Genomic DNA, 70,101 nt, shown 5'->3' on the forward strand with positions numbered 1-70,101 from the left:
TAACAAGACGGGCAGCTAAACCATTTAACTTTTCTTCAATAAACAGACGACACCTTGGGCTGGATTTCTTCTCTTTAGTGAAGTTAGTTGTGAATTATGTGTGTGTGGTAAAACTAGAAGAACACAGAAAGAATACAAACATTGATATTACTCTCGCTGCATATTACAACCACGCTGTTTAGGTCTATGGTCTTAACGTGGCTAGGCCTTTGTTTCATGTAGCTTACTTATAAAACGAAAATATAAGTGGTCCAATAAACATGAAATGTTACAACTTAATTATCCTGTTATGAACTTTCATTAATACTACTGGTTTTCATCAACTTACAAGCAAAAGCCTTCCAAGGCGAGAACGTTAACAGGAGTTTACAGGAGTTTATCTCGATGTGGTTTCTTTACCGAACGGTCTTTGGGAATGAACTGTTTACCCAACTTCCTGTTGCTGAATATATCAAAATAAAATCCTAAAGAAGGAGTGGGGCTAACTCTCGCCAGTAGGTGGCGCAAATACACCATAATTGACTATACCTTTACTGTACAAGTAAATTATTCAATAGTTGAACACATGAATATGCCATTAGACACGAATATGTCGTTACACTCCCCGTCTGGTATATAAAATACCACTCCCAACTTCTATACAAAATGCACTTCAGAAATCAGTCCTTAGGGGACATAAGTAAGACAGTCTCTGTTATAGGTCGCAGGTAAGTCTTGACGGCTCCCTGCTTGGAAACCTTCACCTCCACCTTCCTGATATTCCCGTCTCCATCCGGAAATGTTCTGTTGATGACCCCCATGGGCCACTCGTTGCGATGCGCTTGTGAGTCTCTCATCAGCACCAGATCTCCAGCTTTGAGATTTGGACGGTTGACTTGCCACTTTCTTCTTGTTTGGAGTGTTGCCAAATACTCCCGTCTCCATCTGCCCCAAAAGGTGTCTGCAAGATGCTGCACTTGTCGCCATTGTTGTCTATGCAAATCTTTCTCAGTGACCTGACCTGGAGGAGCAACTGGGGTGTACAGCTTCTGTGTAAGGAGCATTGCTGGTGTGAGAAGGAATGGTGCGTCAGGGTCCATTGTGATGGGTGTCAATGGGCGCGCATTGATGATTGCAGTGACTTCTGCCATAAAGGTGGACAACGCTTCGTGTGTCAGACGTGTGTGGTTGGCCTGTTGGAGCATGCCGTCAAGAATGCGCCTGGATATGCCGATCATCCTTTCCCAGCTGCCTCCCATGTGGGAAGAATGAGGCGGATTGAAAACCCATGAACAACCTTCTTCTGATAGGTACCTTTTGATGTGCGACATGTTCGGCTCAGTCAACAGGAAACCCAGCTCACCACAGGCTCCAACAAAGTTGGTTCCGCAGTCTGATCTGATTTGCTTGGCAGGCCCACGCAGACTGAAGAATCTGCGTAATGCGTTTATAAAACTGGATGTGTCCATGGCTTCAATCAATTCAATGTGAACTGCACGCGTACTGAGACAGGTGAAAAGAACGGCCCACCTTTTGCTGTTTGCTTGGCCGCCTCTGGTGCGTCGGGCCAGTACAGGCCATGGACCAAAGACATCAAGTCCAATGAACGTAAAGGGGGGTTCAGTGCTCGTACGGTCAAGGGGTAAGTCTGCCATGCGCTGTTCATTTGCTCTGCCACGGAGCTTCTTACAGGCTATGCAGTCATGGATGATGTGCTTCACCACTCGTCTTGCGCTCATGACCCAATATCCAGCTGTGCGCACAGCTCCTTCGGTGAATACTCGGCCTTGATGCCTCACGCGCTGATGGTGATGTTCGACAAGCAGGTTTGCAACATGGCCAGTTGGGATGATGCTGGGATGTTTCTCCTTGTATTCCAGCTTAGCATGTTTGAGCCTCCCTCCAATCCGCATGACTCCCTCTTCATCACAGTAAGGGCTCAGTTTGTGCAGTGGGCTGTTACTTGGGATGCTTTTCCCTTGAGCAATGCATGTGAGTTCATCCTTGTAGACATCTCGCTGAATGCTCTTGATGATAGCGATCTCTGCCTTTTCCATCTCTTTGACAGTGCGTGATTGTGAGCAGTAGTGCCATGAACTACAACTCTGGTGTGGATCTGGGTTTTTGAAGTTTTGGGCGATGTGAATGAGAAGGCTTACCGCTCTCAACAATGCTCTCCATGATGAAAAGCGCTCAAATCTCTGAGATCCAAGTTGTGACTCATCAGCATGCAGCACTGTGACATGTGTGCGCACTTCAGCATCCTTCTCTGGGTCGACAAGGTCGAAGACTTCAGCATCTGGCGTACTGCTTGGCCGTGACAAGAAGGCAGGTCCTTTTAACCACAAACTTTCACTCAGCATTGATGCAGGCATGAAACGTGTGGCTATGTCGGCTGGATTGCAGGTGGTGAACACGTAGTGCCACTGTGCTGGCTCTGAAGATCGTCTAATGCGTTGAACTCTGTTGCACACGTACATGTAAAACCTTTTTGTTTGGTTGCTGATGTATCCGAGGACTACTTTGCTATCAGTGTAGAATTCAACTGCATCTAGTGAAATGTCCAGTTCACTTGTGACAATGTCAGCAATCTCGACAGCCAACACTGCTGCTCCTAACTCCAGCCTTGGAATTGTGTGTGCAGCTTGTGGAGCTAGTTTTGCTTTGCCAAGCACGAATCCGACGTGCACATTTTGCTCTGTGTCTGTTATTCTGAGGAAAGAGACAGCTGCGATGGCTTTCAGTGAAGCGTCTGAGAAGACATGGAGTTCTTTTCTTACCGCTGTGGACGCTGTAGCCGTGGCGTATGGTCTCTGAACGTGTAGCTGTTTCAGGTCATGAAGAGCGCTTCTCCATTCATCCCACTCTGCTTCTCGTTCCGCAGGTAGAGGAGAGTCCCAATCTGGTGCCTCACTTGAGATCTCTCTGAGTAACATTTTTCCATGGATTGTGACTGGTGCGGCAAATCCCATTGGGTCGAAGAGTCCATTGATGGTGGACAACACACCTCTGCGTGTGTAAGGCTTGGTGCACTCTGATACGTGAAAGGTGAATGAGTCCTTCGTCAGGTCCCATCTAAGACCCAAACTCCTCTGGACTGGCATTGGGTCTGCATCCAAGTTCAGCTCTTTGAGTGCACTGGCACGGTCATCAGGAGGAAATGCTTCCATTACCTCTTTGCTGTTAGAAGCCACTTTGTGCAGGCGCAGGTTGGACACCGCCAGCATTTTCTGTGTGCGCTTCAGCAAGTCGATGGCTTGGTTTGCTGTGGGCTGTGACAAGAGCCCATCATCCACGTAGAACCCTCTCTCGACAAAGTGACGTGCATCTGACCCAAACTCTGTTTCTCCATAGGCTGCGGCTCTGTGCAGGCCATACATGGCAACTGAGGGCGATGGGCTGTTGCCGAATACATGCACTTTCATGCGATAGTCGCAGAGGTCATTTGCTGGGTTGTTGTCTTTGTGCCAGATGAAACGCAGAAAGTCTCTATGGTCTTCATGCACCACAAAGCTGTGAAACATTTGTTCAATGTCCACTGTCACCGCTATGCTTTCACATCTGAATCGCATCAGTACTCCTATTAGGCTGTTATTCAGATCGGGCCCAGACAGCAGAACGTCATTGAGAGAAACACCATTGTACTTTGCACTCGAATCAAATACAACCCTTATCTGACCTGGCTTCTGCGGATGATATACGCCGAATGAAGGTAAGTACCATCTCTCTTTTCCCTCTGGCAGTACAGGAGCCAGCTCGGCGTGGTCACGATCAAGGATTTTTTGCATGAAAGCGGTGAAGTCTTGTTTAATTTCAGGCTTCCTCTCAAATGTTCGCTGCAGTGAGGCCATTCGCATGCTGGCATGTTCCCGATTGTCTGGCAGACGTTGCCTGGGAGTTCTGAATGGAAGGGGCCCTACCCAGCTGTTCTCACTGTCCATGTACACCTCTCTGTCCATTATCTGTAGGAACAGCCTGTCTTCGATGGAAAGCCCCACCTTGTTGTCATCTGGAGACGTTTCGAACAGGGTGTTTCCGACACTGCTGTCACTGCATGTGGATCTCTGATGTACTGGAAAGGTGCTGGGCATGCACCTGTGCCCATGCTTGTCCTTGACATACACCTTGCTTGGACATGTCCCGAAGACTGAGGGACGCTGGCTTTCGAGGATGCTTGTGTGGTAAGTATGCACATTGACATTGCTGTGGGATTTACCTAAGCACACCTGTCCGATGACCACCCACCCCAAGTCTAGCCTCTGAGCGTATGGGGCGTCTTGTGGACCATTGTACTGCTGCCTGACCTTGTGCACTCTCAGGATGTCACGCCCGAGCAAGAGAAGGATGTTGGCCTCTGGGTTGAGTGGTGGGATGGACTGAGTGATTGCCCTGAGGTGAGGATGATGCCTTGTGATTTCTGGGGTTGGTATTTCAGTTCTGTCACTTGGGATACTGTTGCACTCAATCAGTGTAGGCAGTGTGAGTGACGTGCCTCCGTCCAATGACTCTACTGTGAACCCTGTGGCTCTTCTGCCAATCATTTCTGTTGTGCCGGCACATGTTCGTAGTGTGAATGGTGAGTCTGCACCCTCAATGTTGAACATATTGAAGAATTCAGATTTTGCAAGAGACCTATTACTTTGATCATCTAGCACCACATAGGCTCTTTTTGCTAGCTCTGGATGAGCTTTGGGAAAAACATTAACTAGGCAGATCTTGGAGCAAGATCGTGAGCTCTGCCCCTCTCCACAGACCTCTGTGCACTTTGAAGTCACTGCAGGCGTCGTGGTGGCTTCAGCTTCCTCCCCGCCATGCCAGAATGGTGGTGAAGGCGGTGGGCCAGGATGAAGTGCTGAAACGTGCTGGTCACTGTTGCACTCTTGACACTGTATTGCTTCAGCGCAGTCTTTGGCTAAGTGTGTGGTGGAAGCACAGCATTTGAAGCAGACTCTGTTCTCTTTCAAGATGGCTTTACGCTCTGAGATGGGTTTGTTGCGAAAGCCTCGACACTGCTTCAGAGGGTGTGGTTTATTGTGAAGAGGGCATTGCTTTGAAATGTCATTTGTGTTAGAGCTTGACTCGTCATGTCGCTGCACAATCTCGGTTTTATGCGTTGTGACCAAGCTCCTCTGTGGTCTTTTGAAGGCTGTGTCTGGCCTGCAATGGTCTGTGGGGCTGGACAGTCTGAACCCTGGGTCATTGCGTGCTCGTGCTTCATTGCAGATGAATTCGCACAGGACGATGAATGGTGGAAAGGTGACCTTATTTTTTGTTTTGTATCTAAAGCCATGGCCGATCCATTTCTCTTGGATATTGTGAGGCAGTTTGTCAATGATTGGAGCAATTCCCCGTGCTGTATCTAGATAGCTCAACCCAGGTAAGAGACCATCCTCTTTGGCAGCATTGATTTCTTGTAAGAGATCGCTAAGCTCTCTAAGTCTCACTGGGTCCTTGCCGTTCAGCTTTGGAAAGTTTGTCAACTTGTCAAAAAGGGACTTTTCAATCATTTCAGGTGACCCAAAAGACTCCTCTAGTCTCTCCCATGCATCATGCAAACCGCGTGATGGGTGGCCGATGTGTACTGCACGCAGTCGTCTCACGTGTTTTGCTGACTCAGGCCCAAGCCATTTCGCTAGCATGTCTAACTCCTCATTTGGTCTTAAATCTAGTCCTTCAATGGCTGAAATAAAGGATGATTTCCAGGCCCGGTAATTTTCTGGAGTGTCATCAAATTGTGTAAGGCCTGATGTGAGGAGATCTCTTTTTGCAAGAAATTTGGCCATGTCATAAGTGTCTTTGCTGCCATCTGGTGGCCGTGGTGGAATTGTGCTGCTGGTTGAGAATTTCTCTGGCCTGAAGACAGGTTTGAATTGAGTCTGATTTTGTGGAGTTTTAGCGAGCCGTGGACGTGGGATTGGTTTTGTCTGATTGTTTTCAATTTCTGGCAAGAGAGTTTCTCTAGTGGTGGCAGTGAGGCGCTGCCTTGATGGAGAGGCTGGTTTCATTGTGTGCACGATAGGCTCTACATGGTAGGCATTCGCCATTTCAATTTCAGCAGCAGCCTGTTGTTGTTGCTCGACATATTGTCTTGTCCTTTCTTTGGTGTCAATCATGACTAAATGTCTTTCACTTTTTTCAGACCCTTGTGTGGCTGCCTCAAGTGCATCTGCTTCTGCTATGGCAGCTGCAACTTCCATTTCATGTCTTAAATTGTTAAGCTCACATTCAATCTTAGCCTTTTCAAGCATCATTTCAGTCTCTTTCTTTACATAACTGGCACGAGCCTGCGCTGCTTCTGCTTTAGCACGTGCAGCGGCGACAGCCATGCTAGCTGATGTTCGACTTGACTGTATGGAGGCACATGATCTTGTTTCCAAGCTACCGAGAGTACCTGGGCTGTCTTCAGTTGCGTTTGCTTCCATCTTCCAGCGCTGGTGCGGGCCTTGCGTGACCAGATGAAGTGATGGCAAGCGGGATGAACTGTCGACTGGCTCCTCGTGGTTCCACCGATGTCGGGTTGCTTTTTTACTGTTCCGTCCTTGTAGCCGTAACAAGACGGGCAGCTAAACCATTTAACTTTTCTTCAATAAACAGACGACACCTTGGGCTGGATTTCTTCTCTTTAGTGAAGTTAGTTGTGAATTATGTGTGTGTGGTAAAACTAGAAGAACACAGAAAGAATACAAACATTGATATTACTCTCGCTGCATATTACAACCACGCTGTTTAGGTCTATGGTCTTAACGTGGCTAGGCCTTTGTTTCATGTAGCTTACTTATAAAACGAAAATATAAGTGGTCCAATAAACATGAAATGTTACAACTTAATTATCCTGTTATGAACTTTCATTAATACTACTGGTTTTCATCAACTTACAAGCAAAAGCCTTCCAAGGCGAGAACGTTAACAGGAGTTTACAGGAGTTTATCTCGATGTGGTTTCTTTACCGAACGGTCTTTGGGAATGAACTGTTTACCCAACTTCCTGTTGCTGAATATATCAAAATAAAATCCTAAAGAAGGAGTGGGGCTAACTCTCGCCAGTAGGTGGCGCAAATACACCATAATTGACTATACCTTTACTGTACAAGTAAATTATTCAATAGTTGAACACATGAATATGCCATTAGACACGAATATGTCGTTACACACATTCAGGATCTCTCTCTCTCTCTCTCTCTCTTTCTTAATGCGATTTTATAGGCAACACCTATGCACTTAGCTCAGTGAATTTTTTTTTTTAGATGTAATAGCAAATATCTTTTGCATGAACATACCCTTATAGTCTTTGTTCCACTACAGCAAATTATATAAAATAGTTCACTTTCAGGGAGACTTGGGCCTGACACATTCAGTTTGAACAGAAGAACACACCAGAATAGGCCTGTTTAGTAAGAAGGATTTGATGCCGCATTCCTACACTTATAAAACGCAATTCAATGTGGAAGTAATCCAAGTATTCAGAATACAATACTCAGATTGAGTGATGAAACGGAATACGTTACATATTACATTTTTGGGCATGTATTCTGTATTCTGTAACTGAATACATTTTAAAAGTAACCTTCCCAACACTGTGTATAATTAATTACCGTAGGCAGATTGTGATATAAGTCTATTATTCTGGCTGCGTTCAGTAGGCCTAGTCCGTCTGTATCGAGTGGACTCGCGTTTCCTGCATATTGTTCTGCACAACAGAGATGGTCTACAGTAGGAAGGGGGGTACCCTGCCTGAGGTAGAACCGAGCACAGCAATGCTCTTAGAATCTCCACGAAGGTCTTCTACTATAGGCCTACTTGAAATAAATTATTGTATCCAAATATTTGTCAGCAAAAGAAGATAAATTGATAGATGTTGTGATTGATAGATTAAAAAAGTGCCTTTATAGCCAGGCCGAATGGGAGTTGATACACCACACAAACACTTGGAAAATAAACAGTTGATAAGTAACATGCACTTAAGAATCGCTGGCCGTATTTAATTAGTCCCAAAATAATCTGAAAATAGGCTCCAGGTTGAGAAATCCCTTAGATTCCTTTAACTGTTTTTCAATCAAATCTATGAACAGCTGGTTATTCAGATAATTATACACTAACGATACATTCTGATTCCTTGTTTACTCGATTTAGATCAATTACACGATACGTGACTAACATGATACATGATACAGTCATGTTACATATATTAATGTAGGATGTAAATTGACATGAAAACCCTGCAAGTTGTGGTCATGTTGAGAGTCCAGTTGGGTTATTTGTGGAATTTTGAAAAAATGATACTGAAAAAATAATGTTTATTAGTAGTAACCAAAGGAAGTTTCAGCCAATCACATGACTGCAGTGACTGGGTTTTGAGATTGTCGGTGCCGTTTACTACTTTAACGGCACCGACAATCCAAAAACCCAGTCTAAACTCAACCCAGTCTCTTCAATATGCGTACAGATCGCACGGTTTTACAATTTCAAAATACGTGCAGTACATACGCCAGATGCCAATTTCGCGTGCACATGATACTCGAAACCCAGCATTAACTTATGTGGAGGGCAGATGCGTCCACATACCACGCATCACTTTATAACCATACCGACGTCACCAGCGAGGCATGCTGCGTTCCATTGTACTCAGAACTCGGGAATTTCCTTCTTCCGATAAGAAAAAGTCCAATAAAATGGTTGTTAAAGTTGTAAAAGGAAATTCGGGCAACACTTGACTTCACTGAGGTGACGCAGAGTACGTCACAGCCCAACCCAGTCGCCCAAAGCATACGTTGACAGTGTACGTTTTCGTGAACACTGGATTACGTGTTATTTCAACGTAAAATAGCGTGTTATACCTACAGTATCCCCCCCCCCCCCTTCAATAAATACTATGGCAGAATAGAGAATAAATTCATGAATTGTATAACTATATATATACTATATATATAACATTATAACTACATGATGCTAGAGCGTGCACTGCGCATCCCGCCCCCCCTTCTGAAGTCGAAAAAAATCTCCCGATTGAAATGCATTGGTTTAATATTGAATTAATTTAATATTAATATATATATATATATATATATATATATATATATATATATATATATATATATATATATATATATATATATTATATATAAATATACAATTATTTAGTTAGCCTCTAATATTTAGACCATGTAGCTTTTATTCAATTATCGTTATAACAAGATCCTTAGCCTAATTTACCTATTTCCAGGACAACAGACTGTTGTCCTGGATTATTGCAATGCACTGTTCTCGGGACTACCAAAATCTACCACAAAAAGTCTACAGCTTGTACAGAATGCTGCAGCTAGACTGCTGACCAGAACGAGAAGGTTTGATCATATCACACCTATTCTCGCCTCTCTGCACTGGCTACCAATAACTTTCAGATCGGACTTTAAGGTGCTACTGCTAACCTATAAAGCCGTGCATGGATCTTCTCCATCCTACCTGAAGGACCTGATCATTCCTTATAGTCCTTCTCTGTCCCTCCGGTCTTCGGGAGCTGGCCTTCTTTCACTGCCGAAGGTTAAAAAGAAATCGGCCGGACAGAGAGCGTTTGCCTATCGAGCCCCCTTCCTATGGAATAGGCTGCCACAAGTGATCAGGGAAGCTGACTCTTTGGAGCTATTCAAAGGAAAGCTCAAAACGCACCTCTACGATCTTGCATTTGGAACATAGGATTGTGAAAATGAATGTGCAAATGCGAAGTGAAGACCACTCTGGTTGTTTGTGTTTTGTTAATGCAGTATACATTCCCGCTATGTACTGTTCCGTTCTAATTCACTATTCTGTCTGTTCTAGCATGTTGCGGTGACTGGACTGGATGCCTGGACTCTCCTCATGGTCAACCGGCCAGCACCACATCACCATTTTTGTGCATGTATTTACCTGTATGTCAATTATGGCACCCATTGCACTCCTGACCATCCCTGGAAGAAGGATCCCCCACTATGCGTTTCTTCTCAAGATTTCTTCCTTGCTAATTTCAAGGGAGTTTTTTCTGGCCCTTGTGGGGGCTTGGGTAAAGGGGGGTGTCATAAATATTTGACTTGTTAAGCCCTTTGAGACTGTAATGGTGATTAAGGGCTACAAATAAAATTGAATTGAATTGAATTGAATTATTTATTTATTTATTTAGGGGTGTCTTCACTCCTTTGGACAAGACACTCTAGCTGTGTTCGAAATCGTTCCCTTTCACTGATATAGTGCACTATGTAGGGTGCTCGCCATTTTGTAGTGGTGTTCTTATTCTCAGTGGTTAATTTCACTAAAATTTAAATTAATTTAATTTTAATTTATTTAATTGCAATTAAATTAAAAATTAATTGCACTATATACTAGTGGACTTCAAATACCCAAAATTTGAGTGAACATACGATGTTCCCTACATGTTACTCCCGTATACCACAATGCAATGCGGTCGTGTTTTTCCGGAGAAGAAGCTGAACAACCGCGAAAACGAATACATTTAATGATGGGGTTTCTGGCTTTCGTTTAGAAATGTCAACAATTTATTTGGTATTTAACATCGAAAATGTAACATTCAAAATTCATTAAAAAAAAACTTGATCAAGAAAATGTCACATTCAACATCAATACAACCTCCAGCTTTCCTTGTGAGTGCCCGGTTTGTTTACATGCTGTGTCCGCATCTGTCTGCGTCACACAAATACCCGGCGCATTTACTGACGCAAATGACGTTTAGAAATGTTCAGCGTAGTGTCCGAATTCTCGTTTGTTCGTTCCCTATATAGTGCACTATATCATGAACACTATATAGGGAATAGTGAGTGAGTGAATAGGGAACGATTTAGAACACAGCTTCTGTCCTCATCTCTAAAAAAACGCGTCATGTCAGAAAGGAACGTCACGGTCGCTCTGTGGCAAGAACGACCGAGTTCAGCCGCATAAACCCACGGCTTGACTTTCGCGCCGGCGGTAAACGTTTCCTTGGTATCAGCAAGCTCAACCAATCAAAGACGTGGCGTCACATCTTAGGATTGTGGGTAGTGTAGTGCTTTAAAAGGACATCGCGAATACAATTTTAACGTGGGGCTTCTACAGGAGCATATACCAGTTCGTTTCATAATCTCTTGGCTCGTGGTAGGTATACCTTGGATGATAACGAAATTAAGGATTTAAAGCAAAACCTCTTTGAGATATTTTAAAGTGATTTCCCATCCAAAACCAACCTATTGTCTCAGGTGTACACACACGAAACACGTCACGGTAAAGACAGAAATCGAAACCAATCAAAAAAACTGCAAAATAAAGGAAGTAGTCTGTGAAAACCAAGGTAGATTCTTGTTAGTCGATATTGTATGTTAAAGTAGCCACATAACCCATGCTGACCGCAAACTATGGAAGGTAAGATGTGATAAAGTACCCTTGGAGTTTTTTCATCATTTTGGTGTACACTATTGAAATTCACATTGTTTATAGAGGTCATGTATACTGTAGTGGTCGGTCTATACTGTGCTGTTGTAAGGGAACATTACTAAATCTGGGCTGATTTCAGATTCATTGTCCCATCTCTGTAGATTAGATTCACTCAAGTATTCAACGTTCAACCCTTCCCGTCTGTGATCGCATGAATTACCTTTCCCACGGTTCCATAACACTATACAGTTTGTCTGTTTTATTACTAACATGTTTCTGCCTGTGTGGGCATATTATTTATAGGACTCGGTTGGCTTCCATCCCTGGTAGTCGTAGACCTAGCTTTTCAATGTATCGTCTTTGGACAAAAGCCATAGGCGTACGATACGAAATACTGCTACGGGTTGTCGGGATGGAAATAAGACCAATAACAGCGGGATTGTCCTAAAGAGTGCATAAAAGAAAGACGAAGAAGTAATTTAATTATATTGTGGCGAGCAGCACGGGAAGGAGGAGACGGGAGCCCAGGTTGAACCAATTATGCAGTTGCGTGCCCCATACACCGCAGGACTTCGGACTGCCTTAATTAACGACCACCACATACATGGAAACTAGAGGTGGTTCGGTCGCGAACTGATTCGTTCGAACGAACGAATCGTTAGAACGAACGATCCGAACTGGTTCTTCTCTCTCGTTCGCGTCGGTCGCGTCGATCGCGTCGGTCGTCTCGTTCGCGTCGGTCGTCTCGTTCGCGTCGTTCGTGACTCAGAATTGACTCCTCCCAGACCCACGACTCGCAGACAGTTCGTTCAGGAAGACGAGGGACCGAGGCGACTCACGGCACACACTGTTGCTTGCACTGCACCAGGAGCAGGTTATAGTTATAACTAGGCTTTACTTAGTTAGCTTCAACGATACATGAAGTAAACATACTTGGAACGTCCATGTAGGCCTACGCAGCAGCACTATGCGCAGGTGATGCCGCATGATATACCGCAAGGCATATCATTATTAACTAACGCATTATCTCTGAGGTGAAGTAAAGCCTCAGGTGGTCCGTTACATTTTCTTGTCAAGTAGCCTGGTGTTTACATTTTAGGGTTAGGGTTTCACATTGTTCCTTTATCTCGGGTATTTTTTTAATATATAAAATTAACGATATTGACTCAACTTTCAGGATAAAGTGATTCGATTCGCCATTCGATTCACCGGAAACTCGACTGAACCAGTTCAGTCGAGTTTCCGGTAGCACTGAGTCTGACTGACTCAGCTGAGAACCATGCAATGGGTGCATTGCATGATGCAATTCACCGCTACCGGAAACGGAAACTGGACTGAACCGGAAACTGGGCTGAACGAACGAACGAACGAACGATTCGCGAACGACTCATCTTGGCGAACTGACTGACGCGAACTGGTTCACGTAAACGAATCATTGAATCCACCTCTAATGGAAACCAGAGCACCCAGTAAACGAACACGTCACTCTCGGTGACGGTGGCGGCAACGATGCACACAACATGTCAACACTCAACAACACACAGTTAATTAACTACCCCAACCCATTAACCCCACTCAACCCAACAACCACACTGTCCCCGAAAGGGTCCAAACCCCCAGGATAAATGAACCCCCCAGAATCCCTTGCGCAACTGAACGAACTATATATATATATATATATATATATATATATATATATATATATATATATACACACACAGTATGTGTGTGTGATTGTATGTGAGTGCATTCAAAACACTGCTTAAAACTCACCCTTTAAATTGGCCTATAAGGCCCTTTTGGAGTATGGCTGGTTTAAGCAGCCTCACCCGGCCTGTGTCAGAATGATTCGATTCACGAGGCTGGTAGAGGCTGCACACCTGTTTTGTGTTGAACACAAAATCCCAAACCAAATCCTATGCTCCTACTCAGGGGCGATTCTAGGTTCTGACTTTTGGGGGGGCTCAACCCCAGGAAGCCACACAGGGTCAATGAAGTATATAAAAATTCCTGTCCAAGATTTTTCTTTTCCACAACCTTTATTTTCTTAGTTACTATGCTGTTGTATGTCTAAGCCAATAGCTGGCAGTGTCAGCTAAATAAGCAGTTCTGAACCACCAAAGTGATGAAAGGAAAAAAGCCTGTTTGGATGAAGGAATAATCAATGGAGGTGAACTGTAATAACAAGTTTGAGGTATATTAAATTTCCTTTGTGTAAGTTTCACTCAAAAATGACCATATTTTCCTGAATATGTTACTGAAACACATTGGTACAACATGTACTAGAGTAATAATATTTCCAACATACCACTATTTCGGGAGCAATAAATTATGTCGCCTCTCTTTCATGGACCCATACAATTTTATAAATTGTATCAACATACATTTTTATAAAACTTGTGATGCAAAAAAATCAACGAGTACAACATGTACTAGCCGAATACTATGAGAAACAGACCACTATTTCGGGAGCACTAAACTACGTTGTCTCACTTTCAGGGACCCATACATTTTTATAAAACTTCTGATGCCAAAAAATCTTGTCCTGATGCAAAAAAAAAGGGTGCTAATTTTCAGTTTAAAAAAGACCACTGGCATTATTTTATCAGCTGAGGGCGTTTTCATTGCCATAACAATGTGAGCTAATCAAAAAGTACATGTTCTAGACCAGTTGTTCTCAATTATTTTCTGTCATTCCCCCCTAGGAGACAGACATTTCTTCACGCCCTCCCTGAATTGAAATAGCTTACTATTGAGAACCTGCTAATATTTATTTATTTAGATTAATAAAATTAGCGAAGATAACATCTGCAACAACTTAAAACAATTTCCAAGTTCAGTTCATTAACTCAATTTGTAACACTTAAGACTGCTAAGTCTGTGTGAATCTCAAAACAGAGAAACAAGAGCAAATGATTCACTGGGGTTTGCATTTAATTAAAAATATTTTTAAACAGTAAACATTGGTCACTTGTCAGCTTCATCAGCTTGTTCCCTTTCAAAAAAAATAGTATATGTTCATCTTTCAAGCATGAATAAAGACACCAAGTCCCTCTGTCATGACTTTGTAGGATCAAAATTCTTGTAAAACTTCTGACCCTTGGTATTATGTTTATTTAAAATAAAATAAGTAACTTATTAAAATAAATAAATAAATAAGACACTAAGTCCCCTCTGCCGCTCATGCCCCCCCTGACACCTTTAATCAGCTGAGGGCGTTTCCTGAGTCTCATAGTATTAGAACATGTTGTACCTGTTGATTAGCTCACGTTGTTATGGCAATGAAAACCCCCTCAACTGATAAAATAATGCCAGCGTTTTTTTTCAACTGAAAATTAGCCCCATTTCAACTTTTTCTGCTCCTTGCACCTTATCATGCTCATCATGCTACGCAGCATTACAAGCCTCTGCCGAATAAAACATGAAGCAATTCAAGAAGAGGCATAGATAGAATCGCCTTGTGGTCAACTGTCATTTAAAAGACATCTGACAGATTATGTCAAGGTTTTAAAATTATTATTATTATTATTACCAGGTCATGTTATAACACAGCTGGAAATCGTGGATCTTTTGATAAAGACTCGCTAGCCTCTTTGAAAAACAAAACAGCAGAAACTATGTTAGGCGCGCTCGTGCTGCATTTTTGGTTTTGTCAAACAGGAGACTCCCACCCACCATTCAGAGGTTAGAGATTCCTGCAGGAAGGTTGCGCTCGATTTCACTAGCCCATTTGAGCCTGTTCATTAATGTACAGCATCCATCCTCTCATTGCTTGTGTAAAAAAAAAACGGTAGAATATTAGATTTGAGGACGAAACGATAGGGTGAGCTAAGGCAAGTTTTGGGTGGGCAGGCAGGCCAGCCAGAAGGGAGTCATTTCTCAACTGAGCTTCAGTTGCAGATGCAAAGACATACACTCACAGCAAATGTATATTCCAGATCCTCCCCCTGGCCCAACAAGGAGCTCCGCTCACTTTAAGTGGTAGGCCGCCGTCTGGAGCGTCAATGTAAGAGAAGTGGTCTGGCGAAACAGACACAGATGTTTCAGCAGCACCAACAGGACTTTAAAAATGCACTGAACTGCCACTATTCCAACAGCATCAATAATGGAAGGGGAATCGCAAGAGTACTGTTCTCTACAGAAAACAGGCTCTTCTGACCTTCTAACTCAGGGGCCCATTGACAGAACCATTGTCAATATTGTTTCCTCACCCCCCTTGCTGTTGAGATGCCCCCCACCACCCTTGTACAGCCAGTGGTAAACCTCTCCCTCTTTTCCACCATAGATATAGCTAAACCAGTTAGCTCGATGAGGTAACTAGTTTAACTAGTAAAACAACCAATGTTTACGCCACTTTTGGGACTTATCTTATTGAGTTGTGGCAATTTGAACAGACTTTGTGGCAAAATGATCAGTAGCTATCTGTGGACGTCAGATGTTAAGAGATGTAGAGTATTTTTTTTGAGCAAAGAAACATATATGTTTACCATTTCTCTTGATGCATCTTTCAGGACTTCGATCTAAACCTGTTAAGAAGAACTCAAGCAGCAGCGGACCGGGGAGCCGTCCTGGTGAGCTTTCCTCGTCCTCGTCTCTGCCCCTCAAAATGCCTGCTAGTGACGGGATGCTGGGTGAGTTGAAGTCTCCTAGTTTTAGGAGTAATAAGTCTACCTGCATTACCCTCTAGTTCAGGGATGGACAACTGGCGGCTTTTAAGAATATATATTTTTTAACCACAACTGAATCAGTCATTGTAATTGCCCTGTTCACCGATAGAGGATGATTCCTATGCAAACAATCTCGGGGCCCTGGGTCTTCCTCATCAGCGAGGAATAAAGACAGAGAGCCATGGTGATGAGCAGTGCAGAAATTAAAATAAAACTTGATCAAGAAAACCATACCTTTACTTAATGTTGTTGGTTCAATAAACATACAGACATATATCCAAATACTTTTTTCTTATTTAGAATTGTTTTGTTGCTTCTCTCATATCCGACTAGTGGAAGTGCGCTTTCATGTGGCCCTCTGATGGTGATGATGAAAAATTGTGGCCCTCTTTATCTTGAAAGTTGCCCATCCCTGCTCTATATCATCCAAATCCAAACCCCAAAAATGCATACGAACCTAACACTTAATATAACACAATAACGAGAAACTACTTATTTTCATGGAAAGTTTCCCTCATATAGCATATTTTGAGATACACACTCTTATTGATGAGATATGTTGTGGGGACATGGTGGAATGACAAACGGTTTAATATTTACAGAGGTTAAGAAGAGTTTAATCAATGGCTCCTAAATTCTGAGGTCAATAATTCGGACAATGTGTTGAACACCCTGCTTCAACTATCGTGTTTGCACGCCGTCATTCTTATATTGCCTTTTGACTACTCTTCCATGGGAGCTTCAAAGGATCCGTTCTGAATTTGTTAAGACAGTTCAAATCTCAGTTATCAGAGGTCTCCTGGATGACCTTTTGCAGCAGAAAGTGTTCAGTACTGAGGACAAGAAGTCTGTGATGGAGAACCAGACGATCAGAGCATGTCTGATCGACATGGTGATCAGGAAAGGGGAGAGAGCAAGTCGGATAATGATTGATAGTATGAAGAAGAGGGACAAACACTTATGCTCAACCCTGGGTCTGATCTCTTCTCCTACTGTTGTTGTGGGTGAGTTGTTGAATGTACTTTTTAAAGAAACAGTCACTGCCAGCAGGGGATCTTCTTGTCCTTTTATCCACTGGAATCCAGTGATTCATTATCGAATGCAACCTCACACTTGGAAGGATTTTGTGCAGGGTTTTCATCGAAAGACTGACAATCCTTTTTCATGTCCTAGCACTTGGGGACGACAAGACGGTAGTAAAGCCAAAGAAAAAAACGAGAGGTAAGTGCTTTACTGAGTGCTGCTGTGTTCCTTGGCTCATTAGGGTTGATGCTTGTGGGACAGGATACCTTTAAGAGTTTGGTAACCCTCACCCTAACTCCTCACACCCATTTCTAAAGTGGTCAATCTAAATCTATATTTTTGTTGAGTGGTACATCGTCAGAAGGTGGAACTTGATCTGCCTGTGTGTGGATTGTCTTTTCAGACAGAAATAATAAAACCTGCTCTGCAGGACGGGATCTGTCTGATGAGCAGCTCCGGGATGTTGCAAAAACACTGGGACAGAAGTGGGAGCAGGTGGCCCTCCACCTGGGGCTGAAGAACGAAGATCTGGACGAGATCAAGAAGGAAAAGAAAGAGTTCATGCAGAGACGGAACATGTTGCGGCTGTGGAAGGGCCGAAGACCAGGAAAGGCCACAGCAGAGGACCTGCTGAGAGGTCTGGAAGACCTGGAACTACCGGTCGAGACTCGTCTGTTATTGAGAGGTAACGTACTTCACCCCCACACAGTGAACGTCTTTCATGCATGAGCATTGATCTATGAACCTCTGGCTAATGAGTAGACTTTTGTTGAGCTTTGTGTTGGATTGGTTGGATATTTACATAACAAAAAATATAAATATATACATAAATAATAATAATTAGAAAAATAATTTATAAATACTTTCTCAATCACTTGATTCTTTAGTGTAGCACCTAAAGCAGTTTTCTTATTTTATCAATTGTATGTAATAACTTTTACCTTTACTATTGAAGTATTTCACTGGGGGTTAAAGAAATATATCCTGGTTCACTGAACCAGGAATGCTGCCTGCCAGTGTATCATGAGGCCAACTGGTATTGGAGGGCTTAATGTACACATTACCCTTACACTGGACATGCTGTCGGTTTTTGGTGTTCCAATCGGATAGTAGGATAACCAGGCAAGTTTAATCAGCCATAACTTCCCCCTTCTCTTCAGGAGAGCAGAGCCAAGGACGAAAGAGCAGTCAGCCAGGTGGGCTATGGAAGATGTTTAAAGGAGACATATTATGGAGTTTTCCAAACAAGTAAACATGTTATTTGAGTTCCAGAAAACATGTTTATGAAGCTGTTTGCTGGAAATAGTTTTAGGAAAAAAAATCTCGCCTACCACTATTCCCCCGTTTCAGTCCGTTCAGAATGCGCTGTTTCTGGTGTCTGGTGCCGCCGAAGCTTTCCGGCTGCTCTGGCGGGAATTTATTATTATTATTATCATTTAGTTATTTTTTTCCTCCAGGAGCTGAAAAGTCCAGCGGGGGGAGCTCGGCGGCAGTCCGGCAGAAAAAGGGATTGTACTCCCGGAGCGGAGCTGCTGCCGAGTTCCCCCCGCCGGAGCTGCTCGTTCGCTGGTCCACAAAATCTTAGCTATGCTCTGATTGGAGGGGAGTGGGGAAGTGGGAGGTACTATTCAACTGTCCCCCTTTCCTGCGTAGGAGGGGGCCCCGAAACTGACTCACTCGTTTGGTAACTGTAGGCGGGGTACTTTCAGAAATGCATCTCACTCAAAAAATCATGCACAGACTTTTTTCAAAGTTTGTATGCGTGTGGGAGCACCAGAGACCCAAAACAACACCCCAAATCCCAGAAAAAAGTGTTGTTTTCATAATATGTCCCCATTAAACTATTAAACGTTGTGTTGAATCTAGCGAAAACATTCATATTAATAAAAGCTACTGTTGTTGACCATTAATCAATGTATTTTGTATATTTATAATTTTCCCATATAGCCAAAATGATATTGGTTTAATGTTTGTGTACAGCCTGCAATTAAAAAATTAGAACTAACAGAAGCCAAAAAGTGTAAAGTTTTTCTCTCTTTTTGTTGTCTTTTTGCCAGACGCCAGTGCTGTGATTGCTGAAGATGATGAAGAGGATGAAGGTGAGCAGTGTCACTCTTCCATTGAGCTTTGAGTCTCAATGACAAGGTGATCTGACAACAGAAGTATTTCACTGGGGGTTAAAGAAACTTTCCCGGTTCACTGAACCAGGAATGCTGCCTGCCAGTGTATCATGAGGCCAACTGTTATTGGAGGGTTAATGTACACATTACTCTTACACTGGACATGCTGTCGGTTTTGTTACTGACAGTTATTATTTATCCTGACAGAGGAGATGCATGTCAAGTCACAACCTGGAAAATGCACAGCAGCTCAGCAGGTTAATTTCAACCAAATACATTTCTTTCCATTACATTTACATAAATGACCTTAAAGTTAAGATAATAAGTTGTGTTGCTCTTTATCGTTGTTTGCTTCTGAACATTTACAGAGCCCTGAGTATGTGAAGGTTACCCCAACGAAGATTTCAAAGCAGAGCTTCAAGTGAGTGACATTCGGTCCTGACATCAGTCCCATGGGGTTATCAGAATTATATGTTCCCAACTGTGTGTGTGTGTGTGTGTCCTCGCTTTCTCACATTAGTCCCATCATTCCGAGCAGTCTGCCGGTGAAGCACGACGGGGCCGTGCTGGTGTACAAGGAGCTGCTGAGAAAATGCCGAACGGACCACATCTTCCGCGTGTTTTTGTCCTTGAACAACGTCTCTGAGATCAAGGTGACGAAACAAAATGGACCAACGAGTCAGTAATGGGACGAGAGTGTGTGTTGATAAACAGAGTCGTGGATGGACTACACTAAACTAGGCTTTGCTAAATTGAGCTACGCTGTGACAGACCAAGCTGGGACAAACTAGGCTAAAGGCCTATGCGCTAAATTGGACTGGGCTAGGCTAGACTGCAATATGCTAGGTTAGATAGCTCAGTTTAAAGTCCTCTTTCTCGAGTGTCCATGTCTATCTGTTTCTGGGATCTTCGATCTTGACAATAACTCAAGTCTCCCATATTAATACCTCCCTCGTCCTCTCTGCCATTGGTTCCTGTACATCCTGGACCTGTGTCTGCAGGCTGTTGAAAAACAGATTCAAACAGGTGTTAAGCAATGGATCAAGATTGACATACCACCCCTCTGTTTGCTGGAAGAGAAGGTCTACCACCTCACAAGCGAGCCAGAAGGGCAAATTGAACCCAAGGTATGTGTTGTGGCCCCATTTATCCCTATTTATGTACCTAATCCTGTAATGAAAATGTTTTGTGCAGTTCATGAAGAGAAAGTTTATTGAAAAATAACTATCACTGGTTGTGTGTGTGTGTGTGTGTGTCTGTGTGTTTTTTTGTAGAATCAAAAATTCACCACTGCAGTTTTAGCATATAAGGGCTATTTTGTAGCACGCTTCAGTGAGCGTCCTCCTTTCAGATTGTTTGTCATGGACTCTGACTCTGACGAACCTTTGTGGTGTTCAACAATCCGAGAAGGTAACCGATGGACACAATTAGTATGGTTTTAGTGGATTGCATTGTAAGACTCTGATGATCCTTTCTATGGCAAATTCTAGAGGATTGGAACTGCGAGAAAATTTCTCTTCTGAAGATGAACCAGGTGGCCAACACCAGACCGAGAGGTACACTTTTCTTTGTGATGCTGTGTTCTTTGGATCATTGTTGGTGTTCCAATCGGATAGTAGGATTATTAGGCACGTTTAATCAGCCATAACATCCCCCTTCTCTTCAGGAGAGAAATATATTTATATACATATTTATGAAAGCTCCTGTTGTTTATCAGTAATCATTGTATTGTTAAGTTCAAAGAAGGATTATAATTTTCCCATATAGCCAAAATGATATTGGTTTAATGTTTGCGTACAACCTGCAATTAAAAAATAAAAACCATATGGAAGCCGAAAAGTGTAAAGATACCAGCAGGTCATGAGAGGATTCCTCAAAACCCTTTTGTAGGTCTCTGTATCGCGTTTGGACCAAAGCTCATCTACAGATTAAAGTGATAGGAGATAGGATTATTCTCAACACTAAATTGTTGATGGTTTATCTGCACGAATGAAACACACGTCATAGAAATGTGTAATGTCAAAGAAAATGTTCTAACCTATAAAGAATCTGCAGTTAGCCTCAAGGAAGTGTCAGGGAAAAACTAAAGTATATGGAATCGGCGCAAAGCCGCGTTACTATAAAATATGGAAGGTGAGCTGTGGGGATCTTGATGCACAAGGGACAGACAGTTTACCTTTGAACATGCCTGGCCTGCTGTATGATAGGCATTGTTTTCTTTTTATTATTATTGATCTGAACTGGAAGCAAGATTTAAACAAACTATCAGGGTTGTTCATTAAAGGACTTTTGTGTTGAGAGTGACCAAGCTGGTGCGGCAAACGGTTTTATCTTTAAGAAGAGTTTAATTAATCAACTATCGTGTTTGCACGCTGTCATTTTATATTGCTTTTTGATTTCTCCTCCAGGGGAGATTTCGAGGATCCGTTCAGAATTTGTGCAGAGAATTACAATCCCACTTATCAAAGGTCTCCTGGATGACCTTTGGCAGCAGAAGGTGTTCAGTACTGAGGACAAGGACTTTGTGATGGAGAAGCAAAAGACGGACATGGCACGTTGTCTGATCGACATGGTGATGAAGAAAGGGGAGACAGCAAGTCGGATAATGATCGATAGTATGAAGGTTAGGGACAATCACTTATGCATCACCCTCGGTCTGACCTCTTCTCCTGCTGCTGAGGCTGAGTTGTAACTATGAATGTCATTTTTAAAGAAATTGTCACTGCCGACTTTGTTTTGACAAGACATTACATTAATTCAGCTGACATATTGTTGATATCATGTTTAGAATATGTCCTCCTTCCTGTGCTAGTACATGTGTACTAAGCTGTACCTCCTATATTCAGGTATAGATAGGAATTTTGATTTTCATTTTGTTGGTCTCGGAACTGATCACGGAAATGTTTACAGTTTCCCCAAGAGGCAGCTAAAGTTTTGTTTTTTAATCGATTACTTTTAAATGTTCAGGTGGATGCTATACGCAGCCAGGTACACGATGGACAAAACTCGACGAGATCCACAAATGCATACAGACGAGTTCACATGTGGTAAACTGATGTAAAAGAGTGTGGATTTTAAGTTACAAAACAGAAGTATACTTTATGGATTTTTGCATCGTGATCTGTTCTGAAAGTTTGTTTGGATATCTTTTTACAAAGGAAAGGTAAACAATATTTGCGGTTTTTGGTACCGAAATGTGAATTGTCTTCTGTGAGATACAACTCACTTCCTTTTGCATGCATGATGCCATCTGCAGGTGTATGCTATGAAGTGAAAAATGATTATGGATTGCGGTACACGCACCGTGAAGCGCCGTCTGTGAGAGCTTGAGGGATAGCAGGCGGAATGATGTTGAGCCTGACCTGTGGCAAGGCTTTAAGGGAGAGTAGCACCTACCTGCCGTCTGCTACAGCTTTTTATGGTGTTTCTAATATTTCAGAGGAGATCTGGTTTTGTAGTTCTCGTATCTCTGTGTTGTAGTTTAGTCTTTGTTTTGGTAGTTAGATGTTATTTCTGTGTCCGACAGCATCATTTGGCCAGTAGTTTCTCCACCTTTTATTTTGTTTGGCAAGATCTCTGAAGAGCTGTAAAAGGTATCCCTTTAATGCATGATTTTGTCCCTTTTGCAATTCGGTTTGAGACGATCCAGATAGGGTTCTAAAGAGGCATATGGGAGTCCCCCCAGTCGACTTTCAACCTTTAGGGTACAGCCTACCCTACCTAGGGTAACTTCCTCAACTCCCCTTTATCTCCCTGGAGCCTTCTGCAGACCATCCCCGCTGACAAAGGTCCGCCGCTGGTCTACGCAGAGTTCACCTCATACCTGGTTAGCAAGGGCATCTGTCATATATGCAGTGCCTATTATCTGCAGGCCAATGGTGGAGGGGGACCGCTGCAATCCACTAGTTACTGCAGAATGGGCCAGAGTACTCCATCCATTACAACATGCTGCACTACAGGGCCAACACCCAATCCCTGGTGTCACCCTGGCTAAGAAAGGGGGACACCAGTCATCAAAAAGGTGGAACCTTTCCCTTGACAGAAGTGGCAGTAGCTCATGAGGTAGCCTCAGCGGGTTGACTTGTAACCGGAAGGTTGCTAGTTCGATCCCCGGCTCCCCCTAGTCCTTTGTCGAGGTGTCCCTGAGCAAGACACCTAAGCCTAACTGCTCCTCACGAGCTGGCTGTCGCCTTGCATGGTTGACACTGCCGTCAGTGAGTGTATAAAAATGGTTGCAAGTTGCTATGGATGAAAGCGTCTGCTAAATATAAATGTTATTTTCTCACTTCAGGGTAAGCTGATAAACTAATGATAACCTGTCAGCATAACTAAGAGCACAACTCCTCCCGATTGAATGCTGCGTGTACACAGAAACTTTAGAAAACCTCCAAATGATCCATGATTACTACACCTTTCCAAAGGTAACGCTAGAATAATTCCATTTTATACATTCCAGGATTGACAGTTTTATCCCTTTTCTTGATAACATGCTGGCAGGATGTGGATAAACTGATGAAAGTGTGTGGAGTCCAGCCATTCCAGGGAAATCTAAAACTACAGAGCGTGGAGAAATACCCATTGTCCCACTTTTGTCTCCAGGAATAATCACTCACTCACTACATTGTTCTGCTTCTTTTATTGAACATAAAGGCAAAACAAAACACGTATTGCACTAAAGTTGAATTTAATTTTGGGTTGACACGGTTTTTGTTCCATCGTAACCTACTGGATAATTGTAATCAAGTGCAATTGCATTCAAGCTAGTAAGTAGTAAAAAGTGTAAGCAGCCGTAAGAGCTAAGCTCTTGCCGAGGCACAATTGCTCATGCAGCTTTGCTCTACCAGTGGTCAAGATGCACATACACTCTGCCAAGGCATTTTTGAAGCATCAGCTTCAGTTGCGACCCTGTGCTGTGTGATCGGCCCCTTCCACGAGAATTGAAAACATGGACTGATTTATTAAATTCTGTATTTTTACATTAAATGTATTTAGCTGACACTTAAGTGCAAAGCGACTTACAGTAATTGCATTCCACAATGGAAGATACAACCCGAAAAGAGCAGGAATCGTGCAAGCACATGAAATGCGTTCAATAAGGAAGCTTCTTTAAGTGCTACATTATAGAAACAAGAGATAGAGAAGAGAGATGAGTTTTCAGTCTGCAATCTTTTTCCAAATGTCTTGACCTTAAAGTAATTATTGATGTCATGTTTAGAATAGGTCCTCCTTCCTCTGCTAGTACTAAGCTGTTCCCCTCAGGTACCTCCTATAGACAGGTATATATGGTTGTGATCACAGAGTTTCTGAAACAAGTTGACATTATGCCAAAGAAAGATAATGATTATTTTTAAAATCCACTATGACTAGCACAATCTTTTTCTACAGGTTCCCCAAGAGGTAGCTGGTACTGTGTCAGTTCATTGTTTTTATATATATTATATTAACTTTCTGAGCCCGAGCCAGGAAGGATCAGACGTCTGTTTGGGGAAAAATAAAAGTGGTTTGTGGGAAAGGCTGCCTTCTTCCTTCATTGTCCAACATATTTCTGTACTCAGTCATGCCTACATATTCAATATCAAATAAAACTTTAATCACATCAATATAATTCAACAGCATTCAATAGATAATGGGATACATTAGTGTAAAGCTATTAGTCCCATTCAGCTCAATGATTAGTAATTATGTTGACATGGGAAGAAAATTGCGTTCAAGGAAAAATGACCTCTACTTGTAAACTGTGACCTATAGTTTTACATTTACAGACTTAACCAGAATTCCTACAATTCCTGGAGAAATTGTACTTGCACTGCCACAACATGCTTCTGTGTGTGTACATCTGTGTATTTGATTGTGTATGTGTTACGGGTCCCAGGACTGGGTGCCACGGCAACAATAAAGAAATCTGTAATATACAGAAAATGGTGCGAAGCAATGAAGACACGACTGCTCAGTTCGTCATCCAAGTTGCGTCTCTAATCAAATTCACAAATAAAATACAAACATTTCTCTGAGTGTCTCTTGTTCAGTCTTCAACTGTTTAAGTGCATCAAATATTAACTACATCTTACATCCTATTCTAATTCACATTCATTTTATATCTCATGCACATTCAATATTCTCCATCAGTCCACTTAACTCTACTTGAGCAATGTACTCATTTACTCATTTATTTTCATTTACATTCACCTGTTTAAGTGAGTTAAAGCATCAATAATAATATAGTGCAATAAACAGCATTAATCCACTGTACTTGAATGCAACATGTAGTTACTTAAATAAAACAAAAGTATTACTCAGAGAAAGCTAAACGTTTTCAATACACAGTAAACCAAGTTGTGACTCTGGATGTAACAGTAACATTTTTACCTTTAAACAGTATGCATTAATATAAATATTCTTTCAAACTTGTAAATCTGTAACCATGAACCTTTAACATTTACTCATATTCCCATTTAAACTGTAGTGTACGGGAGACCACAAATAAAACTAACACCCGCCTTTCGGTATTTACCCCTGCCATTGTACTGAACGGCGGTATTTTAAAGTCTCTTAAGTTCGCGAGAAACACAACAAAAACATGACCCGAACTTCTTCAAAAGTTATACATATAAAGCAAGGCTTTAGAAGGTTGACGTTTTATAGTTATAGATACCAACTACTGACCTGTAATATACAGAAAATGGTGCGAAGCAATGAAGACACGACTGCTCAGTTTGTCATCCAAGTTGCGCCTAAGGAGTCGGACGCGGGCGGAAGTGCTCCCATCTGACGACAACCCGGAACGCAACTACTTAAGTGTCAACAGTTCCACCTGGGTGCTACTTACATTTTAAGTTCCTCTAAACACAAATTATGAGGAATAAATTAATGTACTGGTCTCATACATTTATAAAAATTGTTTGAAGCCCTTCAATTCAGAGAAAATTACCTTTTGCTAATATAAATAAAATAATCAGTTTTGAGAGTACCACATATGTGTACGTATGTGTCTGCAGCTAATTGTATCCTGGATCGGGTTCTGACAAAGCCATCGTGGGATCCTGAAGGTCTTCAAGTCAGGTGATCTCATACTTGCTGATAAGGGATTTCTAATCTGAGCAATTGTGCCAGCAGGAGTCAGACTAGGACATGGGATGTCCCGATACCGCTTTTTCACTTCCGATACCACAGCTTTTGCTAGCAGGCGATACCGATATCAGTTCGATTCTTTATGTCTTGAAAAGGCTGTTTCCTTGCTACATTTGTTTGACATATTTGACCTGTCATTCCAATACATTCAATATCAATAAATATTTTTAATATAGTAAATATTATCACATTCATAGAATTCAGCACCATTCTATAAATAATGGAATACATCAGTGTAAAGCTATTGGGTCAACATTGACACTTCAGAAGATTCATGTGTAACGTTATTCATGGAACCTGAAAAAGTAGGTGTTGTATAATGTCAAAACATTAGAATGAACGTAATATATATACGCTTCGAAAGTCCTCCTGCTATTGACGGCATTTTTATGACGCCACAAATAATGAAGGTTGTACGATGTTCAGCTATTTTGTGCTTGTGTGACGTTAGTAAGTAAGCAGCAAAAAGGCCAATGACTAAAATGAATTATGATTCCTGTAGATAGGCCTAGTTGTGGTAATCTGTAGGTCAGTAGTCTTTGGTTTGACGGTGGAACGGCTCTCTGTAATTAAGGCCCTTAAATGTCATCAAATGTTGATGGGATGTTGACGGCGAAGGGGAAGGCTTTATTTAAATAAAATGGACATTTGACACTTATTATTTGATGTGTAAGGTTTACTTATAAAGCCAGGCCACAATTGGGCATATTTATATATCATCAGATTATTTTGATTTTATTTCAAAACTGATTCTAACTATTATGAAATTAGGTTAGATATTTCCTAATTGCAAAGAACAGTGATCTAGCATTATGAGTTTGTGCATCATAAATATTTTTTTAATCATTATTTTAAACTCAACATTTAGGGGGTGAAAGGGATACATGCATAAAGCCTGCCCTAATCAATCATCTGCATTGCATTTTGTTTGTAACAATAATCACAATCTCAAACTTTCGTTTGTAACAATAATCATAATCTATTATTACATTATATATATATTATATTCCCTGCCCAGATGACTTGGATAACTACATGGATAATAAATATGGGAAACTACCAAGTTCTGCAGAGTCTTGGCAGGTCAGGATATGAGACTTTTTTGCCATGACAGGGTTCTTACCCATGGATGAAATGCGCCTCAACTTTCTGCGGGACCTCGAGCCTTTGTCGATCCTCTGTCGTAAAGACCTTTAGCTCCACCTGGTGGTAGTATCCTCCCCTAGGGAGCATGGACAAATCAAGTCAATGTTAGTTCATTCTTCCCTGGTCAACACGTGGTGACAGCGTTCGTCCTCTAGGTCATCCTCAGGAGGATAAAACGAAGCATTATTTTCAATCTGGAAACAAAGACTGCGGTCTGGAGAATATCAGGACATATAGTTTCCAGATACGGGTAGACTATGTAAACTGGTAGGCTACTGGTGGAAGGCGAACCACTGCAGGTGGAAGGTGAAGAACAAGACTGTAGTTGGGGTTATCTCAGCCATCGTTGAGCCCCGCTGCCCGCCGCCCGCTGCTGCGAGGCACCACCACCACGAAGCACCACCGACCGGCACCGGGCAGCCGGCGGCGGGCAGCGCATGGTTCAGTCTACTTGAGATTGATGTTGAAGTGGAAGAAGAAAAGACGTCGGAGAACCAGACGCAGTCGTATGTGCGTTCATAATATCGTCTGGAGGCGCAGACAGCTTTTGGCCGGGATAATATGTATTATATGATATTATTTAGATATAGAGCTCCAGGACTGTAACGCAAGTGTTGTGCATTTCTTTGTTATTTGGATAACCGTTCTGCTGTTGGTGTTGTGGCGCATAACACGTCGGACTCTCGTCTCTGCTATTTCCACAACGAGACTCGTAGTGGGGGTTATCTCGGCCATGGTGGAGAGGGAATTGGGGGAAAGGAAGTAAAAGCTGGGTCACGTTTTGAACTACACACACACACACACACACACACACACTCTTTTTTCCATCTAGTTTCGACTTGGTTTCTGGATTGTTGGTGCCGTTAAAGTAGTAAACGATAATTAATGCTACTACGCGTCTGTAACAGTGTAAATAATTTCTTTTATTTGTTAAATTCTGTTAAACTTGGGACTCCAACCAACATTTTTGTATTTTATTCTGAAAGTCCACGGCGGAAGTTTGTGTTTGAAAGTTTAGAAGCAACCAAGCTTGCGTTGTGTTCGAACGGACTACGGCTGATATATATATTATATATTATATGCGAACACTGGTTGTGTGTTGTCCCATGTTGCAGCAAATAAACCAGTCCAGTGCTCCACCCAACCTGCCTCCGTGAGTTTTATGCAAGAAGCAGAAGAGCTGCGGTGTACCCAAGGTCACACGTCCATCAATGTCGCTTCCACCGATTCCCGCCGACTGTGGTTGCTAAGATAACGAGTGGACGGAGATATAAGGGAATAACGTCACTCGTTTTCAATACATGTGAGTTACATATTCATTCAACATGTATTCCTAGCCTTTATCCTACCCATATTACTATATAGCACTGCCATATTATATTTTTTTAATTATTTTTTTTTCAGCATGATAACGACTTGATTAGTCCAAGTTGCTATGTCAAGTCAGCTACCTAACTAGCCGGCCTGCAAAACTCACCATCACCCTTTATGTCTTCTCTTTCAAGCTGGCCCTCACAAACACCACAGTCCAGTACACGGACGGACATGTACTGGTCTTCACCCCTTTGGACAGGACACTCTGTCCTCATCTCTAAAAACCTGCGTCATGTCAGAAAGGAACGTCACGGTCGCTCTGTGGCAAAAACGACCGAGTTCATCCGCATAAACCCACGGCTTGACTTTCGCGCCGGCGGTAAACGTTTCCTTGGTATAAGCAAGCTCAACCAATCAAAGACGTGGCGTCACATTTTAGGATTGTGGGTAGTGTAGTGCTTTAAAAGGACATCGCGAATACAATTTTAACGTGGGGCTTCTACAGGAGCATATACCAGTTCGTTTCATAATCTCTTGGCTCGTGGTAGGTATACCTTGGATGATAACGAAATTAAGGATTTAAAGCAAAACCTCTTTGAGATATTTTAAAGTGATTTCCCATCCGAAACCAACCTGTTGTCTCAGGTGTACACACACGAAACACGTTACGGTAAAGACAGAAATCGAAACCAATCAAACACCAACACTGCAAAATAAAGGAAGTAGTCTGTGAAAACCAAGGTAGATTCTTGTTGGTCGATATTGTATGTTAAAGTAGCCACATAACCCATGCTGACCGCAAACTATGGAAGGTAAGCTGTGATAAAGTACCCTTGGATTTTTTTTCATCATTTTGGTGTACACTATTGAAATTCACATTGTTTTTAGAGGTCATGTATACTGTAGTGGTCGGTCTATACTGTGCTGTTGTAAAGGAATCTAATCTATCTCTGTAGATTAGATTCACTCAAGTATTCAACGTTCAACCATTCCCGTCTGTGATCGCATGAATTACCTTTCCCACGGTTCCATAACACTATACAGTTTGTCTGTTTTATTACTAACATGTTTCTGCCTGTGTGGGCATATTATTTATAGGACTCGGTTGGCTTCCATCCCTGGTAGTCGTAGACCTAGCTTTTCAATGTATCGTCTTTGGACAAAAGCCATAGGCGTACGATACGAAATACTGCTACGGGTTATATATATATATATATATATATATATATATATATATATATATATATATATATATATATATATATATATATATATATATATATATATATATATATATATATATATATACAGGGTGCGATTTGCCGGTGGGGATGGTGGGGATTATCCCCCCCTCTGGTTTACACGTCCTACCCTCTGCTGAATTATTTTTATCCTCGGTGGGGATAAAAATTATCCCCCCCACCCAAAGTATTTTCACCATTACATCGTAATAATTAACAACCAAAATACACAGGGTCCGTCTTCATTTTGAAACATTTTAAAATGTTTCTCAAAATTATCCCCCCCTCTGGTTTTTTCACAAATCGCACCCTGTATATATATATATATATAAATATACACACACACACACACACAGTGTGTGTGTGTGTGTGTTTGTGTGTGAGTGCATTCAAAACACTGCTTAAAACTCACCCTTTAAATTGGCCTATAAGGCCCTTTTGGAGTATGGCTGGTTTAAGCAGCCTCACCCGGCCTGAGTCAGTATGATTCGATTCACGAGGCTGGTAGAGGCTGCACACCTGTTTTGTGTTGAACACAAAATCCCGAACCAAATCCTACGCTCCTTCTGTTCTTATGACTTTCCCTTTTCCACTCAGTCCAATCTTGCCTTCTGATATATTTGATCAGGGTGGAACCCCCACCGAACACAACTGAAGGATGATGATGATCCCCAACGGTTCTGCCACTAGCCGGGACAGCAAATGGCCCCTCATAGTGAGGGAGTAGCAAGTCGTTGTGCACGGTCTGGGGTGTATGGTTTAACCATGTCCTGGTTCTAGGATGGGCCAGAGCTCTTTGCAGCATGGTAGGCAAGTGTCAGTGACTTGAGTTGGATTCCAGCAGCCACCGGTAGGTAGCCACTGCAGGGTCCGGACAGTGGTGTAGTATGGGAGACCTTGGGTAGGGTGAAGACCAGCCTGGCTCCTGCATTCTGGATGAACTGCAGGCTGAACGGCAGATGCAGGCAGACCAGCCAGAAGGGAGTCGTTTTTCAACTGAGCTTCAGTTGCAGATGCAAAGAAATACACTCACAGCAAATGTATATTCCAGATCCTCCCCCTGGCCCAACAAGGAGCTCCGCTCACTTTAAGTGGCAGGCCGCCGTCTGGAGCGTCAATGTAAGAGAAGTGGTCTGGCGAAACAGACAGATGTTTCAGCAGCACCAACAGGACTTTAAAAATGCACTGAACTGCCACTATTCCAACAGCATCAATAATGGAAGGGGAATCACAAGAGTACTGTTCTCTACAGAAAACAGGCTCTTCTGACCTTCTAACTCAGGGGCCCATTGACAGAACCATTGTCAATATTGTTTCCTCACCCCCCTTGCTGTTGAGATGCCCCCCACCACCCTTGTACACCCAGTGGTAAACCTCTCCCTCTTTTCCACCATAGATATAGCTAAACCAGTTAGCTCGATGAGGTAACTAGTTTAACAACCAAAGTTTACGCCACTTTTTGGGACTCATCTTATTGAGTTGTGGCAATTTGAACAGACTTTGTGGCAAAATGATCAGTAGCTATCTGTGGATGTCAGATGTTAAGAGATGTAGAGCATTTTTTGTGAGCAAAGAAACGTATATGTTTACCATTTCTCTTAATGCGTCAGGACTTCGATCTAAACCTGTTAAGAAGAATTCAAGCAGTAGCGGAACGGGGAGCCGTCCTGGTGAGCTTTCCTCGTCCTCGTCTCTGCCCTTCAAAATGCCTGCTAGTGACGGGATGCTGGGTGAGTTGAAGTCTCCTAGTTTTAGGAGTAATAAGTCTACCTGCATTACCCTCTAGTTCAGGGATGGACAACTGGCGGCTTTTAAGAATATATATTTTGTAACCGCAACTGAATCAGTCATTGTAATTGCACTGTTCACCGATAGAGGATGATTCCTATGCAAACAATCTCGGGGCCCTGGGTCTTCCTCATCAGCGAGGAATAAAGACAGAGAGCCATGGTGATGAGCAGTGCAGAAATTAAAAGAAAACTTGATCAAGAAAACCATACCTTTACTTAATGTTGTTGGTTCAATAAACATACAGACATATATCCAAATACTTTTTTCTTATTTAGAATTGTTTTGTTGCTTCTCTCATATCCGACTAGTGGAAGTGCGCGTTCATGTGGCCCTCTGATGGTGATGATGAAAAATTGTGGCCCTCTTTATCTTGAAAGTTGCCCATCCCTGCTCTATATCATCCAGATCCAAACCCCAAAAATGCATACGAACCTAACACTTAATATACCACAATAACGAGAAACTACTTATTTTCATGGAAAGTTTCCCTCATATAGCATATTTTGAGATACACACTCTTATTGATGAGATATGTTGTGGGGACATGGTGGAATAACAAACGGTTTAATATTTACAGAGGTTAAGAAGAGTTTAATCAATGGCTCCTAAATTCTGAGGTCAATAATTCGGACAATGTGTTGAACACCCTGCTTCAACTATCGTGTTTGCACGCCGTCATTCTTATATTGCCTTTTGATTACTCTTCCATGGGAGCTTCAAAGGATCCGTTCTGAATTTGTTAAGACAGTTCAAATCTCAGTTATCAGAGGTCTCCTGGATGACCTTTTGCAGCAGAAAGTGTTCAGTACTGAGGACAAGAAGTCTGTGATGGAAAACCAGACGATCAGAGCATGTCTGATCGACATGGTGATCAGGAAAGGGGAGAGAGCAAGTCGGATAATGATTGATAGTATGAAGAAGAGGGACAAACACTTATGCTCAACCCTGGGTCTGATCTCTTCTCCTACTGTTGTTGTGGGTGAGTTGTTGAATGTACTTTTTAAAGAAACAGTCACTGCCAGCAGGGGATCTTCTTGTCCTTTTATCCACTGGAATCCAGTGATTCATTATCGAATGCTACCTCACACTTGGAAGGATTTTGTGCAGGGTTTTCATCGAAAGACTGACAATCCTTTTTCATGTCCTAGCACTTGGGGACGACAAGACGGTAGTAAAGCCAAAGGAAAAAACGAGAGGTAAGTGCTTTACTGAGTGCTGCTGTGTTCCTTGGCTCGTTGGTGTTGATGCTAGTGTGACAGGATAGCTTTTATAGTTTGGTAACCCTCAACTTAACCCCTCACATCCATTTCTAAAGGGGTAATATAAAAATAATTGTTGAGTGGTACATCATCAGAAGGTCGAACTTGACCTTCCTGATTGGGTTTTGTGTGTCTTTTTTAGGAGACAATAAAACCCTCTCCGCAGGGTGGGATCTGTCTGGTAAGCTGCTCCAGGACGTTGCAAAATCGCTGGGACGGAAGTGGGAGCAGGTGGCCCTCCACCTGGGGCTGAAGAACGAAGATCTGGACGAGATCAAGAAAGAAAAGAAAGATGAGTTCATGCAGAGACGGAACATGTTGCGGCTGTGGAAGGACCGAAGACCAGGAAAGGCCACAGCAGAGGACCTGCTGAGAGGTCTGGAAGACCTGGAACTACCGGTCGAGACTCGTCGGTTATTGAGAGGTAACGTACTTCACCCCCACACAGTGAACGTCTTTCATGCATGAGCATCGATCTATGGAACTCTGGCTAATGAGTGGACTTTTGTTGAGCTTTGTGTCGGACGAGTTTGGTTACATGGTTGTAAAATGCCATGAAATCAGCCGTAATGCCTTACCTGGTAATATTTACATAAAAATATATAGATATACACAAATAAAAATAACTTTCTCCATCACTTGATTCTTTAGTGTAGCACCTAAAGCAGTTTGCTTATTTGATCAATTGTATGTAATCACTTTTTCCTTTACTATTGGGTTTGCATCTTACTAGTTCAATCAAAGTTCAATTTTGTGTAATAGGTGCGCTGCCACCAACATTAGATCTGTAGGTGGCGTCGTTGTAATGATACTTGGGGTTAGGGTTATGTCTGTTTCCATGCCGTGTGCCGCTGCTTCCAGTGAGGCTTTAAAGTAGTCCTCTAAGGTGCTGTTGGCAGCGTTACCTCGATAGTGACCATCGGTCAGGACTTCTCAGAGTCCGACCTCAGCCAGCATCCAGACCGAGCAGCCGGTCAATCCGGTCCCATTACACACGTCGTGTTGTGAATACAATAGTACGTTATGAAATTTAACGTTTTCTGTTGTTTTCTATTATCAATAGATTATTAGTTGCGTTGAATATTCATTGTAGCTGGAGATTATGCAAATCCTGTCCCCAGTTTAATTAAGTTTCAATTGTCTTTCGAAAAGGAATAAATTATTGTGAAAACGGCAAATGTTGTAATGTTTTAACCAAAATAATGTCTGTCCAAACCAAAAACTGTCTTGAAGTTGATGTTTGTTTCCAAGTGAGTAACATCGGCAAACGTTCCGGATCACTGTCCTTCAAAAATCAGATGCCAACCTTATGAGTAATATGTTTCAAAACCCCTGGCATAGGTGGTATTGGCTCTGTGTGCGTGTGTCAGGGTTGCTACTGTTATCCTTTCATTTAGGCTAACACTGAATACAAAACCAATCACTGCTGAGTACCAAACAGTGACGCCCTGAGACTATTAACTAAACACTAATTATGTGCTGTTGCAGATTTACAAAAATCAAAAATGGAAAGCAGTAGCTCAGGTACATTTGTACTTTGAAATAAGCCATAAGTTGAGCTTTCAACTAAACTCCCCATGATTCGTTGAGGAGGTGCTTTCAGACATTTCAGAGTTTGATTGATCCCCCTTTCACAGCGACCAGTCTCACTGAAGACACAGCAAGCATGTCTTTGATGGACAGGTATGAAGAGGAGGACTGTTCTGATTCAGGTAAGAGTAGTGGTTCTTCTGGTTCTTCTGTCATGCTACATACCTCCAGGCTTCTCAATACCTCCATCTTTTTCTCTCTTCTTGTTCTTTCTTTTTGCCAGACGCCAGTGTATCATGAGGCCAACTGGTATTGGAGGGCTTAATGTACACATTACCCTTACACTGGACATGCTGTCGTTTTTTGGTGTTCCAATCGGATAGTAGGATAACCAGGCAAGTTTAATCAGCCATAACTTCCCCCTTCTCTTCAGGAGAGCAGAGCCAAGGACGAAAGAGCAGTCAGCCAGGTGGGCTATGGAAGATGTTAAAACTATTAAATGTTGTTTTGGATCGAGCCAAAATATTCATATTAATAAAAGCTACTGTTGTTGACCAGTAATCAATGTATTGTTAAGTTGAAACAAGGATTATAATTTTCCCATATAGACAAAATGATATTGGTTTAATGTTTGCGTACAGCCTGCAATTAAAAAATTAAAACTAATGGAAGCCAAAAAGTGTAAAGATACCAGCAAGTCATGAGAGGGTTCCTCAAAACCCTTTGGTATAGGCTAAAAAATAATACAAAACCAATCACTGCCGAGTAACAAACAGTGACTCCCTGAAACTATTAACTAAACACTAATTATGTGCTGTTGCAGATTTACTATCAAAAATGGAAAGCAGTAGCTCAGGTATGTTTGTATTTTGAAATAAGCCATAAGTTGAGCTTTCAACTAAACTCTCCATGATTGGTTGAGGAGGTGCTTTCAGGCATTTCAGAGTTTGATTGATCCTCCTTTCACAGCGACGAGTCTCACCGAAGACACAGCAAGCATGTCTTTGATGGACAGGTATGAAGAGGAGGACTGTTCTGATTCAGGTAAGAGTCGTGGTTCTTCTGGTTCTTCTGTCATGCTACATACCCCCAGGCTTCTCAATGCCTCCATCTTCTTCTCTCTTCTTGTTTTTTCTTTTTGCCAGACGCCAGTACTGAGAGTGAAGAAGATGATGAAGAGGATGAAGGTGAGCAGTGTTACTCTTCCATTGAGCTTTGAGTCTTATGGACGAGATGATCTGAAAACAGAAGTATTTCACTGGGGGTTAAAGAAATATATCCTGGTTCACTACACCAGGAATGCTGCCTGCCAGTGTATCATGAGGCCAACTGGTATTGGAGGGCTTAATGTACACATTACTCTTACACTGGACATGCTGTCGGTCGTTGGTGTTCCAATCGGATAGTAGGATAACCAGGCAAGTTTAATCAGCCATAACTTCCCCCTTCTCTTCAGGAGAGCAGAGCCAAGGACGAAAGAGCAGTCACTCAGGTGGGCTATGGAAGATGTTTAAACTATTAAATGTTGTTTTGGATCGAGCCAAAATATTCATATTAATAAAAGCTACTGTTGTTGACCAGTAATCAATGTATTTTTAAGTTGAAACAAGGATTATAATTTTCCCATATAGCCAAAATGATATTGGTTTAATGTTTGCGTACAGCCTGCAATTAAAACTAATGGAAGCCAAAAAGTGTAAAGATACCAGCAGTTCATGAGAGGGTTCCTCAAAACCCTTTGGTATAGGCTAAAAAATAATACAAAACCAATCACTGCCGAGTAGCAAACAGTGACTCCCTGAAACTATTAACTAAACACTAATTATGTGCTGTTGCAGATTTACTATCAAAAATGGAAAGCAGTAGCTCAGGTACATTTGTACTTTGAAATAAGCCATAAGTTGAGCATTCAACTAAACTCTCCATATTTTGTTGAGGAGGTGCTTTCAGGCTTTTCAGTTTGATTGATCCTCCTTTCACAGCGACCAGTCTCACTGAAGACACAGCAAGTATGTCTTTGATGGACAGGTATGAAGAGGAGGACTGTTCTGATTCAGGTAAGAGTCGTGGTTCTTCTGGTTCTTCTGTCATGCTACATACCTCCAGGCTTCTCAATGCCTCCATCTTCTCTCCTTGTTTTTTCTTTTTGCCAGACGCAAGTGCTGATATTGATGAAGATGATGAAGAGGATGAAGGTGAGCAGTGTCACTCTTCCATTGAGCTTTGAGTCTTAATGACGAGGTGATCTGAAAACAGAAGTATTTCACTGGGGGTTAAAGAAATATATCCTGGTTCACTGAACCAGGAATGCTGCCTGTCAGTGTATCATGAGGCCAACTGTTATTGGAGGGTTAATGTATACATTACACTTACACTGGACATGCTGTCGGTTTTGTTACTGACAGTTATTATTTATCCTGACAGAGGAGATGCACGTCGAGTCACAACCTGGAAAATGCAAAGCAGCTCAGCAGGTTAATTTCAACCAAATACATTTCTTTCCATTACATTTGCATAAATTACCTTAAAGTTAAGATAAGTTGTGTTGCTCTTTATTATTGTTTGCTTCTGATTTTTTACAGAGCCCTGAGTATGTGAAGGTTACTCCAACAGAGATTTTAAAGCGGCGCTTCAAGTGAGTGACATTCGGTCCTGACATCAGTCCCATGGTGTTATCAGAATAATATCGTCCAAACTCGTGTGTGTGTGTGTGTGTGTGTGTGTGTGTGTGTGTGTGTGTGTGTGTGTGTGTGTGTGTGTGTGTGTGTGTGTGTGTGTGTGTGTGTGTGTGTGTGTGTGTGTGTGTGTGTGTGTGTTAGGGTACAGCTTGAAGGCAAGGGGACCTATGAGTGTTCGGCTACAGGTCTGGTGTTTGAAGTGTCGGAGCAGGCTATGGTCCGCTACTCGGTCCTGACGTGGTTCGAATTCGATGAGTTTCTCAAAGACTCCTGGAGACCTGCTGGATCGATTTGGAATGTGGATGTGGTCCACAACGATTCATCTGTGCTCAAGTTTATCCATTTCCCACACTCTCTGTGCCTTTATGGTAAGAACACACTGTGACTGTGAAGAATCTCTGTGTGCATGGCAGCTTTGGCAGTGTTTGGTTGTACCAACCATTTTGGTTATTTCTTGGTTTCAAATTGGGCTGACACCCTCAGCTCATATTAACCCTTGATACTCGAGATTTGGTTCACTATTCTTTATTCCCCCAACATATTTCTTTTGAATTTAATATTATTAATTAACATGGAACTTTGAAGTTCTTTCTGTCACAAGTTTACTATTCCTCTTGTTTTCACATTTTATAAGATCCCTGCCTTTTTTTAGATGCAAAATAAGAAAAAAAGAATCGCTACATCAACTTTTAATTTAATATTTATTGATCTACTTCACATGTTTTTCTCTAGACTAAAGTACATACTGGCTGTTATCATTTCCCAACAGGCTAGAATAATGTTATGTTATGCTAACGTTTCCACAGGACCTGAGCATGAGCTGAGCTTCAGTGTTCTGCTCGTAAAGGGCGGCCATGCCACCATTGAGTCGACGGTGGACTTCACGGCGAGCCATGTTAAATGGCCCGTGTCCTCGCTTTCTCGAGTGGGTCCCATCATTCCGAGCAGTCTGCAGGTGAAGCACCACGGGGCTGTGCTGGTTTACAAGGAGCTGCTGAGAAAATGCCGAAAGGACCACATCTTCCGCGTGTTTTTGTCCTTGAACAACGTCTCTGAGATCAAGGTGACGAAACAAAATGGACCAACGAGTCAGTAATGGGACGAGAGTCCCTGTGTGTTGATAAACAGAGTCATGGATAGACGGACAGACTACACTAAACTAGGCTTTGCTAAAATGAGCTAAGCTGTAATAGACCAAGCTGGGCAAAACTGGGCTAAATTAAGGGATTGACTAAAAATAGGCTGGACTAGGCTAGCCTAAAACGTGCTAAACTGGACTGGGCTAGGCTAGACTGCACTAGGCTAGGCTAGATTACTCCATTTAACATCCTCTCTCGAGTCCATCTGTCTTTGTGATCTTCTTTCTTGACAATAGCTCAAGTCTCCCATATTAATACCTCCCTCGTCCTCACGGCCATTGGTTTCTATACATCCTGGTCCTGTGTCTGCAGGCTGTTGAAGAACAGATTCAACCAGGTTTTAAGCAATGGATCAAGATTGACATACCACCCCTCTGTTTGCTGGAAGAGAAGGTCTACCACCTCACAAGCGAGCCAGAAGGGCAAATTGAACCCAAGGTATGTGTTGTGCCCCCATTTATCCCTATTTATGTACCTAATCCTGCAATGAAAATGTTTTGTGCAGTTCATGAAGAGAAAGTTTATTGAAAAATGTGTGTGTGTGTGTGTTTGTGTGTGTGTGTGTGTGCGTGTGTGTGTGTGTGTGCGTGTGTGTGTGTGTGTGTGTGTAGAATCAAGGATTCACCACTGCAGTGTTGGCGTCTAAGGGTTTTTTTGTAGCACGCTTCAGCAAGCTTCAGCATCCTCCTTTCAGATTGTCTCTCATGGACTCAGACTGTGATGAACCTTTGTGGTCTGCTAAAATCAGAGGAGGTAACCAATAGACACAATTAGTATGTTTTTTGTGGTTTGCATCGTAAGACTCTGATGATCCTTTCTATGGCAAATTCTAGAGGATTGGAACGGCGAGAAAGGTTCTCGGTTGAAGATGAACCAGCTGGCCAAAAACAGAGGGAGAGGTACACTTTTCTTTGTGATGCTGTGTTCTTTGGATCATTGTTGGTGTTCCAATCGGATAGTAGGATATTAGGCACGTTTAATCAGCCATAACATCCCCCTTCTCTTCAGGAGGGCAGTGCCAAGGACAAAAGAGCAGTCACTCAGGTGAGCCATGGAAGATGTTTAAACTATTAAATGAGACATATTATACCACCAGGTGTGAGTGTGATTAGCATTACAAGACGTTTCGAAAATCTGCCACATAGGACATCACTAGTGGGCATGTCCACCTAGATCTGTGCTGGATAGATCAGTCTACCAGCCTACCCAGTGGACTGAAGTAAACGTTGCTCATCTATCCAGCACAGATCTAGGTGGACACGCCCACTAGTGATGTCATATGGGGCAGATTTTTTAAACGGCTTGTAAGGCTAATCACACTCACACCTGGTGGTATAATATGTCTCCTTTAAACGTTGTGTTGAATCGAGCCAAAACATTCATGTTTATAAAAGCTACTGTTGTTTATCAGTAATCGATGTATTGTTAAGTTGAAACAAGGATTATCATTTTCCCGTGTAGCCAAAATGATATTGGTTTTATGTTCGCTTACAGCCTGCAATTAAAAGATTAGAACTAATGGAAGCAGAAAAGTGTAAAGATACCAGCAGGTCATGAGAGTGTTCCTCAAAACCCTTTCGTAGGTCTCTGTATCTTGTTTGGACCAAAGCTCATCTACAGATTAAAGTGATAGGAGATAGGATTATTCTCAACACTAAATTGTTGATGGTTTATCTTCACGAATGAAACACACGTCTTAGACATTTGTTATGTCAAAGAAAATATTCTAACCTATAAAGAATCTGCTGTTAGCCTTAAGGAAGTGTGAGGGAAAAACTAAAGTATATGGAATCGGCGCAAAGCTGCGTTACTATAAACTATGGAAGGTAAGCTGTGTTTATCTTAATGCACAAGGGACAAAAAGCCTTTGAACATGCCTGGCCTTCTGTATGATAGGCAATTATTTTCTTTAATTATTGATCTGAACTGGAAAACAAGATTTAAACAAACTATCAGGGTCGTTATCGGGACCAAGTTGGGGCGATAAAAGTTCTTATCTTATCCCAATAAAGAAGAGTTTAATTAATAAACTATCGTGTTTGAACGTCGTCATTTTATATTGCCTTTTGATTTATTTTCCAGAGTTGCTTCGAAGGATCCGTTCTCAATTTGTGCAGAGAGTTTCAAACCCAGTTATCAAAGGTCTCCTGGATGACCTTTATACCCATGAAGTGGTCAGTACTGAGGAAAAGGAATTTGTGATGGAGAACCAGAAGATCAAAACGGACATGGCACGTTGTCTGATCGACATGGTGATCGATAAAGGGGAGAGAGCAAGTCGGATAATGATCGATAGTATGAAGGTTAGGGACAAGCACTTGTGCTCTGAACTGGGTCTGATCTCTTCTCCTGCTGCTGCGGCTGAGTTGTAACTATGAATTTCCTTTTTACAGTCACTACCGACTTTGTTTTGACAAGACATTACATTAATTCAGCTGACATATTGTTGATATCATGTTTAGAATATGTCCTCCTTCCTGTGGTAGTACATGTGTACTAAGCTGTACCTCCTATATTCAGGTATAGATAGGAATTTTGAAATATCATTTTTAAGTAACTTATGTATGGTCTCGGAACTGTTCACATAGATGTTTACAGTTTCCCCAAGAGGCAGCTATAGTTTTGTTTTTTAATATATTTTAAGTGTTCAGGTGGATGCTATACGCAGCCAGATTTGCAGATTGGCTGCGGTACATGATGGACAAAACTTGACAAGATCCACAAATGCATACAGACGAGTTCACATGTGGTAATCTGATGTGAAAGAGGGTGTGGATTTTAAGTTACAAAACTTTAAGTAAACTTTATGGATTTGTGCATCGTGACTGAAAGTTCTGAAAGTTTGTTTGGATATCCTTTTCACAAAGGAAAAGTAAACAATATTTGTAGTTTTTGGTAACGAAATGTGAATTGTCTTCTGTGGGTAACAAGTTACTCACTTCCTTTTACATGCATGGTGCCATCTGCAGGTGTATGCTATGACCGCATCCAGATTGGTACACATTGGACAAAACTTGACCTTGATTGCAAAGCTAAAGTAAAAAATTTATGCCAGCGGGCCATGGGGAGGCCTTAGACTGTATGAAACAGATCAGGACCTTATACAGTTTATGGTTAGCACTAGCAGAGGAAAACTATTGTTGCTTCTTTGCGGGGGAGGTCATACCTTCAGTGGGATCACAAGAACACCGTGAGAGCCTACGAATACTACATGACAGGTCGTCCAGACCATTGTGTGGGTACTCTTGACATTTGCACCCAGTTGCTGGGTAGGTTGCTGCAATGATTAAAAAAACTAATGATAACCTGTCAGCATAACTCACCACAGAACTCCTCTGGACTGAATGCTGCGTATACACAGAAACCTTAGAAAACCTCTAAATGATCCATGATTCCTACACCTTTCCAAAGGAAACGCTAGATTAATTCCATTTTATACGTTCCAGGATTGACAAACATTGATCTGTTTTATCCCTTTTCTTGATAACATGCTGGCAGGATGTGAATAACCTGATGAAAGTGTGTGGAGTCCAGCCATTTCAGAGAAATCTAAAACTCTACAGAGCGTGGAGAAATACATTGTCCCACTTTTGTCTCCAGGAATAATCACCCGCTTACTACATTGTTCTGCTTCTTTTATTGAACATAAAGGCAAAAAAACAACACACGTCTTGCACTGAAGTTGAATTTAATTTTGGGTTGACACCGTTTTTGTTCCATCGTAACCTACTGGATAATTGTAATCAAGTGCAATTGTATTCAAGCCAGTAACAGTTCAGAACAATAACAGGCACGTCTTGTGCAAATTGACCAGCATTGGAATAGCTCCTATAGACACAGAATACAAACATGCCAGAGGAAAACGATACAAAATCATTTGTTATTGATATTAATTTGGGAAGATTCTCCATGAGAATGATGTCCATTCACGGAAACAATGTAGAAATCAACACTGTATTCGTTGCTGTGAAGAGACTACCAAAACTGAATTTGGTTAACATTCAGTCCTTTACGCAAAAGACAACACATTTTTTGTTACTACCAACAAAACATTAGCCTATTTAATAATGGAGCAGACGTTGTGCATTGTCACTTTAACTTAACGTTTGGACACCCAAATGATATCAAGTTCAGTGTCTTAGACCAGGATTAATCCTGTGCTGAATTAGGATAGCACTATCGATTAAAGGGTACGTTGGACACATTGCATGTGTTCTTCAGAATGACCAGAAGACGATTTCTTTACTTAATTTAACATTGTCGGTCCAATAGTATATGCATTTGTACCAAGCATAGGTCCTTCCACTTGTTCACAGTACATATCAAAGCAAAGTAAACTAATATCACTAGTGTCAACTACCCAGAAACCATTGCGCTCGCTTGATTGGCGGTTGGTTATTGTTTTGCCATGGTTTTGTCGGACAGGACAGACATTAGTGTTTTTGATGTGAAGGATTTACTTGCGTCCAACAATTACGTTCAGACGGAGGTTAAACACAAACCTGACCTCAAAGCTATCTTTCAGTTTTTGAAAGTGTTACGATGCTTTCGGATCTACCAATTCACTACATGAACTAAATGTACACTGGGAGTAACATGGTCGGTGATCCGGTGTATGGTAAAGCAGTAGTCTTCCGCCAGGCTCTGAGAGGATGTGTGATCGGGTGGAAACTACTGGAATCAATAAGAGCCAATCGTCATCCGACAGTCATTCACAGTTTAATTTAACATATTGGGCAATAAGCCATGTAGGATGAGGTTCAACTGATGCACACCCATTAGATTTCTTTCTTGTTTTAACAGCAGATGAAGGCCACAGACCCGATTGAAGGGGCTCAGTGTTGCGGCTTCTGCCACACAAGAACTTGCATTCTGTAGCTTTCCGCCATTATACAATCAAGGGACGTTTGGGAAATCTTGTGAGACCTAGATTGAATAACATTAACAAAACTACCCCAGTTGCATTCAAATGGCAACTAGTGAAAAGTAAACTTACTTTAACATACATATTAAATAGTGTGAAGTCCATGCAATGCGCATGGCTGGTTTGCATCAAATATGGTATGTCATTATTTGTGTATGGGAGACATCGGCCACCAGTGCATTCTTGCTAAAGTTACACGTAGAGGAACTCACTGCTTCAGCGCAACCAATCACCCAGACTTGAAGAGCAAGATGGCCACTTGGCCCAGGTAGAAGTAAATAAAATGCTTTGTTTCATGGGTAACATAGCTGCCAAAATTTCTCCCGACGATGCAGTGCCAGGTCGGGTTATATTTCTTATCAAACTCCTGAAACGATCAGAAGGGAAAAGGTGAGAACAGTTCGGACCCATGCCTTAGATCCTTTGCGGAGTTGAAAATGGAACTGATAATAAAATACAATTTTAGATGTAGGCTAAAGAAATACGGTCCTTGCTCACCTTCTTGATGTATGCTGCGATGTCTTTCTCTATGTTATATTTCTCCATGGCCTGGGTGGCACAATCCACTGCATCCTGCTGCATGTCCTCGGACATGTCGGCATTTTTGATCACGGCCTTCCGGTCTGTCATGATGGCTGCTGGGGAGACACAAACATGAAACCGACCCCTCACGTGGTGGCTGAACGTGACGGACCAATGGCATACGTGCTGTCGTGGGTCGTGGATACGCAGACATTAATCGACCATTTGGAAAAAATGTGTGATGATCCATAACTAGGAAACTCATTGCATCTTTTGCCTCAAATAATTTCGTCCCAGGCGGCATGGGCGTTGCTTAGATGCTCTGTGAAACTTGATCCAGGTGGAGTTAAATTACTTGGCCAAATCACTTCGCCATGTAGGCAGGTTCTCTGGACTGGAGAGGCGTCAAGAGGACGGTCCTCCCTCGGTTAATGGCTCATTAGTTTCAAACGTTTGCAACTCCCTGACGGCTACACAGTGATAACAATAATGACTCGTAGCATGGGTCAAGTCATGGAAGCTACAATAATTAACCGCCATTAGAAATCGACAGCTGAAGGATTCAAACCAAACGGGCCACCACATCAATACGTCGCATGCGTCTCCCGAAGCAAACCACACTCACCTTTCACCGGACTCTTTGGATACTTGTGGTGTCTGGAGATCAATTGTACTGATTTACCAAAGGCTAATAAGCTTTCAGATTTGCACAACCATGTAGGTAGTCCGTCGGCTATGCTACGAATCCTCACCCGCCCTTCACTCTACGCTGCGCCCCTCTCATTGGCTGAGCAGCTCGCCCTCCGTGTGTTGTGAGCATTCTCCTCCTGCTCCCATCTGCCAGCATCTTATTTCAACCCACAATGCACCACTGAGGGTACAACACGGTGGGGGGTTATTGTCGCTACTGTATAATGAAATGCCTTTATTTGACCATGTTAAAAAGATCAAAGCAGTGTATGTAATATGGCATTTTCAGTTGAAAAGGTTTGTATATATTTATATCATTTACACCATCTTCTGCCTGATTTCTTATCAGTTACAGCAGTTGCTCTCCAGAATAATTTCAATGGACCCTGTGAATAAGGCAAACCACTCAATTCACATTTTAAAAGTTTTTATTGAAAATGCTAAGAGAAAAGAAAATTAGGCAAAGATACAAACTACTACCCAAATGACATCCCAAAACCACCCAATTTGATATCCCTCATACCAGGCATCTACGATTCCATCCTGTGATCCAACCTCCTGGTCCTCAGTTTCGTTTCCTTGTAAATAAAGCCGTGTCGATAAAAAAAATTAAGATAGGCTAGTAAAAAAAAAAAAAAGTTGCTCTGGGACTCCATAATTAGTTCTTAACTCATTTGATTCCTGGAGAACGAATCCTGTTCCAAGCATCCATCCTTGCCTATCCCTTCCCTAATCGATCCACTCATCCAGCGGCAAGGATTGGGATCCACTCCTCCAATCAAAACCTTGAAATACCAGGAAGAAAATCAGAGGAAACCGTTAGAATAAATGTCAGATCTGGGCCTAATCCATTTTTTTTTTATGATCACTCATGACTACACATTGTTTGACGAAAATGCCAATGAGCACCATGTAACTCAAATTGATGAAACTATGTATAAAAGGGATTCAACTCTCCCAGGGGAAAGAAACAAAGAAACGGAACAATTTAGATTACATGTGACCATAAAAAGCTTACAAGGTCGGAATAATGTCACATGTTTACAAAGTACAACCTGGCCTATGACCAGGGTAGCCGTTAAGGAAAAACAAAAAAGCAATGCACAGCACATTGAGCTTCAGGACCATACAGACACCAGGGAAAACCTCAAAGTAGGGTATGAGCGTACCATCTGACTGCTCCTGCTCCTCAATAGAGGTCCTATCCTGACCATACAAATGACATGTGCTCCACACTGGTTTTATTCCAAATCATTGTTTAATCCTTATCTTCAGATGTCTAAAGGAAGACACAAGGGTAAAATACAGTTAAAGCAGAGTGACCCCAATCACTCCGTCCAGAACATCCCCCCCCGCCACATAATAAAAAAATTAAAAAAGGCAACTTTCCAACAATTTCAAAAACGTTGAGGGCAAGTTACTCAACCTTTTTGAACCCGATCACAGCACAGTTTAATGTTGCAAATTCTGAGAAGACGGGAAATTAACTAAAAACACAAAAGGGGGGGAGGGGGCAAAAACAGATGGACAAAGCAGTAGGTGGGGTGTGGGGCGGAGACACCTACATCCAAATACATCGAGACGTGAAATGCAGAACAACTTAAAAGAACAGTTGACATCTGGAAAAAACCGACAAGGGGTAAAACGGCGGGGGGGGGGGAGAGAAGGGAGAGCGAGAGAGAAGGGGGTAAGGGGGGGGGGGGGGGGGCATGGGGCGTTCAGATAGGGTAGCAGAAGAACAAAAAAAAAAAAAAGCCGAAACACTTGGAAAAGATTCAGGAGCGGGACCGGCTTTGCCGGGGGGAGTAGCGCGGCGATCCTCGGCCACGGGTCCGGGAGTTGCTGCGGCTGCGGCTGGCGCTGCGGCTGGCGGCGCTCCTGCTGCGGCTGCCGCCGCGGCTCCGGCTCCGGGACCGGCCGTAGCTCGGGCTCCGGGGGCCGTCGACTTTCACGCGAATGTACGCGGTCTCTCCCTGGGTGACAGAAGAGAACTTAGCTTCGGAGGACAGCGGCCCCGCGTGGCGCAGCGACATCACCACAGACGCCGCTTTGAGAGGGGTGGGGGGCGGGGGTGGCACTTACCTTGGACAAGAAAAACTTGGGGGGGGGGCAAAAACTAGAATCCCTAGAGCTACTCGAAGCGGCACACATACCTCGTGCGAGCGGAATTTGGTGTTGTCCAGTTTTCTCACGGCGTACGTCATGTCTTCCTTGCGCACAAACTCGACCACGCCGGTGCCGTCCCTGAAGACGTCGGCGTAGCACACGTCTCCCGCCTCGCGCATGTGGTCCTTCAGGTCCTGCCAGCTGCCGCTCTGGGGAAGACCTGCGCACGCACACACACACACAAATATTGTTAATTCCATGAGGGAATTTCAGGAAACCCAAATCGCTGACATTCCCAAAACACAAACTAAAAGGCAATTTACAGCAATGAAAGTTCCCATTTGTGACAGTCAGTTGTTTATTATTTAGGAAGTGAGAAGGGTGAACAGATCGTTTTTGTTTATATTTCATAGAACTTAATTCCAACTACTGATTAGTCTTTTCCTGTACCTTACATGTTCAAGATTACTCCGGGAAGGCATCCCCATTCCTTTCGCGTTAATGACTGATTGGTGAACAGGCGGTGTCATCATCTGACAGTAGCTGCTGATGCTCAACTCAACAAAGTAACACGCAGAGTTGGAACAAAAGCAGAGACAATGGTTTATGTCTTACCGGAGACAATGACTCTGTATTCGGAGCGCCTGGATGGAGGCCCGTATCTGCCCCTTGGAGCACCGATGCCGCCGCCACCTCCACCGCCTCTTCCTCCATCACCACCGCCGCCGAATCCTCCTCCTCCGCCACCCCCACCTCTCCCCGACCCCCTGCCGCTCCGGGGGAACTCAACGCGGAGTCTGTAACCATCGTAATCATAGCCGTCGCGTCCGTAAACTGCGTCGTCTGCGTCCCTGTTGGGAAGAGAGTAATGGCCAGGGTTGGAGCGCGAAGACACCGTCCAGTGGTTGAACTTTAACTTTAGGAGGAGGTAGATTGGCCGCACATCTGATATCCATAATCTTCGGCTACGTTAGCGACCGCGGTCATGTCTGCAGGTCCACCCTCCATTCATCGGCATGCACACAAAACATGCATGGAAACAGTCGCACCGAAACCATTCCCTGGGACGTGTACTTGCAAGGCAATCAGTCCCAAAGAAAACCAGTGCTCCCAAGACCAGTGGCGGTGCAGCGAGGCGTGTTTGCCCTCGATGCCCACAACAATGCACACAGTAACGTTATGCCGCCGGCATGGGGAGATAACATGCTACAAGGGGATGGTGCTCACGTCCTAAGGTCGCCCCCAACCAGCACACCCGCCCTGGGTCACATCTACAGCATGCAGCGGCTCAAATACCAGGTTTTAGAGGACTAAACGCACGCAATACTGGCAGAGAGCGTCTTCTTTGAGGCCCTTGAGCATCCTCGGCGCACGCGTGAATTAGCCCCACAACATGGCTAACGTAGCCTAGCATGCTAACTAGCGTTAGCCCATTACCTGGGGTCTTCGAATTCAATAAAGGCGAACGGGGGTCCCCCTCTCCGGTTCTTCAGGTCGATGTCCCTTATCGCTCCGTATTTGTAGAACACGTCCTCCACGTCCTTGGTGCGAATGTCAGGCGGGAGGTTCCCCACGTAGATCCGGCAGTCGTTGTTCCCCGCGGGTCCTCGCACAACGCTCCCCGACATGGCGGCTAGCCGACTAGCTCTCCGGTCTACAAGCTAACCCGCGTTAACGTGTGTTGTTATCTGGTCAGGCGGCGGGCACGCGGAGAACGTCGTGCACGGCTCAGATAACGTGCTTTTTGATATCTCCCAACGGTCAAAAATGAAAACGGGAGGGACCCCAGAATAAGCCGCAGCACGTTTGGTACTCCGCCCCCCGAGTCTGCAGGTTTACTACGAAGAGAAGCCGATCCCGCACGCCGCTCGTCGCCTCCCGGTTCCTTCAGGCCACCGCGCGTCTTCTTGGAGCTCCAGGATTCCGGAAACGTGCATATAGGGAGAGCGAAAGATTTCACCACTTCCGCAAAACTAAATAGTGCACTAATTGGACAGGTTAATTAGGAGTACTCCTGTTACTTTGCGTTTTATTAATATTGACTTCAATTTATGATGATTTATCTCAATATGATATTTAAAGGAACACTGTACACTAGACCTATGTATTACGCATTCATTCAGAAATACCTTTCATGTAGACCTATTTCTCAACTGTTGACCGTGATTATTTCATGAAGGCCTAGATACAAACTTTTCTTTATAATGAAATGTCCTCCACACAAGTGGGGAACGTATTATTTTGGCAAAACATTGTACAACATTGCATACTTACAAAATGATTAATGTTACACCATTTAATACCAATAATACATAGCTGTATACGGTGAGTGAACTGTATTTATTGTTTTGTTTTCAGGTGCACATGGATATCAATAATATGAATATTTTCAGTGCAAACTAAACCAACAACTAATAGGCTAATAAAGGTTACATAAAGGCTTGCAAAATGTGCAAAATGTTTAAAGGCAGCCGAGTTAAATGGTGGGCCTACTATGCGCAATACACACAGTGGTTGCTATTTCACTACAATTAGATATACACAATAAAGATTTTCAAAAGGGGAAACTATTCATAATGCAACATTTGTATCCATACAATAGTCAACAGTTAATATAAACAGATCATGCATGCTTTCAAACATATAGCGAACGGGCCAAACCAGGAGTCTCATTGCCCTTGGATCAAATCTGTAAACATCCATGTCAGTTTCCATCAAACCAGTTTGCTCGCATTCGATTATTTATGACAATCCATTGTTAGCTATGCCAAGCTATTGGCACATTTTGTAAATCCCTAAAGCGCCACACTACAGATCTCCTGGAGGAGTTAACAGGGGGGCCATGTGGTAGTGTTGGTGCAGCTGAGAGCACACAGGGAGGTTCCGGGGGGTCAGTACGCATGACCGGGCCCGTACAGGTGTGGTCCGCGCTCGCCGCCGTTCTCCCCCCCGGTGTACTTCCCCTGACACGCCAAGCTGTTCACCTACGGGCAGGAAACACAAATAAAACTGAAACTCGTCACACAGCACCGACCGGCCACGCTGATCGCATGGCTGATCAGATGGACGAAGGAGTCCTGGGCTTTATTATTGAGGTCTGCCTAGGGCTGATCGATTATAGAAAAAATCATAACCACGATTATTTTGGTCACTATTGAAATCAAGATTATTCAAACGATTATTTTTGAGTTTGAAAACATGATGTAACTGAGAAACACATTTTCTTTTTTGGTCAAAAAGAAAATGTTCAAATCTAAAAGAATGTACAGATTTATATCCAGCTGTTCAGATTTCTATAGAACATTTAACAAAAAAACGAAAAACTCAATTATATTAGTTTTGTGATCGTTTGACGGTAAAATCGAAATCGCGATCAAATTTCAATGAATGGCCCAGCCCTAGGTCTGCCTGCATTACCGTGCCCTATAGTGTTCTAGGAAGCCTAGGATCTGACCCCCTTACCTTCTGGCTGGAAACACCCTCACAACTAGCCTGGACTAATCCGGCTCTAATCTGTAAACTCGCGTCTTATTTGTTCAGGCAGATGCGTCTGGCTACCCTCCGGTTCGGACGGATTTCCAGGAGACCGGCTCCCTGGCCGGGCCAATCAACGCTGTTTATCTAATGTGGGCCGGGTTTAACGTGATCACAGTGCAGAGGCGACCACTATGGGAGAGACATTTTAATGAACAACCAAGAGGGCTGCTGATGATGTGTCACGTGTTTCATCGCTCTGATTGGTTCGAGGTCTATCCAACTGCATCTGGCATTTTTGGTCGGCGCTCAGTTTGAACGCCCTCAGGAAGTCCAAGACGAGCTGTGCGAGCTTCTAGAGTAGACGCACTGGCATCAGCGGAATGGCCTGGAGATATCAGGCTACCTGCCCGCTACACTGTTCTGCCCCCCCAGCTCAGCCTGCTACAGACACCTGCCTCGGCCCTCTTGATGAACTGCTCCGTGGCGGCGTTCTGGTTCTCCTTGTGGCCCCGCCACGTCCGGAGGGCAGAGGCCTGCAGGGCTCGGCCGTACGAGAAGCTGAGGACCCAGGGCGCGGCTAGCGGGCAGGTGTTGATGGCGTTGAGGTTCACGGAGGCCTCCTCCTCGCTCTGCCCTCCAGAGAGGAAAGCCACTCCTGCACGAGGAAAAAGGAAAAAAAACATCCTTAAAGGTGTCCCGTGACATGCCACCAGGCGTCGCCGGTACGAGCCGTTCTGAAAATCAGCTTCTTCTGACGTCACAAGTGGGCGTGTCTACCTAGACGTGTGACGGATAGATGAGCAACGTCTGCCACAGTCCACTGGGTAGGCCGGCAGACTGATCTATCCAGCACACATCTAGGTGGACACACCCACTTGTGACGTCAGAAGAGGCCGATTTTCAGAACGGCTTGTAACGGCTACCCCTGGTGGCATGTCATGGGACCTTTAACAGCTAAGAGTAATAACGTGGTGGTTTATGTCTCCCTCTGGTGGGGGGGGGGGGGGGGGGTGGGGGGGAGTGACCTGTGACGGCCGGTGGAACCGTGCGCCGCAGGGCGGTGACGGTTGCCATGGCGACCTCCTCCGGGCTGTACTTGGTGGAGCAGGCGTGTCCGGGGGTCACCATGTTGGGTTTGAGCAGGGTGCCCTCCAGGTACACATGGTGGTCCGACATGGCCTTGTAGACCGCGGCCAGCACCTGGGGAAACCCAACACCCTGTTCCTGAGTCTGAACGTGGCTCCGGACATTCCCCTCGTTCCGGGCTTTTCAAGACGGTTTATTGTCCTACGCACAACAATTACAGAAGCAGTCGCTGGCAATGGAATCCTTGAGGCTCATGCTTCGTCGTTAGTATAAAAAGAAGAGTATAAGAGAAACACAAGTAAGAGAGCTGAGACCTAAATAAACAAAATGAATAAATTATGTACAGAACTGGACATGAATAATTAGAATAAAATAAAAATATAATAATAACTGTAATGTATACATAGATGCAGCATACAGTTGTGAAATGAACAGACATTGTTTTTATACATTACAGATGTTCTTATTTTGCTGATCCTCCGGTGTGTGTACCGGGTGCTTGGGTGTGGCGCTGTGCTGGTATCCGTCTCAGAGGACATGGGAGGCAGATCACGGGGGACCTACCTTCTCAGTGACATACTGGCAGCGCTTCAGGTCATGATCCCCGTCGGGCAACAGCTCCGGCTCGATGATGGGCACGATTCCATTCTGCAAAGCAGGAAACGCACATAGGATGGGGACTGAAGGCCGGTTTACGGTCCTTCGTGAAGTGCTGTACTTAGACACGGAGAGCCCTCTCCGTAGCCAGAGAGCCTGTCGGAGACCCTCTCCGTAGCCTATGTGCGCATCCAATATTTTTAAACTATCCGTCGACGCAACGGAGACCGCAAGGGCCCTCTAACAAAATAATTTCTGGAATCACCTTTCCCAGTTTGACTTTGCATCTTATTTACTTTGTACATTGTTTAAAACAAAAAATACGATTTGAAAAGCTTTTGGAAGTTTACTTACAACACTATTTACATGGTTTGTAGTCAACATATAAGATCGATCAGGCGGCGAATCGCATTGCGTATCCGACATCCCGACGGAGAACTTCGAATGCTCGAGGGGTTTCCGTAGTTACGGAGTGGGATTACGGAGTGGGAGTCGGAGTAGTGTACTTGGCCTTGGGGCTCTGGCAGGACCATCATACCAGCTTTGTAGCCGAACTCATATGCTACGGGGTGATGGAACTGTGCTCATCACCTGCTGGCAGATGCTGCAGTAGCGCGCCAGGACGTTAGCGTTCTCCGTGATGGCCAAGCTCGAGGGATTGGTGTCACTGATCTTGAGCACGCAGCGCCACTTGGCGAAGGAGGCCCCGTCTTTCTTATACTGAGCGCATCGCTCGGACAGCCCGTCCAGGCCTGCAGGGGGGGGGGGGGAGAGAGACATCCAGGCCGAGTGCTTCACAGATAGTATCACCGTGTGGGAGAAAGAAATACGAAACCAAAACAACGCACACACATAAACTAACTAACAATACAAACCAATAATGAACTAAGGTAAACGTATCCTACCCTGTGTGGTGGTTTCCCCACTTGTGCCAGCCAATGGAACAACGCCCTTGTCCACCTGAGAATGGAAGGATGACAGACACAATGTTTGTGTTTTAAATGTACAGAAACCTTTTGTATTCACTGTACAAAGACAGTACTTTGACCCAACCCAACTGTGTGTGCACATGTATATGTGTGTGTGCGCGCGTGTTTGTATAGGCCCACCAGCACCGTAACCCCACCTTGACACCAATAATCCCAACCCAACTGTGGATGCACCTGCATGTGTGTGCACGCGGGTGTGCGCGCGCGTGTGTGCACGTATGCGTGCGTGTTTGTGTACCAGCACCATAAACCCACCTTGACACCGATCAGGATGCCGCGGTCGCGGATCATCTTGACGAAGGGCACGCCGCTGTCCGAGTGCTGGTAAAGCGTCTCGTGGAAGAAGATCACTCCGCCGATGCACGTGTTGATCCGCTCGTCGGCGCTGAACAGAATCTGCCGGTACTGGCGGCGGTTCTCCTCCGTGTTCTCCACGCCCACCTGGGCCAGGCGCTTGGCCATGCTGCCTGTTAGGGCACAAACACACCAGGCTCGACCACGCTGCCAGGGACACGCTTCGTCCCATGACCGACACGGAGACTCCGCACCGAGTTGCCTCACACAAACGAAGTTTCACTTTCGCTCTCCGAAAAGGACGCGCTCTTTGTATGAGTGACACATTTCTTTTTTCAGTCACTTAGACACCGTAAGACACTATCCGAAGCGACCTACGGTGTCTTCTTGCGGACTGAATAGGAAACGAGTAGCTCGTCTAAAGAGTGTCTTTGTGAACGGTGTGGGTTGAGCTACACGCCGCAAAGGAGCCCTGTTGCTGCGGACACAGGGTACACAGGGGAGCGAAGCCACCGCCTCCCGGACTGGCCCCCTCTGGCCCCTACACCATCCTGCCCACCGCGCCTCATCTAGATTTAACGAGGCCAACACGTTTGATGCGTCTAGCGTGGTGTACGGAGAGCGGGACAGACCGACAGACTCGTCCGCCGCCAGGATGCCCTTCCCCGGAGCGACGATGCGGAGCGCCGTGTCCTGCAGGTCCTTCTTCTGCCCGGCGGACAGCGTGGGGCCCTGGTGCGTCATGCTGGGCAGATGGCCTCACAAACTGCCTTGGAAAACACAGCTCAATAGCATTTTCGGTCAAACTTATTATTATTATTATTATTATTATTATTATTATTATTATTTGGTTGGTTTTTTTTGCAACTTGAATAAAATAATACATAAACCCATATAACTCGAATGCTAATTGCATCTAGAAGCGGGCACAAAGTGTTAGTTTAAGAGACAAAGGTATAGGTTTTTGACAGGTTCAGCTGCATACATACGTACATGTAATACAATTAAGTTAACTTATAAACGATGTCACATGCCATGTTTATTGCTTAGAATCAAAAGGCAATAAGTGACCTCAGTTACTGATCATTAGTCAAAACCTAAACGTATGAACTAGGAAAGTACATTCAAAGGTGGCATAAAACTTTTCCTAAATGGATTCAATATTTGAAGTAATATGATACTCTTAATTTGTTTTTGGCTTGGAAACAAAGTCATTGATTGCACAAAATGAAAAAACAAATATAAATGTAAAGAACAAAAAACTAAATTATATCTGAATATACTTCAGAAATACATCATATTTACTCATTTATACTTTTAACAGGTCTTCCTTTATCCTCATGAATGAGCAGCGTATCTGCCTATGAGTTCTGGTCCGATAATCAAACAGCTGTCTCCAGTACAGACAACGTATTCAAAGAAGAGTAAAACGGTCTTACCGGACTGGGAGTCAGAGAGGATCGCTGGGGATGGCCGGAGAGGCGGACACTGTCGCAGACTCCCTGACAGATGTAGTTTGTATCCACGGTAACTGTGTCACACCTCACAAGCCGACGCCCCTTGGGCGGGCCTACACACCACATGATGTCATGGAGAATTCAGAAATGAGGATGAGTTTCGACTTATCATTCCAATGCATCTGTGGGAAATCTAGGTTGTACAAAGTAGACCACGTCTTGAGGCTGTGATTGAACACACATTGGTCAAAACATCCGCTGGGAAAAACACACACACACACACACACACACACACACACACACACACACACACACACACACACACACACACACACACCAACAGTTTTAACAAAAAAACTAACACAAAGATAAAGTGGCTTTCAACTTTTTTTTAAAGTTGATCTTAATTCTAGCATTATCATTTTAAAAGAGCATTTGGATCACTTTATGGTCTTCCGTGTATATACGTTTGGTTACACCCTCTTAAAGTAACCTAATTTTAGCAAAAACCATACCTCCCAGCTATTTATATCTTAATTAGAGGAACTGTGCCCCGGGCAAAGTGCTGAATTCCCCAGATGAATGGATCCTCACCCGTAAATCCCCAGGAGTCTCTGAGCGATTCACGCACTCAGTGGCTTCGTGCCCCAGCAACCACGGAACATTCCAGAGCGTTTAATATAAGAAAACAGGAATCATGGTGTCGCCAGAACAAAGTAAGATACAGGAGGGTCATTTTGTTCTGCATGTGTCAACATGCATATGACTTGCATTTGAATATGAGTTGTATCATATTGAGCCTAGGTTGTAAGCTTTGAGAAATCAATTTTCTATTATCGATAAATACTATATATAATAAAAATGGATAATTAAATAATACGTGCATATAAGCCAAAGTGTAATATAGGACATGCATAGAAATTGTGCCATAGCAATTTGATCTCTTGAAATGATTCCTATTACCAGTATTTGTTTAAGTCCATTGTAATTACGTTGACAAGCATCTTGCTCAAGGACAGTTGTTCTGCAGATATACGGGAATCAAACCCAGTACCATTCGGCTGCTATTGTCTGAGAATCCATCTGTTACGGGAATCAAACCCAGTACCATTCGGCCGCTACTGTCTGAGAGTCCATCTGGTACTCCCCCCCCCCCCCCCCCCCCCCCCCCCCCGCCCCCCCACTTGGGCCCTGATGTGCAGCGTTGAGAAGCAGCTCGCAGCCGCCCGGCATCCCCTTCCCAGTGCCAGTGGGTCAGTGTGTCTGTGGGACCGGATCTGGGCCACTGGACCAGAGACTGCTGCCAGAGGCACCCAGAGACCCCGCAGACCCAGTGAAGACAGGGGCCTGAGGAGGGAGCCCAGAGTCAGGAGGAGGGGCGTCCCCGGCTGTCAGGCACCGTTCTGGAGACGCACGGGACCGAGGCAGGAGCGGCTGTATCCGGCCCGCTCCGCTGGGGCTCTACGTTTTTAAACGTCCCTTTGTACCTAATTAAAAGCGTGTCGTGATGAGCTGGAGCGAGGCCTGGTTTTTGCCGTCCTATTAGGGCCGGTGGAACTAGGTCGCTCCACTCCCGGAGCTGCTCCAGAGGAGAGGGTGCATGGTGTGGAGGAGGATGCATCATCGACGTTGCTCTTCATCAGGCTAAAACACACAGAGGTACACAGGAAGATTCCAAAAGAGGGACATTCACCATTGAAACATAGTGTAATATGATGGTGATATTCCACTTCAGTGGGGAGCTACATTGTGTGCATTATGAGATGGGGATAAGGGGTTCCCTTACCCAGTAACAGCCCAGTCGACATTGGGGCGTCACAATAAGGATTTATGTATCGAGGTTAAAGACCACTGACAGTAAACGACTCCCCTAGTCAAGTGAGCTGCCCTTGAGCAAACGTACAGGGTAGGTGTGAGCATTTGGTTGTGTAGAACATGTACTGAAGTTTAGGGTATTTGTGAGCATATGGTGCCTTTTGTTAGCATATAGCATGGGTCGGACTGCAAATGCGTATAAACATAGAGTAAACTCAAAAAGCCTGGATTTAGTGACAGTCAGCTAAACTGTCGATTCTCCACGTGTCTCAAATCCCAGCAGATAGCTGTGGTAATTAAATCTAATTCCAATTAAACTATTGAAATAAAAATGTTAAAAATGATGTAATATATATTAAACGAAGAGAGCCCTTGCTTAGCAACTACCCCACTGAGGTTTAAGCAGTAACGTCGCTCACCACTAAATCAAACCACACTGCTCACTCCACTGAGGGGGGGGGGGGGCGCAGGCTCACAGTGTCCAGGTCTGGCTCCTGAGCGGCAGCGCTGCCCTGGTCCTGATCCGCTTGGCCAAGCGCCTCACCCACAGTCAAAAGTTCCCGGTGGTTGACCCGCGGGGACCAGAGTCCCCTCGTGGCCCTGGCCTCGCGGCCCGGATGGTTCCGGAGTTTCAGGACCGCCTCCACGGGGACTTCTTGAGCAGCCGGGGGTCAAGCAAGGCTCCGTAGAAGAACTTTTGGCTCTGGAAACGATCCAGGGTGTGGGGTCCTTACACATCAGTAAGGCAAGGCAGGGTGAGTTAGGAAGCACCCCCTCAAACCGGCCCTTCAGACCGCTTCACATAGACATCGTGTCGACATGGATGTCGACACTAGAGAGTAACACACACTGCAGACCTCAGGGTGTCGACACCAGAGAGTAATGGTGCGTTCAAGGCAACCCGTGTTTTCACAACCTTCGACCCGTGAAAGTGCCCTTGAATGGCAGTCAAACCCGCAACTCACTACCCGTGAACTCGTACCAGATCGATGTACTCCCAGTACAAGCTCGTAACTTACGGGCTAAAAAGTGTCCCTGGAATGCAACATAAGGCACCGTACAGACCTCCGAGAGCAGAGCTGGGTGTCTCGGGGACAGCGTAAGGACATCCTCCGACCTTCTCCAGCATGGAGCCGTGGTCTGGTTCTGGAGGCACTGGGAACTAGTAGGCACATAATAACACACACTCAGGGCGGGTACATCAAGAACAATGTGTATTCACCTTATAGATATGTGTCCGCAAGTAATGGAAGACCTGAATGTTACTTATTGTTTTTGTTTCGTTTTTTAAGTACACATACCTACCGAAGTGTCTAGAAAGACAGACAAAAATCGACGGAGAATAGTAGAGTGCGGTAGATGGGCGGTTTGACTCCCAGACTAAAGGTCTGTACTTGGTACTGACCCAGTACTGGGTTCAATCCCCCAACGTCTGCCCTTAAGTTGTAGGCATCCTTGAGCAAGATTTAGATTTACCGCAGGTCACTCTGGGTTCAAGCGCCTGCTCTGTGACGACGCATCAGAGCACTAAACGGCCGTACCAGGAGGTGGCCGTACCTCTCCCGTCACCAAGGGGGATGCCCAGGGACCACCAGTCTGCTGCGTGGCTGTAAGGACCCCCGCCCAGGACCTCAGGAGCTGCAGACACACATCCGCCAAGACAAACATCAGGCAGCCTATTGGCTGCAGGGGCTCACGCATCACATCCTGTTGGATTGCTTTAAGCTCCCGGCCTTAAGCGTGTAAAGCGAAAGAATTTCAACGACTGTTAAGTGTTGGCAATTGTGCGCCTTCCCTCCTGCATCTCTGAGTGGAGTGACAGACAGACGTGCAGACAGACGTATTGGACAGACACACAGGCAGAACTGACACACAGGGACAGAGAGACACTGCAGACCAATTTGAGAACAGGCCTATTTCTGTCTTGACATCGTTTTAGAGTTGAATGTAAAAAAAGCCACGCAAAACATCCTTGTCGTTGTTGACATATTTCCATATTCTATCTTTGAAACTTAACCTCCGGGAGGGTTTCATTTTGCCAACACTGAGCTAGAAAACTAATGATTATTATCTCATTAACATTAACTTACTAATTGATAACTAATAGATGACCCCGGGGTTTCATCAGAGGGGGGTGTTGTATCGGTGAGATTCGATCTTAGTGCTTGGTGACTCCTGAATTATTATCCTTCATGTATCTATCCCATTGTATGCATAAGCCTACAGACAGCAGGGTGCTACACTGTGCAGCCTTTAAAAGCTCTCACCCATGTGTTAGATGGTCCCACATATGGTGAAGGCCCTTCCTCCATGTCTCAGGCGGCGGGAAAGCCCGAAATCTACCAGGAGAAAATGATGGCCTTCGTTACAGGAGAACCGTCAGGGGAGCACGGGGGGGGGGATTATAAGCCGAGGAGTTTGGTACATTTGTTTAAATAGGCATGTGTTACTAACTGCTACATGTGTAAGGTTGTGATCCGTTCTTGACTTGATTGATTGACTCGATGGCTTTCTTTGTGACTTTTTCAAAAAAAAAAAAAAAATATATATATATGTTTATTAAGGTGGAATGATTATGATCAATATACCTTGGTTAGTCAAGAGAATGTTTCCCATCTGCAAAGAAAGCAAAAAATTCCCAGAAAGATTTTAAGAAACGAGATTCCCTCCTTTGTAATAGTCCTGCCCGTAATCATAGCTTCCTAAACGAGTTATTTTACAAATCTTGAGTCGTTTCCTTCACATCCCTATGGATGATCCCTGAATCATGCAGAAATCCTACAGAAGAAGACAAAAAAAAGCAGCAAACTTCTAATTTCCACATTAAGGTAAACTAAAACACGTTGATAGAAACCATTGAAACATTAAGCAATACAACGTGTTAAATCCCACCGCAACACAAACCGAACGCGCTCCATGGCTCTGCAGCGAACAGGCGAACGTCGTCTTCTTCAAAGCTCCCGCTGAGCAGCCAGTAGGTGTGCCGGTCCCGGCTGCTGCAGAACTCAGCCACTGGGGGGCAGCAGACACAGCAGACACAGGGCGGTCAGGCGGTTAAACCCGACGGACCACGCAGAGCGGGAAGTACCTGCTCGGCCCTTTCTGGTACTACAGCGGTACTTAATGCAGAAAACCAAGGAGAAGGTAAATGATACGATCACCACAATGAAGGCTGCATGAGGCAGCTCAATCTAGATTTTTTTTTTTTCAATTAGTTAAGTCCCAGTTTGTGAAGTTTAAAGTTAAATAAGTTAAAAGTCTATATCAATTTAATATTTTGATTTTTGTCCAAAGTTTGATAATTGGCCTACAATATAGACAAGGGTTTAGTGTTGCCAGATTTGGCCAGATTGGGCGGAAAATAGGACCCAATCTGGCAACACTGATACTGATTATGGAATGTAAAAAGGAACACAACACCATCATACTGGGAAAAGACTCAGAAGGAGAACAATTTGTGAGACACAGGAACACTTTTATTGACAGAAAAAAGGGGGGTGGGGGGGGATATTTCAAACAATGTTTACGCAATTATACTGCGCTGTGAACCGTTTGGGTTGAAATGTTGGGACGAACATAGATTTTGGTTAACATGTGACTGGATGAAAGGGCACAGCAGCACACATAAAAACAAACAACCAGCTTACAAAAATATCAGAAAATACTTTGATAAAAAGTGCTTTAGTTTTAAAATTAGAAAACATCAGCCGATAGCTGCACCACACGTTTCCATGAGGATCAATTTCATCTACCCAAGTGCTATAAATTATTAAACAAGTATATATATTTATATATATATATATCATTTTATATATTTACGTTGCACTGTTCATGATGTATATTGCACCGGTTTGAAATAGGAGGCGTAAGAGGCAGAAAAGACAGGCTTTCTTAGTAAAAATAAAATAATCTGTGGTACTTTTATAGCGATAGCCCTTCCTGTCAAAGTGACGATCATACAGGCGTATTGTTATTCCCTCAATATCTCAGTTTCAAAACAAACTAAATCAAAACACCGTAAGAGGTGACGTATATAGCAGGGGAACCCCCCGAACCTAAACTCTAGCGCTGTGGATCGAACAGGATCTGAAAGCGCTTCCAACGCGTTCATAAACTTCTAGCATGCTAACTGATCAGACAGGCTGTGTTCCCAGCCAGCGGGAACCGGCTTCATCCAGCTAACACACACACACACACACACACACACACGCTTAATGAGTCTATGTGGGACGAGTTTACGCGGCACATTAAAACATATTCAACTGAAATGACACAAAGCGAATGTTTCGTTTTTGGTCAGAATTCCACTTCGGGAATGTCCCAATCGCCCGGACACAGTTAAAGCCCGGTATTGGGACCGTCTTGTATATTCTCATTTTCTGTTTTAACCATTTCTAGTTCAAACAGGCCCACCCAGACACCTGCAGCCAGCGCACCAGCCTGGGCCAGCAGAGACGCACACATATTTATCTACCACCACCACCACCACCACCACCACCACCATCAAGATCCTCACCACCACCACCACCACCACCACCACCACCACCACCACCCCCAAAACGAGCGAGGCGGTGCGCCTCCAGGCTGACGGGTGCAGGCGCGGCGCGGGGAGCGTCTTCACTTGCGGCGGCTGAAGATGCTCTTCTTGCTGGAGCTCTTGTCGGCCGAGCTGAAGCCGATGAGGAGGCGGGCCTTCTCGTCCTCCTCCTGCTTCATGCTGCTGTCCGGCTTGGCCTCCAGAGCCTTGCGCGACTCCGTTCCCTGCGTGGGCTTCAGCCGCAGCTTCTCCTTGATCATCTGCAGGAGGGCCGCGGCGTCAGCGGGAACATCGACAACATCAACATCGACACGGCGATACAGCGCTGCCCTGCTTCCTGCGATACGAGAATCGATACACTGGCCGCGCCGAATATCAATGTAATATTTACTTCTATATTCTTTTCTTTTTAGACAGGAAATGTCGCCCCAAATATCGATATTTTAACCAGAAAGTAAGGCGATGGCGCTCTACAGGTGAATGATGGACACCTGAACGGATGTTCACTAGACAAAGATGAGTAACTAAAAAACATGAAGCTATTATGGTTTACAAACGCAGCACTGCTGCCTCTTCTTTCGCACCGCACTTGGATCCACACTTTATCCGGACCGTGACGTGTGTGAAGCCCTCTGATGGTGAGCGAGGAGGAGAGAAGGTGTGGGGTGTGTACCTGGGCGACGAGCGCCTTGCGGCTGTCCCTCTTCACCGCCATGGCGAAGTCCAGCCAGGTCCAGGTGTTGTTGTGGTACTCCAGGCAGGGCAGCACCAGGTTCAGGTCCTTCCAATCCACGCTGCTCTTCTCTCCCTGGAGACAGACAGAGGATATCAAACCACAGGGACGGTCCCGTGTGACGTCACGGTAATGACCAGTGTTGGCCAGAGGGGATGCTAGTGGTCACTTCAGATCTGTTGACGCACAAACCTTCAGAGGTCATAACATAACGGGGGCATAAGTGAGTAGAGATTATAAAAGCGAGGCACAGCAGCAGGCTTTGAACGCGATCCATTTCATCAATACGGGCGATTTGTTCCCTTTTAGCAAAAGAGTGATTGTGATCAAATACCAGGGATCGATGGTCAGGGAGAGACAGAAAGAGAGAAACACAGAAATGAGCAAGAGAGACGGAAGGGAGAGAAAGAGAGACAGATTGAGGAGAGAGACAGAAAGGAGAGAGAAAGAGAAGCACAGAAATGAGCAAGAGATAGAGAAGGAGAGAGGCAGACAGAGATGGAGAAGAAGAGACAGAAAAGAGGGAGAGAAGGAGAGACAGAAAGAAGAGACAGAGAGACACATGAATGGAGAAGAAGAGGCAGCAAGGTGAGAGAGAGAAGTGAGACAGAAAGGAGACAGAGAACAGGAGAGACAGGATGGAGAGACAGAAGAAGAGAAACAGGAAGGAGAGAGACAGACAGAGATGGAGAAGAAGAGACAGAAAGGAGAGAGAGAGAGAGAGCAGAAGAGAGACAGGACGGTGAGAGAGAGCGAGCAGAAGAGAGACAGGAAGTTGAGAGAGAGAGCAGAAGAGAGACAGGACGGTGAAAGAGAGCAGAAGAGAGACCGGACGGTGAGAGAGAGAGCAGAAGAGAGACAGGACGGTGAGAGAGAGAGCAGAAGAAGGGCCCACCTTGTAGCTGACACAGAGCGGCACCTGGGGGATCTTGACGTAGATGAAGGAGTTGTTCATGGCCGCCCGCTCCTTCATCTTGTCGATGTCGTCCACCGGGTGCTGAGAGGGGGAGGGGGGAGGGGCAGCCGTTAGATACTCCTCCTGTCTGAGTGTGTCTCAAAGGGGGGGGGGGGGGGGGGGGAGTGGGCTTTACCTCCGGTGTCTTCCGGAAGGACCTCCGGACGCCGGTGCGGTTGGGGCCCTGGGCCGCTGCCTTGCTGGGCCCCAGCGGCCCCATGGAGTCCTCCGACAGCTGGCGCACCTTCGTCTGGACCCCTGGGGAGACAGGGCCCTCAGGTCAGTGGGGGGCACTGGCTCTAACTCACTGTACCCCCTGGACTCTAACACACTGGACCCCTAGACTCACTGGACCCCTAAACTCACTGTACCCCTAGACTCACTGTACCCCTAGACTCACTGTACCCCCCCTAGACTCACTGTACCCCTAGACTCACTGTACCCCCCCCTAGACTCACTGTACCCCCCCCTAGACTCACTGTACCCCCCCTAGACTCACTGTGCCCCTAGACTCACTGTGCCCCTAGACTCACTGTGCCCCTAGACTCACTGTACCCCTAGACTCACTGTACCCCCCCCTAGACTCACTGTACCCCCCCTAGACTCACTGTACCCCCCCTAGACTCACTGTGCCCCTAGACTCACTGGACCCCTAGACTCACTGTGCCCCTAGACTCACTGTACCCCTAGACTCACTGTACCCCTAGACTAACTGTACCCCTAGACTCACTGTACCCCTAGACTCACTGTACCCCCCCTAGACTCACTGTGCCCCTAGACTCACTGTACCCCTAGACTCACTGGACCCCTAAACTCACTGTACCCCTAGACTCACTGTACCCCTAGACTCACTGTACCCCCCCTAGACTCACTGTACCCCTAGACTAACTGTACCCCTAGACTCACTGTACCCCTAGACTCACTGTACCCCCCCTAGACTCACTGTACCCCTAGACTCACTGTACCCCCCCCAGACTCACTGTACCCCTAGACTCACTGTACCCCTAGACTCACTGTACCCCTAGACTCACTGTACCCCCCCTAGACTCACTGTACCCCTAGACTCACTGTACCCCTAGACTCACTGTACCCCTAGACTCACTGTACCCCCCCCTAGACTCACTGTACCCCTAGACTCACTGTACCCCCCCCTAGACTCACTGTACCCCTAGACTCACTGTACCCCTAGACTCACTGTACCCCTAGACTCACTGGACCCCTAGACTCACTGTACCCCTAGACTCACTGTACCCCTAGACTCACTGTACCCTTATACTCACTGTACCCCTAGACTCACTGTACCCTTATACTCACTGTACCCCTAGACTCACTGTACCCCCTAGACTTTTTTCAACAAACACACACAGATACACACACAGACCCCCCCCCCGGAGGCTTTTAATAGCCTTCAGCGATGACATAACAGGCCTGTCGGCGGCACACGCTCAGGGGCCGTGGAAGAGGCCATCGACCGCCTGCTCCGGGTTACAGGAGGGAGGGAACATCCTGTCACCTACCGGTGGTCACCAGCCTGAACTTGTCCTCCTCGTCTGCCACCTCCTCTTCCTCCACGTTGCGTCCCGGGAAGAAGAAGCCCATCATCCTCTTGAAGAACTGGTACATGAGCTGGATGGTGAGCGGAACCACGTTCACCTGGGGGGGGGGGGGGGGGCAGACACACAGCGACTCTTTGGTCAGGTGGTGCGACTCATCCGCATCATCAGTCTAATCCACATCATCATCCTGATCCTAACCTTCATCATCATCATCATCATCCTCATCACCTTCATCATCATCCTCATCCTAACCATCATCATCATCACCATCCTCATCTTAACCATCATCATCATCATCCTCGTCATCCTCATCACCTTCATCATCATCCTCATCCTAACCATCATCATCATCCTCATCATCTTCATCATCACCTTCATCATCATTCTCATCTTAACCATCATCCTCATCCTAACCATCATCATTATCCTCATCATCCTCATCACCTTCATCATCATCCTCATCTTAACCATCATCCTCGTCATCCTCATCACCTTCATCATCATCCTCATCCTAACCATCATCATCACCTTCATCATCATCCTCATCCTAACCATCATCATCATCCTCATCACCTTCATCATCATCCTCATCCTAACCATCTTCATCATCATCCTCATTACCCTCATCATCATCCTCATCCTCACCATCATCATCATCCTCATCACCTTCATCATCATCCTCATCCTAACCATCTTCATCATCATCCTCATCCTCACCATCACACCTGTGAGCCTTGGGGTCTGAACCCAGGACCTTCGGGTGGAGTCAAACTGAACCCAGGACCTTCGGGTGGAGTCAAACTGAACCCAGGACCTTCGGGTGGAGTCAAACTGAGCCCAGGACCTTCGGGTGGAGTCAAACTGAACCCAGGACCTTCGGGTGGAGTCAAACTGAACCCAGGACCTTCGGGTGGAGTCAAACTGAACCCAGGACCTTCGGGTGGAGTCAAACTGAACCCAGGACCTTTGGGTGGAGTCAAACTGAGCCCAGGACCTTCGGGTGGAGTCAAACTGAACCCAGGACCTTCGGGTGGAGTCAAACTGAACCCAGGACCTTCGGGTGGAGTCAAACTGAACCCAGGACCTTTGGGTGGAGTCAAACTGAACCCAGGACCTTCGGGTGGAGTCAAACTGAACCCAGGACCTTCGGGTGGAGTCAAACTGAGCCCAGGACCTTCGGGTGGAGTCAAACTGAACCCAGGACCTTCGGGTGGAGTCAAACTGAACCCAGGACCTTCGGGTGGAGTCAAACTGAACCCAGGACCTTCGGGTGGAGTCAAACTGAACCCAGGACCTTTGGGTGGAGTCAAACTGAGCCCAGGACCTTCGGGTGGAGTCAAACTGAACCCAGGACCTTCGGGTGGAGTCAAACTGAACCCAGGACCTTCGGGTGGAGTCAAACTGAACCCAGGACCTTCGGGTGGAGTCAAACTGAACCCAGGACCTTCGGGTGGAGTCAAACTGAACCCAGGACCTTCGGGTGGAGTCAAACTGAGCCCAGGACCTTCGGGTGGAGTCAAACTGAGCCCAGGACCTTCGGGTGGAGGGGCAAACTCTGTAACCCCTGGTCATTGTGTTAAACCAGCCAATAGCGCGCCAGGGGGAGAAGCCAGCTCGGTGATTGGCTCCCGCAAAAAAGTATCGGAAGCAGAAAGAGATGCATCGCTCTTCTCCGGACCCCTCTGCAGGGCGAGCTCAAACAGCCGGCAGAACGGACGGGGGGGGGGGGGGGGGGGTACCCAGTCTAGCGGTAGAGTTGGGTTCGGCTCACCTCAAAGTGCTCCTTCACCGAGATCCCGCCCACCGGGGGGCGCACTTTGCTGAAGATGCGCAGAGCGAACTGCCGGCCGGACTGGCTCTGGCTCTGGGGCCGCAGCACCACCTGGTGGACGGGAGGGGGAAGGACCGGTTAACTCCAGGGAAACGGAAGCATGCGAAAAACGAAAAGCATACCAACAAAAAAAATAGAAGACGTTAATCAAAAGTGTGCGAGATGGATGAGAAACGATAGAGAACACGATGGGGACGGCACTGAATGCGTCGGTTGATTCAAGGCATTCCTGGGTAGCATGCAGCCGATGGATTCGCCAGCGTGCGACATGGAACATGAATGCGTTGCTTGGACCGTCCATCTGGACACACAAGATGGGGTCCAAAACAACCACCACCACCACTACCACCACCACCACCACCACCACCACAACACGAACACCTAGCGCCGCTCTGCCAGGGCTGTACATACCCTCACTCGCTGCACAGAGAAAACCAAGGACAGGAGAGTTATTCATGTACAGCCACCTCAAACAAACAGCCGCATCATCACTTCAAATGCTACCGAAACGTTTCTTGGGGCCGCGCGAGGCCGGGGGGGGGGGGGAAAAGGTCAAACGGGTCGTTGTGCGTTGTTGTCCCCTCCGGGACGGACAGGGGCGTCCTCTAGAGGGGGGGCGGACGGACGGACGGCGGGGCTCACCTTGTAGGAGGCGTTGGGCAGCAGGTTGTTCATGGTGAACCAGCCCAGCTCCAGCAGGTGCTCCGCGGTGTCGTCCGACTTGTTGAGCTGGAAGGAGAGCAGCAGAACGAGGGGGGGGGTCAGCGTCCACAGGGAGGGGGTCAGCGTCCACAACAAGGGGGTCAACGTCAACAACCAGGGGGTCAACGTCAACAACCAGGGGGTCAACGTCAACAACCAGGGGGTCAACGAGGGGTCAACGTCAACAACCAGGGGGTCAACGTCAACAACCAGGGGGTCAACGAGGGGTCAACGTCAACAACCAGGGGGTCAACGTCAACAACCAGGGGGTCAACGTCAACAACCAGGGGGTCAACGTCAACAACCAGGGGGTCAACGATGGGTCAACGTCAACAACCAGGGGGTCAACGTCAACAACAAAGGGGTCAACGTCAACAACTAGGGGGTCAACGTCAACAACCAGGGGGTCAAAGCCCACAACAAGGGGGGTCAAAGAGGGGGTCAACGTCAACAACAAGGGGGTCAACGCCCACAACGAGGGGGGTCAACGTGGGGGTCACCGTCCACAACCAGGGGGTCAACATCCACAACGAGGGGGTCACCGTCCACAGGGACAGATGGCGACGGCCCCCGAGGACCGCTCCCAGACCGGCTCCCGGACCCCGCCCCCTCAGGCTGGCCCCGCCCACCTTGCTGTACATGAACCTCTGCAGCTCGAGCTCGGCGATGCCCAGCTGGCCGTCCTCCTCCGTCAGGCACCAGCTGGCCTGGGCGAAGAAGATCTCGGTGCGCCGCACCACGCTGACGTCCTCCGGGGGCTTCCGCAGCTCCAGCTTGTTGGCCCGCTGCAGCTGGAAGTCCTTGAAGCACCTGGGGGCGCGCACACACACACACACACACACACACAGAGGCACGCACACACACACACAAACACACACACACACAGAGGCACGCACAAACACACACACACACAGGCACGCACGCACACACACGCACACACACACAGAGGCACGCACACACACACACACACACAGAGGCACGCACAAACACACACACACAGACACAGAGGCACGCACACACACACACACACACACATTAATGAGGACATGCACAAACACGGAGGCACGTTCACACATGAGGACACTCACACACACACACACACACACACACACACACAGAGGCACATGCAAGGCCCAGGAGGACATGAAGACATGCATGAGCGGAGGCACGCACACACACACACACACACACACACACACACGGACACGCAAGAGCGGAGGAACGCACACACACGGTGACACGCACACACACACACAAGGACACGCACACACGGAGGCACGCACACACACACGAGGACAGGGAGACACACACACACACACACACACACACACACACGAGGACACAGCAGCACTTCAGCAGCAGCGACGCAGAGAGGAGGAGGTCGCGGTGCACGGCGCAGCGGCGGGGGCGCACCTGATGAGGATGTTGAGCTCCTCGCTCTTCATCTGCATGTCCGTCTTCTCCTTGTCCAGCTGGTTCTGCAGCCGCAGGTTGACCTCCTGCAAGTCCTCCCCGCTCTGCTCCTCGGGCTGGGTCTGCGGAGCAGACGGCAGAGCAGACGGCGTTCAGACGGCGTTCGGGTAAAGCGCCGCTGGGAGCCGATCCGCACACAGTCAACGCAAAAACGCCTTGAGAGGGTCCCTTCAGGGCCACGCGGATTACGGGCGGTACTACCCGCGACCTAGGCCTGCGCGATAAATCGTTGTGAAATCGCGATCTCGACCCGCCCCTGTGTGGATTTAAGTTTTAAATTATTATTATTATTTATTTTTTTGAAGCCTTCATTTACAGGTGTGTGCAGTTGGTTCAGTAGCTGTAAAAGGCCAGAGATTAAATACAATGTGCCGCTATATGTACAAAATAAATCAATCCGTTTTTTGATGCTGCACTTTAATCAGTTATAAATGGCCTCAGAAACACAACGCGCTAGAGGTGCCAAAAAACTATGTTTGGTACTGCCATTTATTTTTTTGTCATGGTTCATGTCTGCAATAAAAATTACATTTCGTGAGAAAAAAAAATCATGGCAGAGAATCGTGATATCAATTCTAAGCTAAAAAAATCGTGGTTCATATTTTCCCCCGAATCAGGCAGACATACCGGCGAACGATTCGCGCAAGTTTTGCTTGATGCCTTTGTCGTGACAGCCCACCAGCGTTCACTCCCTGAAGTCCAGAGGGAACGGCAAACCATCCCTCCCCGAGAAAGGGATGGTTGCCGTTTGCGGACTCCCAGAGCTCTATATCAATATAATATAATACAATATACAATATCTCGGCCGAAAGCTGTATGAACCCTAAACGGCTGTGTTGGGTTCCCCGACTTCTCTGGTAGTAGTAAAGACTCGCGGTGGTGGTTGTCTCAGCCATGGTTGGGGATGAATTGGCGGAAATAAACGTTGTTGTTCACAAGAGAACCCCTCCTCCTCCTCCCACAGGCTTCAAAACAGTCGCGAGTGCTTTGAAGTTCACGCAATCAAACTCGTTTACTCACGCACCGCAAATAATCATTACGCTTTTGTGAACAGCACCCATTTTCCACCGGCGGGTACGCTTCGGACCCAGCACGCCTCAGCCCAGCTCATACCCTTATGGCAGGGCGGGCTTCAGGCCGTAAGGCGATAGCCGCGGCAGCTACGTAAACATCGTGACCCCTTCAGGCGTCTCAGTACCCCGACGGAGGAGTACTGCGAGACGAGGACGGCGCAGTCCGGGTCGCGCCCGTTTTTGCCGGGCTAGGACCAGAGAGGAGGGGAACCTTCGGTGGGGGACCCAGCAGGAGGGAGCCAGGCGGGTCCTCACCCTGATGTTGGAGTAGATCTGCTTCTCCAGGCAGCGGATCAGGGCCACGTGCTGCCGCACCGCCTCCTGAAGGTGGAGGATGCTACTGCGCTGCTCCTCAGGGTTACTGGAGATCTCCAGCTGGAAGCGCACCCTCTGCTTCTTCTCACTGTGCTCCTGGACACGCACGCACACACACACACGCACACACATGCACACACACCCGCAGGCACGCAGGCAGATGAGCACACATGTACAGGCAGACACACACAAAAGCGCACACAGTCAAGTGTGCACACACAAACGAACACACACACACACACGCGCATATACACTCGCACACAACCAGACACAGACACACGGACACACACACACACACACACACACACAGGCAGATGAGCACACATACAGGCAGACACACACACAATCGCACACACTCAAGAGTGCACACACAAACGACCACACACAAGCGTGCACACACACACACACACACACACACACACACACACAGATAAGAACACGCCCACACGCATTTACACTCGCACAGAACCAGACACGGACACACACACACACAAATGAACAGAAACACAAACGGACACACAGCAACAAAAACGGACACACACACACAAACGGAGACACACAAAC

General features: G+C 45.2%; 6 protein-coding genes across 14 annotated transcripts in view; 2 read left to right on the top strand and 4 right to left on the bottom strand.

Moving 5' to 3' along the window:
• The first annotated feature begins 11,245 nt into the window (after window positions 1–11,245).
• Window positions 11,246–23,840, top strand: LOC307073458 (uncharacterized protein). Of its 3 annotated transcripts, none has more exons than XM_079733308.1 (13): window positions 11,246–11,357; window positions 15,881–16,000; window positions 17,210–17,257; window positions 17,463–17,744; window positions 18,220–18,255; window positions 19,117–19,158; window positions 19,387–19,436; window positions 19,548–19,600; window positions 19,700–19,832; window positions 20,181–20,306; window positions 20,454–20,589; window positions 20,670–20,735; window positions 21,588–23,840. In XM_079733308.1, the coding sequence occupies exons 1-13, from the start codon at window positions 11,351–11,353 to the stop codon at window positions 21,869–21,871; spliced, it is 1,383 nt and encodes a 460-aa protein (XP_079589434.1). In that variant the 5' UTR covers window positions 11,246–11,350; the 3' UTR covers window positions 21,872–23,840. The 3 variants fall into 3 exon arrangements, with proteins under 3 accessions (XP_079589434.1, XP_079589435.1, XP_079589436.1); XM_079733309.1 differs by having other exon boundaries at window positions 19,718–19,832; XM_079733310.1 differs by lacking the exon at window positions 18,220–18,255.
• Window positions 23,841–29,239: 5,399 nt separating this feature from the next.
• Window positions 29,240–42,068, top strand: LOC307073322 (caspase recruitment domain-containing protein 8-like). 5 transcript variants are annotated; one of them, XM_079733069.1, is made up of 22 exons: window positions 29,240–29,311; window positions 31,619–31,738; window positions 32,948–32,995; window positions 33,201–33,482; window positions 34,696–34,770; window positions 35,022–35,057; window positions 35,412–35,444; window positions 35,558–35,632; window positions 35,734–35,775; window positions 36,045–36,080; window positions 36,427–36,459; window positions 36,571–36,645; window positions 36,742–36,783; window positions 37,013–37,062; window positions 37,171–37,223; window positions 37,408–37,634; window positions 38,073–38,329; window positions 38,718–38,843; window positions 39,017–39,158; window positions 39,239–39,304; window positions 39,414–39,449; window positions 40,488–42,068. In XM_079733069.1, exons 2-22 carry the CDS (start codon window positions 31,714–31,716, stop codon window positions 40,775–40,777), a joined length of 2,049 nt encoding a protein of 682 aa, XP_079589195.1. In that variant the 5' UTR covers window positions 29,240–29,311; window positions 31,619–31,713; the 3' UTR covers window positions 40,778–42,068. The 5 variants fall into 5 exon arrangements, with proteins under 5 accessions (XP_079589195.1, XP_079589194.1, XP_079589192.1 ...); XM_079733068.1 differs by lacking the exon at window positions 29,240–29,311 and adding an exon at window positions 29,476–29,579; XM_079733066.1 differs by lacking the exon at window positions 29,240–29,311 and adding an exon at window positions 29,498–29,579 and having other exon boundaries at window positions 30,637–31,738.
• Window positions 42,069–42,097: 29 nt separating this feature from the next.
• dynll2a (dynein, light chain, LC8-type 2a) lies at window positions 42,098–44,602 on the bottom strand. 2 transcript variants are annotated; one of them, XM_079733070.1, is made up of 3 exons: window positions 44,477–44,602; window positions 43,828–43,967; window positions 42,098–43,696 (listed from the first exon to the last, which is right to left on the bottom strand). In XM_079733070.1, the coding sequence occupies exons 2-3, from the start codon at window positions 43,957–43,959 to the stop codon at window positions 43,559–43,561; spliced, it is 270 nt and encodes an 89-aa protein (XP_079589196.1). In that variant the 5' UTR covers window positions 43,960–43,967; window positions 44,477–44,602; the 3' UTR covers window positions 42,098–43,558. The 2 variants fall into 2 exon arrangements, with proteins under 2 accessions (XP_079589196.1, XP_079589197.1); XM_079733071.1 differs by having other exon boundaries at window positions 43,828–43,964; window positions 44,477–44,598.
• Window positions 44,603–44,990: 388 nt separating this feature from the next.
• On the bottom strand, window positions 44,991–48,542 carry srsf1a (serine and arginine rich splicing factor 1a). The gene is made up of 4 exons (XM_079733977.1): window positions 48,085–48,542; window positions 47,263–47,498; window positions 46,695–46,867; window positions 44,991–46,514 (listed from the first exon to the last, which is right to left on the bottom strand). The coding sequence occupies exons 1-4, from the start codon at window positions 48,273–48,275 to the stop codon at window positions 46,317–46,319; spliced, it is 798 nt and encodes a 265-aa protein (XP_079590103.1). The 5' UTR covers window positions 48,276–48,542; the 3' UTR covers window positions 44,991–46,316.
• Window positions 48,543–49,125: 583 nt separating this feature from the next.
• On the bottom strand, window positions 49,126–53,834 carry aldoca (aldolase C, fructose-bisphosphate, a; the record flags this gene model as incomplete). The annotated part of the gene is made up of 8 exons (XM_079731735.1): window positions 49,126–49,631; window positions 50,580–50,779; window positions 51,150–51,324; window positions 51,775–51,858; window positions 52,399–52,559; window positions 52,713–52,767; window positions 53,052–53,259; window positions 53,719–53,834. The coding sequence occupies 8 exons, from the start codon at window positions 53,832–53,834 to the stop codon at window positions 49,539–49,541; spliced, it is 1,092 nt and encodes a 363-aa protein (XP_079587861.1). The 3' UTR covers window positions 49,126–49,538.
• Window positions 53,835–60,921: 7,087 nt separating this feature from the next.
• The window catches only part of LOC307072853 (bridge-like lipid transfer protein family member 2), a 36,929-nt gene continuing 27,749 nt past the window's right edge, over window positions 60,922–70,101 (bottom strand). For both annotated transcript variants that reach the window (XM_079732383.1, XM_079732384.1), the window contains exons 31-40: window positions 69,478–69,633; window positions 68,090–68,211; window positions 67,306–67,486; window positions 66,617–66,703; window positions 65,915–66,025; window positions 64,105–64,240; window positions 62,724–62,845; window positions 62,528–62,629; window positions 61,573–61,707; window positions 60,922–61,159 (exon numbers count right to left, since the gene is read on the bottom strand). In XM_079732383.1, the coding sequence (XP_079588509.1) occupies window positions 60,980–61,159; window positions 61,573–61,707; window positions 62,528–62,629; window positions 62,724–62,845; window positions 64,105–64,240; window positions 65,915–66,025; window positions 66,617–66,703; window positions 67,306–67,486; window positions 68,090–68,211; window positions 69,478–69,633 (1,332 nt within the window). In that variant the 3' untranslated portion in view covers window positions 60,922–60,979. The remainder of the gene's footprint in view (window positions 61,160–61,572; window positions 61,708–62,527; window positions 62,630–62,723; window positions 62,846–64,104; window positions 64,241–65,914; window positions 66,026–66,616; window positions 66,704–67,305; window positions 67,487–68,089; window positions 68,212–69,477; window positions 69,634–70,101) is intronic.

Source organism: Pollachius pollachius (assembly GCF_949987615.1).
Source record: "Pollachius pollachius genome assembly, chromosome: 3".
NCBI classification, from domain to species: Eukaryota; Metazoa; Chordata; class Actinopteri; order Gadiformes; family Gadidae; genus Pollachius; species Pollachius pollachius.

Bases quoted from the DNA above. Each gene is read 5' to 3' on its own strand.
- srsf1a (XM_079733977.1), bottom strand. From the start codon at position 48,275: ATGTCGGGGAGCGTTGTGCGAGGACCCGCGGGGAACAACGACTGCCGG. The intron at 47,499-48,084 runs GTAATGGGCTAA...TCTTCCCAACAG, and splicing joins ATTGAATTCGAAGACCCCAG to GGACGCAGACGACGCAGTTT. The intron at 46,515-46,694 runs GTATGTGTGCCG...TCTGTCACCCAG, and splicing joins CCAAATTCCGCTCGCACGAG to GGAGAGACCGCGTACATTCG.
- LOC307073458 (XM_079733308.1), top strand. The intron at 19,833-20,180 runs GTGACGAAACAA...CTGTGTCTGCAG, and splicing joins ACAACGTCTCTGAGATCAAG to GCTGTTGAAAAACAGATTCA. The intron at 20,307-20,453 runs GTATGTGTTGTG...GTTTTTTTGTAG, and splicing joins AAGGGCAAATTGAACCCAAG to AATCAAAAATTCACCACTGC.
- LOC307073322 (XM_079733066.1), top strand. From the start codon at position 31,519: ATGATCAGTAGCTATCTGTGGATGTCAGATGTTAAGAGATGTAGAGCA. The intron at 37,063-37,170 runs GTTAATTTCAAC...GATTTTTTACAG, and splicing joins AATGCAAAGCAGCTCAGCAG to AGCCCTGAGTATGTGAAGGT. The intron at 38,844-39,016 runs GTATGTGTTGTG...GTGTGTGTGTAG, and splicing joins AAGGGCAAATTGAACCCAAG to AATCAAGGATTCACCACTGC.
- dynll2a (XM_079733070.1), bottom strand. From the start codon at position 43,959: ATGACAGACCGGAAGGCCGTGATCAAAAATGCCGACATGTCCGAGGAC. The intron at 43,697-43,827 runs GTGAGCAAGGAC...TGATCGTTTCAG, and splicing joins TCGCAGCATACATCAAGAAG to GAGTTTGATAAGAAATATAA.